Below are 71613 nucleotides of genomic sequence, written 5' to 3'. Positions count from 1 at the left end.
GATATAAAATACCAACATAATTCTTTTTGCTGAAATTATGATATATTGATTACAAATTTGTCTTATTATTTTTTTAATCATGAAGGGTACAATTGATATTTTGTTAGTCAACTAACTGATCAATTAACGGGTCAACTAACGACTGTAACAAAAAAGTAGTAAAATAATATTTATTGTAACGAAAAAGTAATAAAATGATATTTTTATAAAGATATAATAGGAAAATAATATGAGACAATACTTATTGCAGTCATTTGATATTTGACAATTTTTAAAATAGTGAAATAACAATAACCCAATTTTTTAAATTAAGTAAAAAAAAAAAAAACCCCAAGCTTCTCACATCAAAAACAAAATTGAGATATTTCTAGCCGAGCAACGGCTCCAATCTCTATTCATTTCATTTTTTTTTACCGAATATGTGATATTTAATTGTAATCGTTCAAATAACTACTGGTTGAATTTATTACAACACATTTCACGTCATATCTTTAACTCGTATGTATTATTTAATTATAACTGTTAAAACAATCACCTATTAGATCTAATGGCTATAACAATTACTCTTAGTATATGCTTCAACTTAACTAAACCCTTCTTGCTACCAGAAAAGCACTTTTTCCCCCCTGTTGTGTTCAATTAAAAATCTGCAAATAGCAGATGCAATGTTGCAGCAGTTTTTGTTCTCGTATAGTCATGTTCTTACATTACTATTGGAAGCATGTGAAGCCACATTAATATAATTATTTCTTGAAATTTATATAGACGACAGCCAGTAAACCAGGTGCTTGAAAGAGAATTTCTTCTTATTTATCATGAAATGTTGTGATGCAAGCGCAAAAGAATACTAATTTTGTTTGTTTATAAATACAAAAGATCAATTTGTTGCATCTAGTGTATCTGGGGAAGATGAGTGAGCCAAAATTTCAGCTGCTAAAAGTTGTGGGTATGCTTTTAGGCCAAAAAAAACAGATACTCTGGCACCTGAAAAGAATATCTTCTCTGCTTAATCAAATGAAATTTTTAGAATTAACCCACATATATTCTGATCAAGATTCTTCCAAAACATGATCTTTTAATTCTTTATGTCCCACCATAACGACTTTAACTGATTAAAAGAAAAAAAAAAGAATAAGGATTACAGCTCATGTAGGATCCAAATTTCAACAATTAGACAAGAAAACAGGAAAGCAAACTAAGGTGTTTTTTCTTGATCATGAATATGATGGTCATTATTAAACTAGAAAACAGCAATTAACTACGTGCCATTATTTTATCAAGTTGTTTCATTTAACCATCCAACTAAGTTATTCAATTTTTATGTTTATGCCTCCGCTCTTCCCTGGCTTGAGCTTGTTTGATTAACAATTAACCAGTATGGCTCAAACAAAAGAAACATGAACAGAGTCAAACAAACAGCTATTGAGAATCCACTGGCAGGTCAAATATGATTGTTCATTTATCATATGATCACTCTTCTTTTACTGCAAAAATTGCAGGCCCCTGTTGGGTCTTCTGAACCTTTTGATCCAATACATGCTCGCAGCCCATAACTCAATAAGACCCATATTACTATTACTCAACAGTTACCAGATTTGCTGAATTTTGCCGTGTGAGTGATTCAAACGCAGAGTCCGCTGGAATCTCTTAACATGCTTAATGGGTTATGGGGCTTTGTTTTCCAGGCAATTTCACAATCCAAAATTTGGTTTTTTTATTGCCTTGTTGTTGGCTACTGTGAAAGCATTTGGCAAAAACATGGCTGATTCTTGGGTTGCCCACGACATCTTCCATAGTTCCATTGCGTATCAGAGGGACCAAACAGTGAAGATCGGTCTACTTTCTCTAGACAAATGCAGCAGTCCTTGGACCTACTCACCTACAACCTCTGGTACCATTGCAGACATTATGGCCAAATAAATAAATAAAAACTGTTTGTGTTCTTCCGTTTCTTAGGGTAAATTTTAATTCATGTACATAAAATGATAATTTTTAATTTATTTTTAGGCATTGATGATTTTTTTTATTTTCTTAACAATAAATAGAGTAAATTATTATTTTCATCTATAAAAAAATAGATTAAAGGTTATCATTCTAAACAAAAGATAAACTAAAATTTACCCTTTAAACTAGGGTTTGCTGCCAAACAGTAAAATTTTTTTAAAAATAAGATATGACAGTAATGTAGACTAATATTAAAATAAGTAAAGATAAAAAAAATGGAATTAAGCGGATGAATAAATAAATTTTGACGAACCGTAAATTAAAAAAAAAAAAAAATTGTAGCTTGGAGAGAACTCAGAGCTATTGCGTGTTCAGAGATGCACAATTCAGGAGATTAAATCTGATTATATTAGTCTTGTCTTAGCAGCAAAATAATTGATTGATTGATTGATTGATTTGATTGGTGAGGGGAGGCCTGCCGCCCCTGCTACAGCCAGGTCGCCTGTTTCTTTGTACAATTGCAAATTCCTTGGACGACCCACCCTCACATGCTCAGTCCTAACTCCTCAACCGCTAATGCAGCTTTTCTGTTTATTAGGGCTTTTAAAAAAAAATGTACAAGGAAAGACATGCTTGAAGGGATCATCATGGAGTCATGCTACAATGTGTCCAATAAAATATGGTAAAGCACTCACCCACAAAAACAAACAAACAACAAACAGTCATTTAAAGCAAAATGGAAACTCGAAAAAGTAAAGCAAGATTAAAGCAGCAGTTGCGGCGGACAGGAACAGGGTAGCCGCCGATTTGTTGCGGTGTGTTTGTCTGTAGCATAATCGAACAAAAAGCTCTATGCCATTGGGTGCGATCTCGGCAGGTCCAAAACATGTTTGTTCGCTTCTTTCTTTCTGAGACACAACTCTGAATGATCATTGAATAATTTGGGCCAATTACTAGTGAAGGGCCCTTTTCATTAAGGATGCAAATTCAATAAGTGGGTTCACTGAGGAGTAGCCCTTTTGGCAATCCTCAAAACTCCTTGGAAAACTCGTTTCTAATTAAAATAACTTAAATTATTATATATTATTTTATTATTTTATTTTTTAAATGAAAATTTGATTAAATATTTAAATAAATTATTATCTTAGCAAAATTTGTACACCCACCCCGTTTCATTATTAAAATTTTAATAAAAATATTTTTTTAGAGAAAATCATATGATTTTAGGATTATAAAAATATAAATTATATAATAAGAAGAAAATAATTTAAGATTTTAAGATTTAAATATATTTTATAAATAAAAATCTTAATAATAAATTTTTTAGGGTAAAAAATTATGAAAAGATTATCATTTTTAATATATGAATTTGTATTTTATAAATTAAACTAAAAATAGTTTAAGAATAAAATTCAAGAAGTGTGTTATAAGGATTTTTGAGGGGTGTTAAAAGGTTAAAAGCTCCACTCTTGACTAAACTCTTTATTAAAAAGTTTCCATTATTATAATGGTGCGTTTACTAAATGAAAATCAGAACGGGTTGGAATCGGAATGAACAAGAATAAGAATAGGCTGGAATATGAATAAGAATAAATTGTTTACTTGAGTTATAAGAATCAGAATTGGAATTGGAATTGGAATGTTATTCATTTCCATTGTTGTATTTACTTTATCCTGGAATCTAAATATATTATTATTATTATTAAATGAATCGAGCCATAGTATAATTTCGAGAAGTACTTTTGGGGCCAAATTTTTATTTCAAAAAATTATGAATCAATTCCATAAAGTTAGCGGCTAACTGCTAATCTTTAAGCAGCTAACCGGCTATACAATAGTTTTGGAATATTGATTCCAAAAAGTTAGCAGTCAACTGAGTATTCCAAGCGACCAACTGCCTGTGATGCATTTCTGGCTATCAATTCCAAAGAGTTAGCGGCTAACAGGCTGCGTGCCAGATTTTGAAAATCTCTCTAACAATAACATAAGTGGCTAATCGGTAACATAATAATAGTAATAATTAATAATAATAATAATGACATTAATAAATAAATAAATTGAAGTAAAAACAAAAGAATACTTAAAATACATATATAAATTCGAAACGATTTTCAATACAACACAAGTTCCAACAATGCTAATAAAAACATAAAAATAAAAAATCCTTACATAATACAACTAGGCAATTTTGGTTCCCAGCGTAGCAACACAAGTACAAAAGTTTTGACATTATCATCGGACTACATCCCGCGATGAAGCATTTTGATGACATATCCTTTCTTAAGGTGATTAAGCAAGGTAAAGAACACACGTAACAAATCATATTTCGTAGCCAATATACTAGTCGCATATATATTTCTTCATCACCCGATCCTTCAATTTTGCTCATTTCTTCATATAATTTAACTTGCAAATCAACTATATCCTAATTAAAAGTAGAAAACACATTAATCAACCTATCAAGCCTAGGTACTATTGCCACCACCAACTCAACCATTGCCCCAATATTTGAGCACACTTGATCAAATGTTTTGTCTTTACTTTTTCTTTTCCTAGACTTGCTTGTCGAACTACTTGGAGTAGAATCTAATTGCTGAAGAACAACATTCGAATCTGGAGTAGTTGACATACCATGAACAAAATCTTTAGTAAAAGGTCCATTAACTGACTCACCTTTTAAATTCACACTAATATCATCACCTTCACGTATCTCTTCTCCATAATCATCTACATTGCCAGCATTAGCTCCTATTGCTCTATCTCGACCATAAATGTCAAACAAAAGTGCAATAATGAGGAAATAGTTTGTTGAATAACTCAACTACTTCTTTTTTTTATAAAAATAATAGCAATAATAATGTGTTAATAATACAAATCCAAATTAAGTAATAAAGATAAAACCATACAATTCAAAACTTTACCTTGACATACTCATCAAAAACATTTTTTTTTCACATATTATCAATATCTCAACCAAACCCATTAAGTGATAACATATTTGACATAGCACACTATTTTTTCTTGAACCATGTAAATCTAGACTTAATGTGAGGAGGGGATGCGTTTCAGATGACATCCTGGAAATTTTACTTCCAACATATTTTTCAATTGTTGTAAATGTTGGTTAAAAAATCAGTTTTTTCAAAACAAAAACTTTTAAGACTGATCTTATACAATACATAAGAATCCGTAATCTAGAAAATCATATCTTGACAATCCGACTTTGCTTTTTCACTAAAGTAATCTAGGCTCTCAGATCCCGATCTGTTACCACTACTCTTGTTTGATCACGATCCATTACCACCAATCTTATTGAATTACGATCCGTCACCAATGATCTTCCAGGTTATGACTCAAGTTTGATATGCACTTGACGTGTAAGCGTCTTTATCACCACTAAAAGCAACTAGCAAGAGAAAAATATTTCTCTCAAAATTAGAGATAAAATATTATTTTTCTCTTATCTGTATATTGTGACTCTTCACCATTTTAGAGAAAACAAACTCTTTTTATATATCTATTTGGTGGAAACCCTAGGCTCTATATTTATATATTTTTTAATTCTATTAAATCAAATTTGATTTAAATTAAAAAACAATAAAACCAAAAGTAGCGTTACTTGTTCTTTGTTATAGGGGCCCACCTTGTAAAATAATATAAGGCCTCTTACACACAAGTATATTAAATAGAGTCTCCCACTAAATAATATATTTAGGCTTTTAACCCAAATAACTAGTTATCTTGCTTATTAATCAAGTAGCGGTGCAGTCAATTAAATGAGTTAACCCAGGGATCATACGGGTACATACAATAGTGGCTAAAATAATTAGGTCTGTAATTAAACTAACCCAATTATTTAATTCTAAATATACTCCACTAAAAGATTGGAACTGACCTTAAATAATTGTATGCTATCTAGGATAGTGTTCTTGAATAATAATTCAACCCATGCTACATTGATTTCTTTACTTCATAATCATTTGTACTACATCGTTAATTAAATCGATATCTCATCTGTCCAATCAATTTAATTACATTTGTTCTTTGATACTTACTGATTTTCTCTAATGATAATTTTCAACATACTAAATATGTTGACACACTCTGGCCAGAGAATTCTATGATCAACTGCCGAAAACTCATCAAGAGATGTGTCGTACAAATTCTATATTGTTAATCTATAACTTCAATACTCACAATTGCTCCCACCAAGATACCGGGTAATCTTGACTATAAGTGTGTTGTGCCCATTAGTAACTCAAATAAAATAACAATTACAATCATGAAATTATAACTAACTCAATATTAAGATTACAGTAAAATCAATGCCTATGAGATTTAATAAGTCTGTCATTTATTACAAAGTTAATTAAATCTCATATGTGATATTGTTCAATGTAGTCGTACTACATCAAGAAATTCATACATTATTAAGACAAATCATTCATGGTGTGTTTACTTGTGGGTTTAGGGAATGTGAATGAAACTTATGTTTACTTGGCAAAATGTAATTTGAGAATGAGAATAAAATATGTGGGTCCCACGCAATTTGGGAATAAGGAATGAGAATCTCATTCCCATAGGGGGGTTGGGAATAAAAATGTAGGAATGGGAATTAAACATAAATTTACTTTTCTATCCTTCTAATTTTTTCATATTTCCTAAATTACCCTTGTTCAAATCACAAATAATTTTATTATTTTAAATGTCATTAATAATAATTATAATAATAATAATTATTATTAAATTTTATTAACTTTATTATTTTAGTTATTATTAATTATTATTATTATTATTTTCATTAATATTATCATTATAAACAATAAAAATAGTGATAAAAATAATAATAACAATAATTAATAATAAAGTTAATAAAATTTAATCATAATAATAAATGTTAATAGTGATAATATTAACAATAATTAATAATAACTAAAATAATAACAACAACAACAACAACAACAACAAAAACAATAATGATAATATTGTTAATAATGATAAATTAATTATTTTATTAATTACTAATACTATGGGTATTTTGGTAAATTGATTCTTATTCCCATTATTCATTCTCATTTATTTTGCCAAGTAAACACATCAATGGCATTCCAGCACATTTCCATTCTCATTTATTTTTGCCAAGTAAACATTGAAATCTCATTCTCATTCCAACTCATTCACATTCCTAGCTCATTCTCATTCCACCACATTCTCATTCCCATGAAGTAAACGCACTATCAATGAATTTATTACAGTCTATACCTAAATAAAATGCTCAATTTTATCTATCAATTACAAACTTAATTTATTTAATCATAATATAACTTGTATTTTATATCTTCTGTGAATCCACATGGTGATCACATAAATACATATAATATGATTAAATTGACTTTACTCAAAATATTAATGCAACTAAGATACTTAAATATAATATTTCATTTATTTTATTAATAAAAAAATTATTTATTACAATTAAATAAACACATATGCTTTTAAAGAGCATATTTTCCCAACAATAAATACCACTTTTTGAAACCACAATCTACCCGCCACATGGGATTTTGACTCAATTTCGATAATGTTTCAATCAATGCATTATCTTGAGCTGTTGTCTAGTAGTGTTGTTCATAACCCGACCTCCGATAGTTGAAGTTAGAATGGAACTCATCCTATTTATTCAACTAATAGTACAATATAAAATGTTAAAGAATAATATAATATCAAATGTTAAAGAACAATACAACATCGAAATTCAAATAATATTATAGTATCTAATGGTAAATAACAATACAATATCTGAATTTAAATAACACTACAGTATCAAATGCCAAATAAATATACAACATCCAAATTCAAGTAACAATGCAAAATCCAATGCAAATAACAGTACAATAATAAATATCAAATAATAATACAACATACAATGTTAAATAAACTGAATTCCAAAAGTGCATAAACAAAGTCTTCATGAATTTCTACTTACTTGCCATGTGTTCCACATATCTTGGGCCAAATTTTGTCTATAAATATTCTACTCATTTGAAGGCTCAATGGTATCAATTACTACCGAGTCAAAGTCAATATCTGGAGTGAGCTCATCAATCATTTCTATTTCTATTTCACCGAAAGGCATTTCCCTTCTTATGAAGTTATGTAGCATGCAACAAACAAATATTATATGCATTTGTGTTTTTATATTACAAAAGGTAGGACTTCTCAGTATATCCTGTCTTTCCTTCAATAACCCAAAACATCGTTCAATCACATTGTGAGCACTAGAGTGCTTCATATTAAACAACTATTCTAGAGTAGTAGGTTGGTGTCCATCCCTAAAGTCACCCAAATTGTAACATTGACCTCTAAATGGAGAAAAAAAAAACTCATTTCATTGGTGTAGCCACAATCAACCAAGTAATGATAGAGTATTGACAGAAAAAATCATAAATAAAAGTCACAAAATCAATTACACAATCTTAAAATTTAAAGATAATTGGTTAAATTATTACCATGGGGGCTTTTTAAAAAATTTCTTCTATTTACAACATCTTTTAGTACCCATATATCATGAATTGATCTTGTGTTTTATAAATAAATTGCATATCTTGTGAACAAACCCCCAAGACATTTGTTACAATGTCACTTTTCCTAGTTCTATATCTTGGTTTATTGGCTTCTATATATATATATATATAATCTAATGCTCCCAAACAATTCTAAAATATTAGATAAAATTGTGAGAGTCAATGTTTATAACTATACAAATGAACATAGTGTGTCACTGCAATATTATACGTACCTTAAACCATTTCCATGTTCGGTTCGTTGAATTCTCTAACACAGGCTCAAGTTTTTTTCCAAAACTCTTTTTAGCATCTAATTATTGCCTTTAAACACTCATGGATCTTTTAAAATTGAAGCTAATCACTCGATTCTTCAAATGGTGTGCTAAAATATACAAAAAACATTACAAGCATTTCCTCGGGCGACACATTTCTAGTGCCAACTAAACCCCTTTTCTCACAAAGAAGCATACATAATTTTTAAAAGATTTATCTATCCATTCTTAATTGTGACAAACATTTCATATCACTTTCAAAAACTAAACTATACAAAAAGTTTAGTTGTTGATAAACTCTATAGTGTGACTTAGGACTTTTCAATCTTCATTGATAAGTTAGACAAAGATGGGAACACATAGTAGCACACACAACTATAACCATTTACAACATCATCTCCAAATTGTGTATGACTACCAAGACTTTCCTCTTTTTTGCTAATAAATAAGTAATATCTCAACATCACAAATTAAGTTAATCAGTAATAATCAAATTTCAGAATCGAAAGCAAATTAAGCTCACAGGATTATTGTGAATGACTACCAAGACTTTCCTCTTTCTTGCTAATAAGTGAGTGATATCTCAACATCACAAATTAAGTCAATCAGTAATAATCAAATTTCATAATCGAAAGCAAATTAAGCTCACAGGTTGTAAAATCATAATCTTCACAACTATTATTAAACAACATATAAGCAAACAATGAAGATTATTAAAAAAATCATGCTAAAACATATGTTATAATTATAAAATAGAATACAAATAATGCAAATTATAATCAAACTTTGTCTATCCCAACCTTTTCAAAAATAATTTTTACTTATATTAAAAAAATTAGTTCAATTCTCAGAGTTATATATATTTGTTTTAGAAATAAATATATGGTGGTGGGGTTTTGATTGAATGATGTGTGTGTGTGTGTGTTTTTTTTTTATCAATTAATTGCTTCATTTTCTTGTAGGCAATGATTTTGACGAAAGAAGAATCCACGGGGACTTGTGCATTCAAAAAAGGAGAGCTCAAAATAATAACATGACGTGAATTTGGTTAGTATTGGAATTATTTTGGGATCAAAAGTTTTAGAAAAAAAATATATATATGCTGGTGGAGTTTTGATTTTATGTGCACTCTACGGATGTGTATATACATGGGCTGTTTTAGTTTGGAAAGAGGTCAAATTTCAAATTGAATTTTTCCATTTAGCAAAGTCCAACAAAATGACTCAACCAAGAAGCAAAAACAGAAAGAAAACCCCAGTTTAATGGGTTGCACGAATGAGCATAAATTAAATCGATAGAAAAGTGAAAACATACGTGATGATCAGAGACGCTAGAAGGTGATGACATAATCGAATGGTAATGGGGTGCAGTCAATAACGAATCCGATCAGTGATTGATGCAAGATTGATGTGAAATTCTAGTTATGCAATCCAAGAGGGGGGTGAATTAGAATTCTAAAAATTATTCAATTTATAAAGAAAAGCTTAATGCAAATATAAACCAAATTCAAAGCAATAACAAATAAGGTGATCACAATACAAAAAGATAAAGGAAGAGAGATTCAAACACAGAGATTTTTACGTGGTTCGGCCAACCTCGCCTACGTCCACGCCTCCAAACTTTCCGGGCTTGAGGATTCCACTAAGCAAGCCTCCAAGGCTTCAAATACTTACACTTGACTTCCAAGGTGTCAATAACCTTTACAACAAGAGATTATCACAATCTCTTTAACCCAAGTGTATCCCAACACTTACAATCACTGAAAACAAAAGATTACAAATTTTTTTTGCCTCTCACAATATTTAAGATTACACAATGATGCCCAATATGTGAATAGATGAAGCAAGAATGTGTTCAAAGCTCTATGAATGTTGCATTCTCGAGTATAAGCTCAATAGTCGTGTTGTAATCAATCTTGTTCGAATTTGAATGAGCTTATTTATATTTGGAGCTGAAAAACTAGCCGTTACAAACTGTCGGTCCGAAAACGGTTCGTCGTTAATCATTAACGATTAACCGTTTAGGCTGGTCAAAAGTTATTGTTGAGCCAAGTTTCAAATAAACAGTTTGCCGTTTAGCCTTACCCTTTCGCCATTAAATTCCAGAGACCTGCAAGATGAACATCAGTTATCCATTTACATTAAACGGTTAAGGATTTGCATGAAGTGACATCTCTGGATAGTATCGGTTAACCGTTTGTAATAAACGGTTCGCCGTTTGTTTCCAGTAACCTACAAAACAATTTAGCCTTATCTGATTTTGTTGAACGGTGCCAGAAGAGTACAACCTTCTATTCTGGATGTTATCGGTTAACCGTTTAAATAAACGGTTCACCGTTAAATTCCAGTAGCCTTCCCAGCTTTTTGTGTTTTCCGTTTTTCTTAATCAGTTAGAGCTTAGGCAATATGTAGCTCTCTGGTTTTAATCGGTTAACCGTTTGAAGGAAAACGATTCACCGTTTATTTCTAGAATCACATTTTAAACCAAATTTTGCAGATAGTCATTTTCTAATTTGAAAGTCCATCTTTTATTAATATGATTGGAATGATTATAAGGATTTCATTTATTAAGGAATAACTCCAATATTTTAATAAAAAACCATTTAAAGTTTCTTATTATCAAAATCAATATTATTAACATATTCATGTTAACAATCTCCTCCTTTTTTATGATGACAAACTTCATTTAATATTTTGCTCCCCCTTAATATATGCTCCCCCTAAATGTATGGCCAAATTAAGAAATGTACAATAAAAAGATTTTTGCTCAAGAAAATATTTTTAAATTCATTTTAAATCTCCCCATAATTATCTCCCCCTTCATCATCAAAAAGAAAAGAGAGAAAGGAAAACCGCAAATCCGTTAAAGAAGTTACCCGATTTTGGCGAGCGAAAATTTGGGCAGAGTTTCCCCTAAAAAGGAGCAAAACCACTAATACAAAAGGAGATGAAAACACTTCCAAAATATAATAACAACAACTCCATCATCCAACAAACCAACAACGCCATGAACAAACAAACCAACAATTTCATCAACCAATATCAAGTCATCCAAAATCAAGAACATCACACAAACATATCATCAAAATCCATAAAGAGCATATAGAGGTGGCAGTGTATATAAAAATATAAATGGCAACACACAAACAACCACAATATGAAATGTATGTGCGAAACTAGAACTCAAAAACTATGGAGGTGGAGAAGATGTGCTCTTTGGATCATAACCGAAATAGCGGAGAAGAGTGCGCTGTCCAACGATAAGCTCAAGCTGCTGATCAATGCTCTACTGCTGGAAGGTCTGAAAGTCAGAACGTAGCTGTTGGTGGTCACGGGAAAAAGTGTCCAACCGATCAAGAATCAGCTGCTGGCGCTCCGAAATTCGGTGAACATCAGCAATCAACTGCTGCACAACGTCTGAAGCAGGGGGCTGAACTGGAGCTGGAGGTGGCACAGAGGCAGATGGCTGCTCAGGGACAGCAGATGACTTAGCAGCAGGAGGTTGCTCGAGAGCTAGAGGTGGCTCGAAAGAGGAGGAAATGTCAGCATCCATCGCATGCTCCTCAGAGTCAGAGTCAGCTGGAGGCCGGGGGACAAAACGGCAACGCAGAGGATGAGGATAAGCTCTTAATCGTAAATCTGGAAGCTTATCAGGAGGATAGACATCGTTGAGCATCCGATCATCCTCCGGAACAATCAAAGTATCCCGATTTTTGGAGTTTTTGGTCTTTATCCACTCTCTATTCTTCCTAGAAAAGCTGATACTAGTCATGGCCTCGGGACCAATCCGTTTAGTCTCCATATAATCAGTATCGAGAAGAGGCACCTCAAAGCGTCGCAGTATCTTAGTAATGATACTGCCATATGGAAGCAAGCGGTGGTTAACCGCGGGAGTACTCAACATGTGCCGCACAATAACATAGCCGATAACATAGCCGAGGTTAATGGGACGGCCTGAAATGAGACTATCTAAGAGGCCAACGTCCAACCTCGTAACCTCATCCGAGTGACGCTTTCTATGTGTCACTATGTGCTGTAAGATAGAGTGAATAATGCGAACTTGGAGAGGTAAAAGTTGAGACCGAAAAGGTAGAAAACAGATCTCATCAGACAAGTCTCGACGACGACAAATATTACGGACTCCATCAGTATGACAAAAACTGTCAAAGTGAAGGGTTTTCTTAGAGGTGTAAATATCATGACCCTCACTAGAAATACCAAGAAAAGACTCGCACTAAGTTGGGATAAACTCGGTCATCAAAATCAATGGCAGACTCCTAAGACTGAAGTATATCCCTAATGCTTCTACCACATACAACTAAAGTACTAAAATCATTTATTTCAACATAGGAAGAGTCAAGTACCTTTCTACCATTGAAGCGATCCTCGAACCGCTTTGCCAAGGAAGACATGGGGAAATGAATTCTTACGAATTCAGAGACTTCCCGTAGTAGTCTAGGGTTCCTTGGAGGCACAGATTTTCGCCTGAGATTTCTCCGAGGGGGTTCAGCCATGGTGAAGCACAACATAGTGTGAAAATTGCGAGAGAGATGTGATGAAAAGAAGATTAACCGATTATGTGCTTAGGAATAAGTAAAGGATGTGATTTTAAGGCTCAATTGAGTTGAAGAAGGGCAAGAATCAGGTTAAAAATGAAGAAAACCGAACGACTGTAGTTAGGGTTTAGATTTGGGATTTGTCAATTTTGGGCTTGATTTGAATATCTAAATCGGTGAAAGTGTTCTAAAGGTGATAAGAAATGATGTTGTAGGTTTGATTTGGCAAGAAAAGCAAGAAAAATGAATGTTTGTGGACAGAGGAACCTTCGGCTGCGCAACAATGGCCGAAACGGTGAAAGGGCAACTGGAGAAGGAGGAGAAAAACCTTTGAACAGTTTTATAATCACGAAAATGGTTAACCGTTTAATTAAACGGTTAGGGGGTAACTTTCAGAGGCTAAAGAATGGGAAACGGCGAAAGCTTAAGCTCTTAACGGCTAAAGAATAACTGTTAGAGGACTCTCTGTTTTTAAACGGTTTACCGATTGCATCAAACGGTGAAAGAGTAAAAAAAACAGACATATAATCTAGTTTCTAGAATAAAACGGTTCACCGTTTATTGGAAACGGTTATCCGTTTATTTTATCTATAATTTCGCACATTTGATTTAATTTTTGGCCAACAAATAATACATTCCAAGATCATTTAATTGATCTAAAAATGTTTTATGAGCCATTTTAATGCATGATTCATGAACATGTATTCAAGCAATTAATTCATATAATCAATCAAGAATTAACAAAGCAAATACATCATTTGAATATCAAGCTTAAGCCTTTCATAAATATTAATCATCAATAAGTAAATCAATTCAGTACACTCAATAGCATGAATAGAGACGTTAATACGAAAATTTCATCATCCCAAGTTCATGCCGAATTTTCGAAAATTGTTCTTCGCCAAGGGGTTTGATAAAAATATCGGCGAGTTTTTTTTCTGTAGAAATAAACTCTAATGCAATATCTCCCTTTTGAACCTGATCTCTTAAGAAATGATGTATTATTTCTATATGCTTGGTTCTAAAGTGTTGAATGGGATTCTTTGAAAGATTTATAGCACTAGTATTATCACACTTAATAGGAATTTGTTCTAGGTTAATACCAAAATCTCTAAATGTTTGTTTCATCCAAAGAGCTTGTGCACAACAACTTCCTGCAGCTATATACTCAGCCTCGGTAGTTGAGAGTGCAACAGAATTTTATTTCTTGCTAAACCATGAAACAATAGAGTGACCTAGGATATAGCATGTTCCACCAGTGCTTTTCCTATCAACTTTATAACCGGTAAAATCCGCATCCGAATAACATGTTAAATCTATATAAGTTCTCCCAGGATACCAAAGGCCAATATCTATGGTTTCACTCAAATAACGAAAAATTCTTTTAACGGCAAGCAAATGAGATTCCTTGGGACAAGATTGAAATCTTGCGCACAAGCATACACTAAACATGATATCGGGTCTACTTGTAGTTAAATAAAGTAAAGATCCGATCATACCTCGATACATTTTGATATCCACTTCCTTGCCTTTTTCATCTTTGTCAAGTTTGGTTGTTGTGCTCATTGGAGTGTTTTTGGTCTTTGAGTCATCAATGCCGAATCTTTTGAGTATATCTTTTACATACTTGGCTTGATTTATGAAAATTCATTCCTCATTTTGTTTTATTTGCAGCCCAATGAAGTACTGCAACTCTCCCATCATACTCATTTCAAATTCATTACTCATGCAAAATGAAAATTCTTTACACAACAATTCATTAGTAGAACAAAAAATAATATCATCAATATAAATTTGAACAACAAGTATGTTATTGTCCTTATGTTTGACAAATAGAGTAGTATCCGCTTTACCCATTGAAAAATCATTTTCTAACAAGAAATTCTTAAGTCTATCATACCATGCTCTAGGTGCTTGTTTTAAGCCATACAAAACTTTAAATAACTTATACACATGATTTGGAAATCTTTCATTTTCAAAACCAGGGGGTTGTTTTAGATACACTTCTTCCATTATAAAACCATTCAAAAATGCACTTTTCACATCCATTTGAAATAAAATGAAATCTTTATGACATGCAAATGCCAACAACATTCTAATTGATTCTAGTCTAGCTACGGGGTGCAAATGTTTCATCAAAATCAATTTATTCTTCTTAGTTGTAACCTTGAGCCACTAATCTAGCTTTATTCCTTACAACCACACCGGATTCATCCATCTTATTTCTAAATATCCATTTAGTACCTATGACGGATTGATGTTCCGGTTTAGGAACTAATTCCCATACATTGTTTCTTTCAAATTGATTTAACTCATCTTGCATTGCCATAATCCAAGATTCATCATTTTCCGCATCCGCAAAGGATTTGGGTTCAATTTGAGAAATAAATGCATTATGCTCACAAGTATTTTTAAGAGATGATCTAGTTGTAACACCACGTGAGGGATCTCCTAAAATTACATCCTTATGGTGAGAAGAAACATGTCTTCACTCCTTGGGGAGTGATTAAGATGCACCTTCATTGTGCTCTACATTCATTTCTTCATGTTGCTCATCTTTATTCCCATGAGACGCATCCTTTTGGTTATCGTTTGATGATTCTTTTTGTAAGTCTTCATCTACATCATTATCAACAACAACTTTCTCCATAGAGGATGGGTTAGACTCATCAAAGGTAACATGCATAGATTCTTTTACAACTAATGTATTTTTGTTATAAACTCTATAAGTTTTGCTTGAGTTTGAATATCCAAGAAAAATACCAACATTAGATTTTGAATCAAATTTGCCAAGATTGTCTTTCGTGTTCAAAATAAAACATTTGCATCTAAATACTTTGAAATAACCAATGTTGGGTTTTCTATGTTTCCAAAGCTCATAGGGAGTTTTGTTAAGGTTAGGTCTAATCAACACACGATTTAAAATATAATAAGCGGTGTTGACGACCTCGGCCCAAAAATACTTAGGCAATGAATTTTCATTCAATATAGTCATAGCCATTTTCTTGAATGGATCTATTCTTTCTCTCAACAACTCCATTTTGTTGTGGAGTTTTAGGTGATGAAAATTGATACTCAATGCCAAAGTCATTACAAAAAATCTCAAATGCATGATTTTTAAACTCTCATCCATGATCACTCCTAATGCATGCAATATTATATCCTTTTTCATTTTGTATTTTCTTACAAAGCACTTTAAAGGCATCAAGAGCATCATCCTTATTGGCTAAGAATAATACCCAAGTATATCTAGAATAATCATCCACTATCACAAATGCATAATATTTGTCATTTAAACTAGCATATCTAGAGGGCCCAAATAAATATATGTGAAGAAGTTGAAGTGGTTTTGAAGTAGAAATATGATTTTTATTTTTGAAAGCTGTTTTGATTTGTTTTCCAAATTGACAAGCTTCGCAAATCTTATCTTTTTAAAAATCAATTTTCGAAAGACCTTTAATTAAATCATTTTTCCAAATTTTTGAAATCAAATCCATACTTGCATGTCCTAACCTTCTATGCCATAACCAACTATTATCATGCAATGCCGAAAAACATTTATCAAGAGTAGATGCACATTCTATATCAATTATATAAACATTACCACATCTATTCCCAACAAATAAGATTTTGCCATCACATTAATTCTCAATAACATAACTAAATTTATCAAAGATAACTTTATAACATTTGTCACATAATTGACTAATACTAATTAAGTTGTGTTTCAAGTTCTCAACTAAACATACATTCTCAATTAGAGATGATGAAACTTTACCAACATTTCCAATTCCAAAAATTTTTCCTTTTGAGTTGTCTCCAAAAGATACGTCTCCACCATTTTCAATTTTGGTGAAGCTTGAGAACCATGCATAATTTTCGGTCATGTGCTTTGAACAACCACTGTCCAAGTACCATTTATTTTTCTTCTTCTTTAAGTCCTACAAGGAAAATCTCAAGTTTTAGGTACCCAAAGCTTTTTGGGTCCTCGAGAGTTAGCAACGGTTCCTTTTGGAACCCAAATACATTTGATACCATAATATGCATTCCTTTTTACGGGACATCTATATTTCATGTGACCATTTTTATTACAATAATGGCAAACAATCTTATGATCACTTGTGGAGGTAGCTTTAACAAAATAATTCTTATAATACTTTTACTTCAAGTTAGACTTGTACCCAAGTCCTTCTTTATCAAAAATATATTTTTGTGAGTTAAGCATATTATCCAACATCTTTTGCCTATTTGTAAATTTCAAAACAATCTCATTCAACTCATTGCTCTTTTTCTTAAGCATTTGGTTTTCATTTTTCAAATTATCCATGTGTGATTTTAAATGCTCATGTGAGATGCTAGGTTTCTCTTTTGATAATGCAATTTCATCGGGCAATGTTTTGTTCTCTACTTCTAGGCATGGAATTCTTGCATTTAGAGATTCATTTTCATTTTTAAGCTTTGTCATTTCCTTTTTAAGACATACATTCTTTTTACCAATCTTCATCAACTCATTATGTAGTTCTTTAAAAGCATCATACAATTCATCATAGGTGGGATCACTTACCTCATTGAGATCATCATCTCCTCCTATTGCCATAAGCGCTAGGTTTAATACTTCTTGTGATCCTTCTTCATCACTTGAATCTTCCTCGCTATCATCCCAAGTTGCAACCATTGCTTTCTTCTTGAGTTTGTTGATAAGTGGGCACTCCGATCTTATATGGCCAGACTTCTTGCATTCATAGCATGTGATTACCTCATTCTTCTCCCTATGGTTCTTAAAGTTTCTGAAATTTCTTCGCTCTCCGGTTTTCTTGAAGAATTTTCTGAACCTCCTTGCTAGCATGGCTAGCTCTTCATCATCTGGTTCACTCTCCCCATCACTCTCATATTTTGAAGCTTTGAGAGCAATGCTTTTCTTCTTCTCTTCATGCCTTTTTTCTGCTACCAAATCTTCTTCATATGAAATGAGAGAACCAATTAAATCATCAAGAGGTAAAGTATTTAAATCTTTGGCCTCTTCAATAGCGGTTCTTTTTAGTCTTCATTCTTTCCTAGGGCTCCTAGAGTGTTTACTATATCCGTAAATCTCGTATACATAGAGTACACACTCTCATTTTGTTCCATTTGGAACAACTCATATTGTCGAGTGTACCTGCTAATTTTTGACTCTTTCACTTGATTTGTGCCTTCATAAACTACTTCAAGTTTGTGCCAAATTTCATTAGCACTTTCACAACTAGATACTCGATGAAATTCTTTCTTATCAAGTGCACAAAATAAAGCATTCATAGCTTTGGAGTTTAGAGAAGCTTTTCTTTTTTCCAATTCATTCCATTCCCTTGAAGGTTTTGGAATATCTTCCCCGAATTCATTTTTAGTTAGGGGCAAAAAAGGACCATCACATACAACCTTCCAAATTTCATAGTCTAAAGCTTGCAAATAGATTCTCATTCTAGTTTTCCAATATGCATAGTCATTACCGTCAAAGAACGGTGGTCTAGTTGTGGATTGCCCTTCTCTAAAGGTTGAGTCATTTAGGGTTGCCATGGATCTTTTACTCTAGACGATTAAGTCCTAATAAGAGAACTAAGCTCTGATATCAAATGAAATTCTAGTTATGCAACCCAAAAGGGGGGTGAATTGGAATTCTAAAAATTATTCAATTTATAAAGAAAAGTTTAATGCAAATATAAACTAAATTCAAAGTAATAACAAATAAGGTGATCACAATATAAAAAGATAAGGGAAGAGAGATTCAAACGCAGAGATTTTTACGTAGTTCGGTCAACTTCGCCTACGTCCACGCCTCCAAGCTTTTCGGGCTTGAGGATTCCACTAAGCAAGCCTCCAAGGCTTCAAATGCTTACATTTGACTTCCAAGGTGTCAATAACCTTTACAACAAGAGATTATCATAATCTCTTTAACCTATGTGTATCCTAATACTTACAATCACTCAAAACAAAAGATTACAAATTTGTTTTGCCTCTCACAATATTTAAGATTACACAATGATGCCCAATATGTTAATAGATGAAGCAAAAGTGTGTTTAAAGCTCTTTGAAGATTGTATTCTCGAGTATAAGCTCAATAATCGTGTTGTGATCAATCTTGTTCGAATTTGAATGAGCTTATTTATATTTGGAGCTGAAAAACTAGCCGTTACAAACTGTCGGTCTGAAAACGGTTCGTCGTTAACCATTAACGGCTAACCGTTTAGGCTGGTCAAAAGTTACCGTTGGGCCAAGTTTCAAATAAATAGTTTACCGTTTAGCCTTACCTTTCGCCGTTAAATTCTAAAGACCTGCAAGATGAACATCAATTATCCGTTTACATTAAACGGTTAAGGATTTGCATGAAGTGACCTCTCTGGATAGTATCGGTTAACCGTTTGTAATAAACGGTTTGCTGTTTGTTTCCAGTAACCTGCAAAACAATTTAGCCTTATCCGATTTTGTTGAATGGTGCCAGAAGAGTACAATCTTCTATTCTGGATGTTATCGGTTAACCGTTTAAATAAACGGTTCACCGTTAAATTCCAGTAGCCTTCTCAGCCTTTTGTGTTTTCCGTTTTTTCTTAATCGGTTAGAGCTTAGGCAATATGTAGCTCTCTGGTTTTAATCGGTTAACCGTTTGAAGGAAAACGGTTTACCGTTTATTTCCAGAATCACATTTTAAACCAAATTTTGCAGAGAGTCATTTTCTAATTTGAAAGTCCATCTTTTATGAATATGATTGGAATGATTATAAGACTTTCATTTATTAAAGAATAGTTCCAACATTTTAATCAAAAACTATTTAAAGTTTGTTATCATCAAAATCAATATTATTAACATATTCATGTTAACATGATGATGAGCGATGAAATCAAGTGGCGAGCTTTTGTTTGTAGGTGGGAGAGATGAGATGGAACGATTGCTTAGATTAGGATTTTTTTTTGTTTTTAATTTATATTTTTCTATAACATAAGGGGCACTTTCAAAAAAAAAATTAATGAGGACATTTTCGTTATGGAGGAATTGGATTATGATTCCCAACCCCCCCTGGATTCACATCCTGGTATTCATTCCTTAATGTTGTGTGGGTCCAATGCATTCCATTCCCATTACTATCTTTAATGTAGCAAGTAAAAAGATTTTTATTTTTATTTTGATTACTTGATTTCGATTCCCATTTCAGAAATATAAACACACCATAAGTATGGTGTAAGTTTGGTGGATCTTTCAACACCCTCCTAGCGCTTTTAAATTTTCTTTCCTAAAATTTAATTTAAAAAACTTCACCTATCGCACAAAGTTGGAGCTCTTCTTAAAACGTGTCCATCACCATATAAGAGAGGTGAAGCTTTCAACACCCCTCTAAAATTCTTAGAAAAACACTTTTAAATTTTCTTTCCTAGAATTTAATTTAGAAAACTTAACCTATTGCAGAAAGTGGAGCCGTTGTATTTAAATCCAAAGACCACGGTCTGAATCCTAAACTTTAATTAAAATCAGAGACAATATATAATTGCTAATTTGCTATAGATAATGACTATAGAAATCAAATCTTGCCATTACATGTTCTTTCATCTCAGTACTGGTGGACCAACGCAGGATTCAATGGGATTATTAGTGATTAGTGAAAGGTTCCCTATTTTCTCCATTTGAGAACGATTTCAGATCTCTTTCATCATTATTTTACATTTATTTCATCAATTATATATATTATAATTGAGAATTCTCAAGTTTCGACATATGTACATTGTAAATTTTGATTTGATGCGCCTGTATATAAACGTCGTACACAAATGTTTAGGTAAATTCTGAACTTATTTTCTTGAAAACAAATAAAAATAAAAATCTATTTATGTGAGCTTGTTACTGATATTGGCAATGTAGGGTCAAGGCATAATTCTCTTATTATAATTATTATTAATATTTATGTACAACTTTGTAAAAGTTCATACCAAGAGCAGATGTTGATTCATTTTGTGTAATATATAAATGCAAGCATGCATACTTCGGTTAAAGGACTCTAAATATCATATTAAATTTAATTCCCTCCACTTTGCAAACTCCTCCCATCATTTAGTGCGATTTTATAATAATTAGAAAAAAGAATTTATTAAAAAAATACATCGTATCATAACATGTGTATCCTTGATCACTAGATGTTTACTATTCTATCTAATAATTTCTTATGAATTGAGTAATAATAATTAAAAATACTTCTTAATTTATTATGTATATGTTTATGGGATCAAGATGTAAATTTTTTATCCCAATATGGAGTAGTTTGATGCGTTTAAAACTTTACTAAAATTGGATATTTGGAGCTATAATTGATAAATTGATTGGTCCAAACGTCTATTCATGTTCCATTTAAAGGTGGCCAATGGGCCGGACGGCACGAGGCACGGCACGGGCACGGCACGAGCACGTCTCGATAGAGCACGCGGCACGCACGTGGGTCGTGCCGGGTTTAGATTTTAGGCACACAGGCCTTAAAAGCACGGCATGCGAAAAAGTACGCAATAAGCACGTTTCATTTTTTAATGAAAGTAAAGTTAAAATTTTATGATTTTATAAATAACTTGAAATTGAATCTTTTAATATCTTATATTGGTTCAAGTTTTTTAAATTTATTTAATTCTTAGTTTCAAAAAAATTATAATTGATTTATGTTTATAATTTATTAAATAAATAATTGATATCATGATTTTAATAAATAAAATTATAAATGTAATGATTTTATAAATATGTATTAATATTATTATAAATTATGATATATGACTCTACGTAATTCCAAGTTAACAATTAAGTTAACCCTTAAAAAAATTATTATTATTGTTATTGTTATGTGCTAAAAAAGAATTCTAATACCATAGAGTCAAACTTAGCAACTAATATTATATTCTCTTTTTATTATTAATTTATTATTATTGAATATGGACTTGAGTTTTGAATTTTTTATTCTATTAAATTAAAATAAAGGCATATGGATCCAAAAAAAATACATAAGCTTGAAAAAAATAAGACAACAACTTGGCATACGCTCTTAAAAAAAAGAAAAAAAAACGCTTAGTGCGCTATTTTTCCTAGGCACGGCACGAGTGGGCACGAGCACGTGTGGGCACGGCACGTGTGCTGGGTTGGCACGACACAGCACGGCACGAAATGAATAGTGAGCACGGCACGACACGAGCACGAGCACGCGTGGGCTTCCTTTGATGAGCTTGGGCCGGCACGGCACGGCACGAAATGAATAGTGAGCACGACACGAGCACGAGCATGCATGAGCTTCCTTTGATGGGCCTGGGCCGACACGACACGACACGAAATGAATAGTGAGCACGGCACGAGCACGAGCATGCATGAGCTTCCTTTGATGGGCCTGGGCCGGCACGACACGACACGAAATGAATAGTGAGCACGGCACGAGCACGAGTACGCGTGGGCTTCCTTTGATGGGCCTGGGCCGACACGACACGGCACGAAATGAATAGTGAGCACGGCACGAGCACGAGCATGCATGAGCTTCCTTTGATGGACCTGGGCCAGCACGACACGACACGAAATGAATAGTGAGCACGGCACGAGCACGAGTACGCGTGGGCTTTCTTTGATGGGCCTGGGCCGACATGGCACGGCCCGTTGGCCATCTCTAGTTCCATTATAAATACCCACTCTCAATTACATTTATTGCTTTTTCTTTGTTTGTGTATCTATAACGCAAAAGCAAGGAGATGATGTGATTGGAAGTGGAAGTGCAAATTGCTTTTTTATTTTTTTTTTATTTTTATTTTTTTCAAAACTTTATACAAGACGACATAGTTTTAAATTTCTAAAAAGAAACACAAATATGAGAATTTTTTAAATTTAAAATAGATTAATGAAGTGCTTTTTTTTTTAATAACAAACTTATATGAGTTATCACGTTGTAAATGGTCCATACCCCACTAAAATTAGTTAATTATAAAAAAACTTGGACCATATGCATCCTTTACTGTTTTTTTTTTGGCAGGTAACCCTTTCTCTTCTTTCTGAATCGAATTTGGAATGTAGCAAATTGAATCGTTGGATCCAATTGTGAAGGGAAGTGGGCTCAATTGGCTCCTTGTTCAAATGCGCCTATTACTATAAATGTAATTTGCTGTCACTCTCAACTCTATGGGACCTTCTTCGTGGCATGTACTCCTGTGAAGTGCTGCCCAAATTCTTCAAACCTTCTCAAATATTCGAAGGTTGTCCACTCTACTCACATTTCGTGAGGAATAGACTGGCCCCACTCAATTATTTGATAATTGAGGAAGGATTGTAAATAAGCCCCATAAATACTTAGAATAATGAGTGCAAGGGTTCTCCCATTGGACCAAAGACCCATTGGTTGCAAAAACATTTGTTACATTCATTGTTTTGGGATAAAATACCACGCTCATTTAATTTTAACTTTCATTATTTTTTTTTTATGATACACCCATATACATTCATTCAATAAGTATCTAACTCAATTTCACATGATTTATCTACATTTTCACAAACGTTGAAGAATTGAACGATCACATTTGATCTTATCGTATGCTTCAGTAACTCACTCACAATTCACATGACATTTCTGCCATGGGCCACTTGCTAACCTCTCTGCATCACACACTCCGAACGATTTGAAAGTTTGAACCTTTGTACAATGACACATAAGTCCATGTCTTAAACATGGCGGTTTAGTCTAATTTTCATCAAGAATTTTTACAAGCTTAAAAAGGTAAAATTGAGACGAGATAAAATGAGTCATGGTGCTTGGATTCCCCTCCCCCCAAAAAAGAAAAAAAAAATCTCTAAACAGAAGCCTTTTGTTTATACACGCTGATAGTGTACAACTAAGATTTGCTAATTTAGTCATTAAAAAAAGAAAAAGAAAAAGAGAGAGATTCTGTTAATTTAAGAAATCACGCATTTATTAATTTTAAACAATACGCATTTTTTTAATATATTTCAGCCACTAAAATGCGCGTGGTGTGCAGCCTCACAATTACCCTATTTTGATACAATTAAAAGACCATTTAGAATTTACTATTTTTAAGAAACAGGCAATTTTATTATTAAAAAAAAAAAAGGAAAACAGCCAATTTCACATCATCAGTGTATCAACCATCAACGCGGTCCTGGTGTAATAGAACTGGTTCTTTTTTTAATTTAAAATGAAGAAAGCATTTTACATTTCGATCGACCACTAGCACGCGCCTATGGAGAGAGAGTCTCCGATTTTTTCCCATTTGGGAAAAAAAAACATATTATTTTCAATTTTAGCGAATTGCTAAAATGCGCCCTACGTGCAGCGTCCCACTATCACTCTGATTTTGCTCCACTTCGCGCTTCTTGTGACTGTACTCGCCATTGCCTCTCCGTTTCCCTTCTCATAAATAAACCCCTCCCCCCGTCCCTCTCTCTCTCTCTCTTCATCTTTAGTCTCTTTTCATTTGTTTCTATTCACTAAAAACCAAATATATGCACGCACACACGCACAAAATCACAAACACGAAGCACTAAGTGGCTCACACGAACCGTTTGATTCCATCAGAGCGATTTTGATGACTTTGATTCGATCAAGTTCACTGATGACTTAAGATTCTAGACATTCAGTTCATTCGGTGGCGTTAGAATTTCAAATTGATTCTGCAATGTCGGTTTGCTTTCAACTTTATTGTCATCATCATCTTTCTACTTCGAACTAGCCGTGTGTTTGCTTTTATTTTATTACTTAAATCTTTTGTCTCTGTTTTTAATCTCTGAACCGTAATCTTCTTCTTCCTCTAGGTTTGGTATCATTGTGTTTTGTCATATTTGGTTGGATAATTTTGTGACGATGTTATTATGCTGCTCTTTTAAATCACATACATTATATCTTACGGTGTTGTATTTTTATTTATTTTTAGCTATTATTCCTCTTTTGGTTTGTTAGATGGTAACTGTGAATTTCCCTTCAGATCTTAGAACTGTAGCTATAAACGTTTATGTGTATGACTATGAGCGTGTTTGTGATTCAATTTTGCTTCTGAAATAACAGTCTGCCGTGTTTGATGTTTGTGTTGATTAACAATGCCTAGTTCTCCAACCATTTATTTTATGTTCTTGTCTTTCTAATGTTTGCTGTGATACACTGTTATCGTCAATTGAACATGCTTTTTTTATGAATTTGTTGTTTCTTGTTTATATTGTTTGTTTACTTATTTGCAGTTTTAAGATTTCGTTTGAAATTCATGATTATGAAGTTTTATGTAGTTTTTTTTCCCTGTTTTCCGATGACAGAAATGGCTGTGAGTAATAGTCATGTTTCTTCTAGAAACCTGCAAAAGAGCTACCTTGGTGGTGTCATATTTGGTTGCAAGAAGAGTACCATCAAAGAATGTTTGGCTAAACAACTATTTGGTCAGTTATTCGTGCATCCTGTGAATTTGTTTCTAGCAGCGTTTCAATTGTTGGTTTTGCATTTGTTGCTAGTATCTTGACCAATAACTTACGGGTTTTGTGTTGAATTTCAACAGGCTTACCTGCTCAACACTTCTTATACGTGAGGAAAGTTGATCCTGGCCTACCGCTGTTTCTATTCAACTACACTGATAGAAAACTTCATGGAATATTTGAAGCTGCTAGCCCCGGCATGATGAACATTAATCCATATGGTTGGACTGATGGTTCAGAGAGAACATCATACCCGGCACAGGTACTACATAAAGTTTTCTTTTCCAATCTTCCTGTTTTTTATGGTTATTTCTAACTGTCTGAGACATAATGTTTCATCAAGAGAGGTTCTTGTGCTGATATTATGCTACTTTGTTTATAAAGGTTCAGATTCGTGTGCGGATGCAGTGCCAACCTTTGAATGAAGAAAAGTTCAAACCAATAATTGCTGCTAATTATTACACTCCTCATCATTTCTGGTTCGAGCTAGATCATTCTCAAGCAAGCAAGCTGATCGCCCTTTTGTCATCTATGGCCATTGCACCAAGAGCTTGTGTACCACAGAATAGAGAAAACCAGAGAACAATTTTCTTACCTCTTCTGAAAAGGAACAGAATGGAGGAAGATAATAGGTTTAAGCTGCTTGGTTCAGAGGATGAGCTTGCTAAGCTCTCTAGTTGCACTTCAAATTCTTCGGATTCTGCTTTATCTGTAAATGGAGAAAGAGAGGAAGATGAATGGCATAGGCCATCTGCTTTGGAAATTGGGCAGTCTAATCATGGGAGTAGTAAGTCAGTTTCTAGAGATTCCGGTAGCTTAGATGGAGACGACCGACCATTGGAATCTCATTTAGATATGAAGGATGTTGATCAAGATGAGAAAAGCCTCATACTCATGGCACTTAAAGAATTGGCAATTAACCATGAACATCAAGACTTTTCTTCAACTGATTATGAAAATGAACTTGCTACTGGGGGCGATAGGCACTGTAGTTTTATTGGTGAACAGATGAGCTCAGAAGAGAAGATTGAAACTTGCTCGTCGTCTCGTTGTCAGTCCATCATAAATGAGGTAGTTGATGATATCCACCTTTATATGTCCTTTAACTTCCCATCAAAAGTCTTTTTTTATTTATTAATATTATATATCTGGTCTTAACAACATTGTCTGTTACTTTATCTAGTTGATCAAAGAGGTGGCAGAACTGAAGGCATTTAAAACAGAACAAACTCTGAAGACGAAAGAGTTGGAGCAGAAGCTGGTATTCCTTTGCCATTTCCTCAGACTTTGATCTCTGCGATCTTCCTAACTGTTTCATCCATCTTTTATAAATCATTTAAGCCATTACCAATTAGCATTTTCTTTTCACCTCATCTCTTTTTGCTGTATGTAACAGTATGCATTTACCATATGTTGGTCATCCTATGGAAATTGAATGGCTATATGTGGCTTTAATTTAAGTTTGAAGGAACAAAACCATTGTATGTGGGCTGTTTAAGTCCTTGGTGTCATCAAATTAAGTTTGGGTACAGATTCTGCTGGCAGACTTATGAAAGATGGCTTTGATTGTCGTTGCAATAGGTGATGATGCCTGGAATTTTTTTTTTTTTTTAATAATGCCCATTGTATAGACTGATATATTCAAACATATTGGAGCTATATAGTTTCCTCTGGATGTTTAAAGGATTTTGTTTTCATCATTAAAAGATATTCTTGATGTAATCCAATTTTTTTTTTTTCCCTTTTTTTACCATTGAGAATTGTAAATGGTAGTGTATGATTCTTCAATGATAAATCCCATAAAATAATAAAGAAATATCTACAGGAGTCTGAGTAATGCATAGCAGAACACCTATAGTGATAAGCAATATCGAATTCAGGCCTATGAAAATTTTAGTGAGTCACCATCGGAGTGATGGTCAAAATATCATAGTCATAGGTGCTTTGGTAAGGTTGATTATAAGTGGAAAGCAATAGAAACAATTGTCTGAGCAGTTGAATGATCCTTTCTTAATTCCACCCTCCCTTTTTTTCTAGGAAAATGACAAAATAAAATTCTGTGCTTCTCCATTTTTTATTTAGAGGGTTAAGTGTATGCCATTACTAATTCTTTGAACGCAATCAGTGTCATTGTAAAATCGAAGCTATTATGTATTTCTCTAATGATAAATTACAAAGGTCCTTTGCTCTTTTCTTCATTGAAGATTGATTTATTTGTTTTCTTCAGGGAAGAATTCTGCAGTTAATTACTGTGTAAACAAACCTTTTGTCAATTGCCCTGTGCTTCAGTTTTGCTTTTCATCCTTTGAATATATTTTGGTGCACCTACAGTTTGTGGGAAACAGTGCATAGATTGTTTTTCATTTCTCTACTCGATGCAATTAAATGAATAAAATTGATCCTGACATTTCAGGTTGATGCAGAAGCTGAAATCCAGCGGTTGAAAGAACATTGTTTGATGGTACAATCTCCAAATAGTGATACCAAGGAGTGCATGTATGAAAAGCTTCTTGAGTCCTCAGATGAGCTGCATTTAGATCCTTCTGAGTCAATATATCTGGTAGGTGGATGTGATGGTGACTCATGGCTATCAACATTAGAGTTATATCTTCCCTCATGTGATGTGATAAAAACTTTGAAGCCAATGAGCTCTGCACGTTCATATGCTTCAGCTGCTATGTTAAATGGTGAGCTTTACATCTTTGGTGGTGGAGATGGGAATTCATGGCATAATACAGGTATTAAGTCTTACTAAACTCCTGAAAAGAGTATGATTAGCAGGATTAATTAATCACTAATATTTTTATTATATTTTTTGTAAGTTGAATCATACAGCCCGGCGAATGATGAATGGACCTCACGCCCTTCATTGAATGGGACTAAGGGAAGCTTAGCTGGAGCTACTATAGATAACAAAATATTTGCAATTGGTGGTGGAAATGGATTAGAGTGCTTTTCGGATGTTGAAATGCTTGATTTGGACATTGGTAAATGGATTCGTACACGGTCAATGCTTCAAAAGGTAAAATTTTTTGCTTGCTTTGTATCTATCAAGTGAATCCACTTTTAAGGTTACAGTGGCTTGTGGAGGGGAAATTAATTTACATGTTGAGAGCCTCTCTTGAGTTTTTTTTCATAAAGCTGTTCCTGTTTCTGTTGGCTTTTATGTTATGCCACCTTGTGAGGTGTACATCACATGTGGGGTTACTAACACCAAGTCCATGATGTCCTTCATTTGTCTTTCAGCGATTTGCCCTTGCTGCAGCGGAACTTAATGGCGTGCTTTATGCTACCGGGGGTTATGATGGAAATGAATATATGAAGTAAGATACCTGCCATTTTGTACTCTTATGTATCTTTTCTTTATCTTTTTAGATGCAACATAGTTGCATGCACAATTAAATTTGTATGTGTCATCTGAAGAACTGGAAAAGAATTCAAAATATAGGATTATCACTTATTATAGTTTTTGGGATCTCGATATGCCTAATAGATATGATTCTGCAGACATATACATTTTTAATTATACACATGCATACCTATTTGAATAAATACGTTTGTTTATGTACAAGGAAAGATTTGACATTTTTAAATATGTTTGTTTATGAATAAATACCTATATGAATAAAAGTATGCACAAGCTCAAACTTTTTCTATGATTTTTAAGGAAATCATAGATCTTGGTGATATTTAAGCCTAGAATGGACTTGGATAGCACTTAATACCTAGACCCAGTGGTGCTGATTTTTTCATCCCTTAAGCTTTTTCGGACAAATGTTAAACTTACAGAACATAAGAGCCATCATCTGATACTAACAGAAGTCAGAAATAGTTGCTGCACGGTTGGTTTGATAGTATAGCTGATTTTACTGGCATGATACTTTTGATGATACCTTTTATTTTTCTGCTACCTCAGTTCTGCAGAAAGATTTGACCCCAGAGAGCATTATTGGACCAAAATTGCAAACATGAACAGAAGACGGGGATGCCACTCTTTGGCTGTTCTTAATGGAAAGCTGTAAGTTCATTTATTGATTTGTCTCATTTTTCCACTTCAATGTCACTTATATGACCTGTGCATGCTATCATAGAATGAGTACGATATGGTCCGTAAATTACATGTCATATATTCATTTTGATACTAGAATATCCAATATTAGGTGCATTTTCAAGTTTTATGTCTAGGAACTTGTATGGATAATTTAAGTTTTTCATGTGAAGACAGTGTTGCAATATGATCAAAGTTTAGCATAAGTCACAACGGACGAGCACAACCCTCTCCCCTACTCTTTCTCCCCCCGTGCACAATATTGGATGTGACCTAAAATTTTTGCACAAGTAAAGATGAATCTTTTTTTTTTAGTGGAGCTTCAGATTGACATGGTAATGACCGAGGGGACTAGCACAAGATTCCATTTCTTATGCTTATTTCTAACATCCAGATTCTATGCATTTATGAAGTACTTAATTTGAATTTACTTTGTAGATATGCACTGGGTGGTTTTGATGGTAGTGCAATGGTTCCAAGCATCGAGGTTTATGATCCACGTCTTGGATCGTGGATGAGTGGGGAACCAATGAAACTCTCCAGGGGCTATTTGGGTGCTGCTGTTGTCAAAGAGGCCATATATGTGATTGGTGGGGTGAAAAATGGTTCTGAGATTGTAGACACGGTACCTTATCTTTTGCCACAGTTCCCTCTTGGTGTAAAATTTAGGGGCATCAGGCTTACTCATCAATTATATGATAACAGGTGGAACGTTTTAAGGAGGGCCAAGGCTGGGAAGAAATTAACTCAAGAGCGATCGGGAAAAGATGCTTCATGTCGGTGGTGACCGTATAGTCATGGAAAGCGACTTTGATGAAGGTATGTACAGGCTGGGATGTGAATGTTTAATCTTAATCAACTAACAACTGGATAGCGAGCAAGTGAAATTTTGAAAAAAAGTTTGGTCTTAAATCGCACAGCCTTGACTAGTTATAGCTCTGTATAGAGTACGAGCCATTTTGCAGTACATTTCTGGACAAAACTCACCCTTGCAAATTTTGCTACAAGTTCTTATATTTTGATGTGGAGTGACGGTTGAGTAGGCGATCCTGGAGCAACAGGTTCTTTTTTTTTTGAAAAGAAAGTACTCCTTTCATTGCCTCAAGAAGAGAACAAATACAAGATTTCAACTGGAAATTCATTCAGCCATATACATGATTCCGACTTCCTAAGAGCTAACTTAGCTAGGTCATGAGCTAAATTATTACAAGTCCTCCCTACATGCTGAGCTTTGAAATTCTGGAAGCTCTTCTTGGCTTCTAGAATGTCGAAGAGCAACAGGTTCTTATTTTCTAAGAAGACGGCTTTATTTCAGCCATGTATTTAAGCAATTAAACGCACCGTTTTAACTCAAGGGCAGATCTGAGATCAAAATGCTAATTTTTATAATAATTATGCTACATTTCCGATATATAATTATCATAAGTATATTAAAAATTCTGTACGCTGTCTTTGCATCCAAAATCATCGCATGTAGTTAACTTTAAATGAGTTTTGCATGATGTAAATCAAAGGTTTACGGGTTTACTTTCATTGCTTTACGGAAAGTTATTACAATTGCAATTTCTTAAAAATTTTATTGTACTAAAATCACATGTTTCATATTCTGTCGAGTCTTGGATGGTTCAAACCTTGTTCATGGATTTGGTGGAAGCCGGGTAATAACAAAAATGGATCGTACAAATTTGTGCTTATTTTTTATTCATTTAAAAAAGTATGCACATGATAGAGATATGATAACGTATACTTGAATCTTATCATATGCAATCGTCATACAAGTTTATTTGAAGAAGAATTAGTTAAGGACGGAGGAAGTATTATTAGGCAACTCCACTTGATTAAAAAAAACAAAAAACACTAAAATTATATCTATTATTTAAGTTGCCGTCTTGTGAATTTAATTTAAATACTTCTATAGATTCATGAGTTCAACAGTTTTAGTTCTTATTTTTATAGGCTTAATTAAAATGTCTCTCAAATTAAAGTTGTGATATTTTATTTTGAATTTATTATGAAGTTGTTCCCTCTAAACTTAATTTTGTAACCCCCTCTCTAAGAGTTACAAATAAAGTAATAAGGAAAACAGAAAAAAAAAAAAAAAAAAAAAAACGAAAAGAAGGTTGTAGCAAAACTAACTAGTTCATCCGAAAAGTTTAATAAAGTGGTTGAAAAGTATATATTCAAGAAAGCTATATTTTACTAACCACTAGGAACTTTAAAAAAAAAAAGAAGTTGAATTTTATTAATTTAAGAACAATAACCATTTAAAAGTGTAGCTACTAATTAGTGTAACATTATATGGTTAAAATTACTACCAATTCATTAAAATGGTGTTTCTTTTTAATTATAATTGTATTTTTTTTCCAACCTGAAAAATGATTTTTCAGTTGGTGTCTGGTGATTTAATTTTGTAGCCATAAAAAGATTGGCCCTATTTTGATAATTTACAAAACATCACCATCTGCAGCCAGGCTCCACGTTGTTGTGGAATGAACGTGGGCTGCTGTGGCTGTTTTTTGTTACTTTTTTTTTTCCATCGTATTATTATTTGAACAAAAAATATTACGTTATTTGTTTCAAACAATGCTTTGATTTTGATCAAATGAGAAACGTAAGCTGAATTCAGAACGGTTGTTTTTTGGCCATTCATGAAAAATTGAAAACATGTCAAATGCGTGTTTTCACACCGTACAAGAAACAAAAAATTGACACGCCAAGAATTCTTAAAATACAGCAAAAATTCTTCTTCTTTTTTTTTTGGCATGTGGTAAATCCTTTTAATTTTTAACGTTATTAGGAGGCAAAGTAGTCGTGGCTCTCCTGCAAATCTAGAACGCGTAGTTTTTTATAATCAAATATATTGAAAGTCAATAATTTTGTTTATACTGCGCATATGGCTTTAGGGTTTTGGTTTCATATTTTGCAAAAGGGTGGGACTATATGCACTCTAAAAAATATTTTGAACACTTGTAATTTTATAAAAAAATTTATATTACAAATATACCCATAATGTCATTTACTAATAAGGACAATTTAGTATAAATAAATAAAAAATTAATCTAGACAAACATATAATGCAACCCATGCAATATGTACTGTAACTATAATATTTTAAATCCTATTTTTTATTCACAACAAATGCCTTCCATCACATAAATTTATTAATTTTTAACTAGTGTTAATATTTAAAACTCAATCAAATCACTCGCCACTCTTGTCAAGGAAATCATGACTCGCAAGTTCTCCACTTTTATGATGTAGTAGAAATCATACTAATCATATTTTCTCTCTAACTCAATTAAATTCTGCCACTTAATTTCATAGTAATGTGGCATAGTTATATTAAATCAATTATTAAACTCAGTTATTGGTTATTGTTTGCTAAAGGCCTGACATAAATTGCTTATTGTTTTGAATCTGAAAAGAAAAAAAAGTGGTTTTTTGTTGTTCAAGATCTAAAAATAATAATATGCATAATTTGCAGCTCGGACAAGAATTACTGTACAATGGATAGAGCTTTTATGAACCACAGTTAAACTAAAATTGAAAGCATATAAGAAATTCTTGACTTGGGTGTTTTAATGCTATGAATGTATGAAAAAACAACAAAGAGGAAGCTTTAAAGGTATGTTTGGAATTTTAAGAGTGTACAAAGTAAAAATATGAGTGTCCTAAGTAAATAAGTGTTCAAAATATTTTTAGAGTGTAAATAGTCTCACCCTTTACAAAATTGTCAATGTTTGTATTATAGAGGGCACCCGCCACCCAGCCAGCCAGCATTTTGGTGTAATAGATTTTAATTCCTAGTTGTTGCGGAATATATGCCATTATCTGCTGAATAAGTGGATACTTGATAATCATTAGTAGCTTGCTGAAGTGGGTATTCTTAAAATAAATAAATAATATATAATTAGCATCAGGGTTAGTTTTAGAGTATTAACGGCCTTAAACGAATTATTTTATGAATTCCAACAATAATTTTTTTTATAAAGAGCTCAAAATTCATTTCATTTTTTATTCTTGAATTCCAACAATAATCAAGAGCATCGTAAAATATTTTAAAAATAGAACCTAAAAGTTAACTTCTATTAGAATTTTTACAAAAGTAAACAAATAAATAATTAAGAACAATATTATTTTTAAATAGAATATTTAATATGGTAATACATAAAAAGTTGAGATAATGAATTGATGATCACATAATAGATATGGATTTTCTATTTTAAGAAACTAATTTTTTTCTTTTTTAAAAAAACTAATGCATATTATTTTCTTTATAAAGAAGTGAGAAAGAAATTTTTTTCACCTATTATTTTTTACATTATAAGGTTTTTAATACAAATTAAAAGGAATACTCAAATTCAAAGATTTTAATATTAAATAATTAAGTTTTTTTAAGAAACTAAAAAGGTAAAGAAATTATCTATTTTTCTCGCAAAAACTAATAATGAATGAATCAATGGTTAAACAATATCATTAATTATATCTCTTTAACAATAAGATTACCAGATGTAGATTTTCTTAAAAAATAACTCTTAATTATATGATAATTATTAATTAAAGAGATGTTTAATAAGTTTTCTTACAATAAATAATTTAAAAAATATTTATTAATTAAATACTAAAAAAATGAGACGACGACCTTAAAATGAAGTTTTAAGCGACCGTCTTATTTCAACTATTCTTAAAAGCCACCCTAATTAATCCCCTTAGTTTGAGTCAAACTAAAAGCTAAAAATCTAATTTTAAAGCCTACGTTGATAAATCATTAGACCAAAATTGAGATATTTTCAATATATGTGAAAAATATTTAAGGGGGATTGCCACTTTCCCCCTTACAGTAATCAACATATACTAGTTACCTTCCTACTGTTTTTATAATGGCCAAAAACCCCCATGACAGTATAAGTTTACAATACTACCCGTATTTTCAACTACTCTTTTATTTATATTTATTATAAATTACATGAATAGAAACTAAAAAAAAATTAAGTACTAAAAATAAGAAATATATGTTTTGATATGAGAAAAAATTAATAATAATTTTTTTTAATTATTTATTTTGTGAATATTTTCTTATAATAAACATGGTGTAATATTTTAAAATTAAATGTAAAAAGTATAGGCAAAATGTTTTATTATTTATCTTATAATAAATATTTATTTGTCATTCAAAATTTCTTATAATAATTTTTTTATTATTTTATAATAATTCTCTTATATATTTATTATAAGAAAATTTTTACAAAATAAATAAGTATAAGAAAAAAATTTATTATTAATTTTTTTACTCATATCAAAACATATATTTCTTATTTTTAATACTTATTTTTTTATTTAATTTTTATTCATGTGATTTATTTAATTTATAATAAATATAAATAAAATAAAAAATAAAAATAAAAATAATATTATAAATTTATAATATCAAAAAAAATTGATCATTATAAAAACAACAAAAAATAAATTGTATATCTTAATTACTGCGTAAGTAAATCGACAATCTCCCGATATCTAATGTGACCTTACGGAAGATTTGCAGAGCGCAGACCCACATTTGAAAACGTGTCGCCGTCAACGCAACAAATTGTCTTGTCGGCCTGTTTTAATTACAAGCTGCAAGATGATGATGTCATCATCGACGCCAAATCAAGCCAAGTTGGACTTTGTCCATCACTGTTGGTGCGTTATATAGGCCCATTTAGGCTCCAAGATTGGCGATACAGCCGCACGCAGCATCTCTATCATTGGCTCATTGCTGCCTTCGAATCGAATTCGGTTTCCCACTACCCGCTTCACCTGGATCAATTATCATATAGAACCCCCCATCAGTTCCTGTCACCACTACTTTTGGCCAAGCTTTATTGTAACCGTTTCATTTATATCTCCATTAGTGATATTATCGATTCCAGTCATTTGAATTTTGATAGCAGAACAAAAGAAGAAGAAGAAGAAAGAAGATGCCTTGCCTTTACATCTCCACAAACGTCAGCCTTGATGGAGTTGATGTTGATCCCATTTTCGCTGATGCCACCAGAGCTGTTGCTCAGATTATCGGAAGACCTGAACACGTACGTTAATCTTCTCTTTTCTTTTCTCCACTCTTTCTGGTTTTTTTTTTTTTAAGTTTTTATATTAATTTCCATGTATAAACTTAGTTTTGGAAGCTTAATTTCTTGATCAAGTCCTATAGACCTTTTCTAGATTTGAAGACCGATTTATTGCTTCTGTTTTTTTTTTCTTTTTTATGTCCTCTTAAAATCAAAATAAGTATTGTATCATCCATCATGGGAAGATATGAAGGAAATATATGGGAATTTGTATTATTTTTTCTTATATAAGAGCATCATTGATTTATGCAAAAAGATTACTAATATGCACTTTTTATTATTATTATTATTATTATTCTTCATGGCAAATGCATAGTAGTTTTGGAATTATCAGATTATCTATTTACTACTAGACAGCAAAGACATCTGGTTGTTTTTTCTTTTTATAATTTTGGTTTACTTTTTGAAATTGACATTAGATAGTTACTTTAAATAATATTAAACGCCCTTCAACTTGCCCCTAAAACGTTGTCGCATTCGGTGCATTTCAAAAAATCAGAATCTATTAAATATATTTGTCAAAATCATTCGTACCAAAAACGTGACCCGAACATGTGGCCATACGTTTGTGATTCTTATCTGCAACAAACATCAGGCTAGCTTTATTCCAATTCGAACACAAAGACATATGTGTTTATTATATTTTGGCCCCCATCAACCGTACAGATTTCGACATTTACCCCCCCATAATGAATTTCCCTTTGAATTCTATGCAGTTAGTGATGGTGATTCTTAAGGGATCAGTGGCCATATCTTTCAACGGAAACAAAGAGCCAGCTGCATATGCTGAGATCGTGTCGATGGGTGGGATCAACAGAGAAGTGAAGAGGAATTTGATTGCCACAATCGGCTCCATTCTACAAGCCCGGCTGTGTATTCGCAAGGAAAGATTCTTCCTCAAAGTGTACGACACCACTGCAGGGCAAGCAAAAGCCGCTTCCAAACTATGATCACTTGAAATTATCCCCGTGTTACGTGTATAGAACTTATAATCCTCTCACATAAATAGTGAATGAACCCACATCACTCACTATTTATATAAAAAATTATAAGTTACATTTATACAACTTAGCATTAACCCTTGAAATAAATATATATAGTGACAGAACGTGGGCCGGCTTGGTGTTAATAATAGGCGCGCGCGTTGTTATATTTGATCGAGTCGTAAAAGTCAATAATGTTCATTGTTCGCGCCTTCAACTCCGAGGGTTTGTTCTACTGCCAAAACGTGAAACCCATAAGGATTCGAGATCCAATCTTTCTCACAATTCATATCTTATATCGGGATATTGTCTCGTTTGTTTCTTGCATCTATTGTCTTATTATTTGACTTAAATACCAACCCCGTATATCCACTATAATTACAACCGTGCCCACTTTCAATTTACCACAGCCACAGGACCTGTTCAAAGTTTAAATAATATGCGTTTTGAACAAACTGCATTCATGTGGCTTCTCTTAAACATTGAGGAGAAACAATCCAGTGTTCAAGAAAATTTATGGTTGAATGAAGAGGTAATGTTGTAAAATTAAAATGTTATAGATGCAATTATTGTCAAAGTATTGGGTGATGTTTAAGTCAATTAAAATAATGATCCAAGAGACAAAAATAGACACCTGTCGAATCTAGAATAAGTGAGTGACAGTGAGGCAGAGTCCTCTCTCCTTGTTACTTGCAGTGTAGATGAGGCCGCGCCTCGTCATGTCTCAAACTTCAAAATTTGAAGGTCGTTTTGATTTTGGTCGCTTCGCATTACTGTATTTTCCCGTCATTTCACCATCACTTTTTCATCGCAAAGCTAATTGTCTGCCGTGTGCGCTCGTGTACCCTTGGGCTGAAATTCAATTGGGCCAACACCTTGGGCTTGTTCACTCTTCATTCCAAAGCAAACAAGGGTATTTTGGGAAATTCATCAATTATGTCGTTTTGACGGACCAGTTAATAATCTTTTAACGATTGAATAAGTAAGCCTGTGGAGTTGGTGGATAGACGCCGACTATCAGTGAAAGAAAGAAAGAAAGCGAGTGGTTAGGGAAGCTACAAGAGTAGGGTTTTCCGTCGGAAGTTTCGAGAAGATGCCTTGCTTGAACATTTCAACTAACGTCAAACTCGATGGCGTTGACACGTCATCCATCCTCTCCGAGGCCACCTCCACTGTCGCCAACATCATCGGCAAACCCGAGGCCGTTAGTACACGCAACGCTCTCTATTTCATTTTCTTTTTTTATTTATTTCAAATTTTAGGTTAATTATTATATACCATTAGTTTGCCCAAGCTACTTTTTTTTAAAAAAAAATAATAATCACCAAAATAAGTGATTAGGATTGTTCAATCGTTAACTTTGGTTGCTGTGCTTTTAATAGTTACGAACATATTCTAAGTGATTAATAGCTTTTCAGGTTTGTAAATTGAGGCGTGTCTATACTTAATGGCTATTAGAGGAAGCAACGTGTAACTTACAAGATGATGATAATGTGAGCAAATTAAGAGGATATGTTAGTGCAGAGAATGCTTTATGGATTTTATGAACCTATATGTAGGTCGGCTGCTTGTAAGTCTTAACCATCACTTGGTGAATCTGTAGTTCTATTGTTAAGCTAAAGAGGAATTGTCTGTAGTTCTGTTTATGTTTTTCACTCAGTGTTGCCGTTGTTTCATTAGTCATTATCTGACTATTTCATGTTTGTTGGTCGATATGCAGTACGTGATGATTGTGTTGAAGGGATCAGTACCTATGTCTTTTGGTGGAACTGAGGATCCGGCAGCTTATGGTGAGTTGGTGTCCATTGGTGGCCTTAACCCCGATGTGAACAAGAAGCTGAGTGCTGCAATTTCTGCAATTCTTGAAAAGAAGCTGTCGGTACCCAAGTCACGATTCTTCATCAAGTTTTATGACACAAAGGCAAGCCATTTCAACTTCCTTGTTTGTCTCTGAGGATGATTGTTGCCATGCACTCATGACTTGTTTCATCTCATTGCATTCTTCCTGTTTGTTTAGGCCCATCAAAGTCGAGAACATGCACAGTGTTTGCATGCTGTACACCAGCACTAGATCATGTAAATAAATCTTTACTGTTTATAACTGTGAAAATGGCTCTCGTCAACTTTTCTTGAGAATCAGACTTATGCTTGTTTTCTGTTCATTTGTATACCACTGGCCTTTTGTGGGAGTTGCTGCCACTCTAAAAATTGCTTATCCTTTGTTTATTTGGCAGGGTTCAAACTTTGGATGGAATGGATCCACCTTCTAGATATTATTCTCAAAGCATGGCGCCATGAACTCTGACAATTGTCTTATCTATATGGTGATTACAATCTTTAGAACTATGTTAATAATTGGCTGAATATTGTGTAATTTCTCCTATGATGTGTTTTCTTCTCGTTGGTGCTAGCCAACAATATTGTGGAATAGGAACTGTTTGGTTTATGGAGTAATATTGCATCTGTTATCTACTGTTTGATCATCCTAGGCTAGCAACTTATTGTCAGGTTAGAAGTTTTTAATGCTGCTTCTCTTGGAGGTCAGTCAGCTAATAACCATTGGAAGTTAATGTAGAGGGATTTTTTGATGACATAAAATGTTACAAAAACATCTTGCTAAGTCCCTATATCATAACAAGTCAGTCTTATGAGCTACTTGGCACGCTCACTCCTCATTGGTTTTGTCCATTTGCATTTTACTTGCGTGGTAAGAGAAAATAATGCCATGGGTCATTGGGAGTTAGTGTGACCATATATGGCCACTTCATCAAGATTCATTCTGTTTGCTATCTCAGCCCTGTGCTCTCAAACCCAGTGCATTATACAGAGACTTAAAAGAGGCCTTCACCTCTACATATATCTATTGCACTTGAGAGTTTTTGGAAAACCATGTTCAAACAAACACATTGAGCAGCAGTTCTAGAAAGCATTTTTATTACCACTTCGTCTAGATCTCGGGTCTGATGTTTGTTATTATGTGGTCGATTCTAATGCAGGAGGAGCAGTACATTCTATAATCTGGTAGTCAGTTTAGTAAATAGATATTATGACATGATCCGGTGGATAATTGGATTAGCTGAACCACATTTCTCAAAATCTAAAAGAGTAACTGGTGTGGTAATCTTGTTTTGCATAATATTATTGTCAAGTGATAGGTTACTTGATCTAGTTATCTAAAATGCAACAAGTTCAAAATTTATGGGGCTAAAGAATGTTGAAAATAGTGTTTTCCAGTCCCCGTTTCTTGCAGAGGCCTTGGAACAAGATTAATATTATTGTGAAACACACTTTCCTAAGACGCTGTTATGTTTAAAATTTTTATTCACGTTTAAAAAAAAAATAATAGTTGAATCGGCACAAAATAAAGAAAAGGGAAGTTGATAAATAAAAGAAAATAATAAAAAGATAATTTATATAATAGGAAATAAATGTACTTAATAAGATTACTAATGAGAGAGAATATTATGGCGCCTGTTTGTATTATCGTTTCTGGAATTTCTACCTGTCACACAGTTATTGAAGGAGGATAGACATATTGTTAGGAAAAGAACTTTGAATCCAAGAGAAAATGCATCACGATTTTAATGGTTAGAGCGGCACACCAGATCCGAGAAGCCAGAAACCTGAGGGCAATATGTTTTGGAGCAAATTAGCATGACAAGTTGGGACCTAATAAGAGTGCCTTGACGGAAGAAAATTCATGTGAGTATGATCCCAAGGAAAAACACAATCACATAATTCAAGCAATTTCATCAGAACATGAAGCTGCCGACCAGCCCCTGATGTGAATCAGAAATAATCAAATAGATTTAAGAAACAAGGAATAAAAATTCCACCAACTCCTAGATTGAACAGTCGTCGCTTTAAATCTACTGAGAACTACATTACCCAAGTACTGCTATTATAAAGAAGTGGATATTCAAGGAGTGGTATAGTAGATATTATTTTATCACCTCGGCTTAGCCAATTAGGCCAGTTAACTTAGCTAATTAACTAAAACAGGTATCTTCATACGTGGCTAATTTCAATTGGTGAGGAACAGCCTATAAATAGGCTTGTGAAACTTTGTATTCAATACAATTTAAAATCAATTCAGAATTTCCCTCTTTAACTTGTGCATTTAACTTCCAGATTTTCTAGAATAAATATATTACTTACTTGAGTCTTCAATTATTTCCTGTTGACATCCGTAACTAAAAGGAAATTTTTTTTTTAAAAAAAAAAAAGAAGAAGAAAAAAAAAATTAATTAAAGTTATCTCATTTTACGCATAATCTTTTGGACTTTTTATTGGACCTCTGGGAATGGCCTGGGCTTAATTCACTAGTTGAATGTTGGGCTTCACTGATTATCCAGAAAAGGTTCATCTTTTATCAGCGTTTCTTCATATTTTAAAAAATAAAATAAAATAACCAAAAATTTTCTCTCAATGGATCCCATATTATCCTTTATTTATCTTTATTATCATTTTTATTCTTTTTCAAATATGATTATTTATTATTTTAAGAAAAATTGAGGGATCAAATATCACTACTAATTAAATGAGAGTAAATATCAACCAATTCGTAAGTTCTCTTTGTTAGTGTGATTTAGTAGTTGTAACTTAAAATCCATAGCACTAAACAGTTTAATACTATTAAAATTTGAATGGACACAAATTCAAGTAAATTTTGAATAAATATTTATTTTTCTTTTTCAATATCCGAATATAAATGTTAAGTTATTTCTTTTTTTAAAAAATGAATATGATAATTTATTACATATACTCTTATATATATTATGAATACTTACATTGATAATTTGTTAACCTCTCCACAAATTCTAAATAAATTATTTTATTAGTACAAAAAATTAATAACGTATCGTTTTAATAAAAGATAAAAAATTAAAAAAAAATGTGTCCAACGCATATTTTTCACTTTTAATATATGATACTTGTAATATTATACAGCACCTATGACCTAACGCCTAGTATCCATCATTTACGAGTAGGACTACTGGTGTATCTAATCCCATTCACTCCCTTAGCTATCTAATCCCATTCACTCCCTTAGCTTTTGTCTCTCAGTGTCAGTGGTTAGGACTACTGGGCTAATCTCATTCACTCCCTTAGCTTTTGTCTCTCAGTGTCAGTGTCGACCAGCAGAATGCTTTCGCCGTTGGTGTTCTTTCCGATCTCTAGGCATTTCAACGATTTCTTATATAGCTAGAGCGACCCTCACAAATTGCAAATACTAATTTGTTAAGAATTAATCGGACTGAGGCTATAGCCTCATTGTTTGCTGGAATCGAAATATCTACAATTTGTATCAATTAAACAAATTGTAGGAATAAGAAAGAGTCAGCTTGGTTTTATCCGTAATTTGTTTATTCCTTATCCCTAGTAATTGGAACATTACTTGATTTTTCTTCTTGTTAATTGCATAAGCCAACAAAGAATTGTTTAATTATTTAAATTAAAATTAATGTATTAAATACATATAGGTGAGATTTTTGAGTTAATATTTTAACATAAATTTTGATTCATTGATCTCATATAATCCGATTAAACAATATTCAAAATCTATAATAAAAATAGTAATCATAAACACAAATAGATGTATCTAAGATAAACTCATAAATCTGAATCTCTGACCTCTACTATCTCGTTCAGAAACAGCAGATAATCAACTGGAGCTTTCAAGATTTAACTAAAGATAATAGATCCCAATTACTAATTAAATTGAGATTAATAACAAATCTGAGAACTTTGTGCATTCAAAACATGCGAAATGGGAATTGAGAATAAATCTTCTTCATATATCATCATCTATTGTATAAAGAAAACGCGATATTACAATATGTATCATGTTAATTGCACTTTCAACAAAAAGAAATTAATAGATCCATACAAGTTTCATTGATATCCACGAAGCGTATTTCCAAAAATGTCCAAATTGAAATTTATTCCGGCTTTCAACAACACCCCCCCCCCCCAAAAAAAACTAGAAATCATTCAATTAACAAATCAAACCGCTACCTCAAACGCGTGCGGAAACGGCCGGTGCGGCGGCGGCGGCGGCATTCGAGGCGGCGCCACCGATGAAGGACAAGAATCCGGTGTTGGCAGAAGGCTCTTGTTCGTCCAAGAACAGATCTTCAGGAACCCTAAACGCACCGTGAGCACAAATCAGACCAGCCCCCACCATCACAGCCGAGATCAAGATCGATCCGACACTGGTGAGGAAAAAGACGAAGATGCTCAAAACGATCAAGACACCAAGCGTCTCGCGCTCGCTGAACGTGCGGCCGAATACAACGAGCGGCTGATCGGAGGGGCGGAAGAGGTAGAGGAAGATCCAGGAGGCGAGGAGTCCGACGAGCATGAGGAGAGAGAAAGGATTGGTGATGAGAGAGAAAGCAATGACGACAGCGACGACCGTGAGGTAATTGACTCGGAAATAGGAGTAGTTCTTGCGGATGCGGAGGGTGGCTTCGGAGAACGACTCCGGTTTGGAGAAGGCGGATCGGTCGGCGAGTTCGGCCCACGGGCGGCGCTGGGCGAAGCCGTAACGGAGTGAGTCGGAGATGTGGTTGATTAGGGCGCGGAAAGCCGGGGTCGCCACTGGTGGTTGGGATTGGACCGAGGAAGCGGAGGACGCCGTGGTGGTCGGTTGGGAGTTGGAGATTGGGAGGACTGGCGGCGATGCGGAGGTCATTTTGGGAATTTTATTATTGTTACCTTTTTCTTATCGTTCTTTGGTGGCTAATGAATTGAAAGATATTGAGGCAGGGTGGGATGAAGAGGAGCGAATATAGATTATAGCGTGTGGAGTGTGGACATGGAGAGAAGGAAAGAGATGGGGGAACGAGAGCGACATTTCACGACAGTTTCTTTAGCGGGTAATAGCATTCGTATCCCTGGTTTTAAATATTTTACGAACCGAGCACACAGTTTGCTCATTTGCATTAAAAATGTCCCTGACCTCTTTAGAAACGATAAAATATTTGATTACCTTAGGGAGTTTTGAATTTTGACTTTTGATGATGTGGCTATGTTATTCAACAATTAGAAGGGTATTTGTGTTATTTAGATAGATTTAGGGATTTATTTAATAATAATGAATAATTTCTGACTATTAAGTAGTTTAATGATAAATTGATATTTCCATTAATGTTAAAGATATTAATTTGACATCTATACTTTTTTTTCTCGTTGTTTTTTAAACTAATTTTTATTTATTTTTAAATTATATTATAAAATATATATATTTAGAGTTCTAGTGGACTATAAATAAATTATAACACATTTTGCAGATTGTAACTGTTAAAAAGTGGATAATTTGTGTCCTTATTTGAAAAAAAAATTGAAAAATTAGGAACTCCGGTGTAATACTCTAAATATCTTTTATTTTGTTTTTGTTTAATTTACTTCGTGGCTACGGAAGCGTGTCGCCAACAATTGGAACGTAACGTAAAAATTACAAAGGCTCAAATAATAGAGGATTTCCAGGTAACTTCCATCTTGTGACCAATTAGATTGTGGCACGTCTTCTTTCTGGATACCACGAAGTACCCAATACGTCCATTGCGGGCTACATAATTCTCTAAACTTGCATGATGGACGCGTACGGTTATAATAATAGATCAATTAAATTTGAGATTTTGCTTTCATTTTTATTTAATAATGAACTGTTGTGACCTGCAGTTTTTTTTTTTTTTAAATTAACGTTGTGGCCTGCATTTGATCACGCACCACTGCCTATTTTATACAAAATCAGATTATTCAGAGAGTATTTTTAAGAAGGAAAGTATGAAAATCGATAAAATAAATAGAAGAATGTCGTTAGTGTAAAATTACCTCGGTTTATTTTGTTTATATATAAATTTTTCTTTTCCTCGAAAACAACATTGCTCTTAAAGTCAGGCAGTCCACATAATTCAAGCAGTCAGAGCGAACCATAAATCGCCACTACTACTCTCAAAGAAATTATCAACGGAAAGAAAAAAGTTGGCCACGTGGCTTGACTGATGCTCCCCGAATAGATAATACCGTGCATGTAGCCCTACGAAAAATAGCCGTTAGCAAAACGACCGCGCTTTGGAGTTGAGACGTGGAGGCCTGACCCGGATTCTTCATAACCGTTTTTCAAGACCAGGTGTGCTCAAGTAAAACTAGCCGTTACAATTATGTAAAGTATGACGTCTCTGATACCAAACCCATGCTGACTCTGTCTCCCTTCCATAAACAAAAACAAAACAAGAGCAGCTCTACATGCCTCACTGAATCATTTTATCTCTTCCTTCTTATTTAGCTTCTCTCTCTCTCACAATCTTCAACACTTAGCACTTTTCTTCTCTGAAAAACAAGAACCCAAAAAGTAGAGAAGAAGATAAACAGAAAAGAAATATCATTTACTAGCTCTTCTTCATCCTTCCCATTTCTTTCTTTCTTTCTCTTTTCTTTTTTTTTCTCTCTTCTGTTTCATCTATTTTGTGTTCATGGAAAATACTTATCGTTATCTGTACCCATTTCATAACTACAAGCATTTTTTTCTATATACACACTTGTTTTTGTGTTTGGTACTTGCTTTTACATCTCAATTTGTTGCAGGTCACTCATGGGATGGGGTAATTGTTACTCAGGCAGATTATCAGTCGCTTCGAGCAATCAAACATGATCTGATAGACCCCCATGGATTTTTGCGGAGTTGGAATGACAGTGGTGTCGGAGCTTGCTCAGGTGGGTGGGCAGGAATCAAGTGTGTTAAGGGACAGGTCATCGCTATTCAGCTTCCGTGGAGGGGACTAGGAGGACGAATCTCCGAGAAAATTAGTCAGCTTCACGCTTTAAGAAAGCTTAGCCTTCACGATAATCTTCTTGCTGGACCTGTCCCATGGTCACTTGGCTTCCTTCCAAATCTCAGAGGTGTTTATCTCTTTAATAACCGGCTTTCTGGTTCTATTCCTCCCTCAATTGGTAACTGTCCTAATCTTCAAACTCTTGATCTGAGTAACAATGCACTTATTGGTGCGATTCCTCCTAGTCTTGCAAACTCCACCCGGTTATATAGACTTAATTTGAGCTATAATTCGCTTTTGGGTTCCATCCCACCGAGTCTCACTAGGCTACCTTCTCTTTCTGTCCTTGCTCTTCAACACAACAATTTATCTGGTTCTGTTCCAAATAATTGGGGTGTTTTAGCTGGAAACAAATCTTACCAACTTCAGTTCTTGAACCTTGATCATAATCTTATCGCTGGAACAATTCCAGTTTCTCTTGGCAAGTTGGGTTTGCTTCAAGAGATTTCTCTGAGTCATAACAAAATTGTTGGCCCCATACCTGATGAGCTAGGGAAACTCTCTAAGCTCCAAAAATTAGATTTATCATACAATGCCATCGGTGGAAGCTTTCCTGTTACCTTTACCAACCTAACCTCTCTTGTGTCACTTAATCTTGAGAACAATCGCCTTGGTAATAAGATCCCAGAAGGATTAGAAAGGTTACAGAACCTCACAGTGCTCAACTTGAAGAATAATCAATTTAAAGGCCACATCCCAGAAACTATTGGCAACATCTCTGGCATCAACCAACTTGATTTATCCGAAAATGATTTCACTGGTGAAATCTCACCTTCACTTGCCAGCCTAGCAAATCTCACCTCTTTCAACGTTTCTTACAATAATCTTTCTGGTTCTGTTCCACCTCTCCTTTCCAAGAAGTTCAATTCAAGCTCTTTTGTTGGGAACCTGCAGCTATGTGGCTACAGCCCTTCCACTGCATGTCCCTCCCTTGCACCTATCAGTCTTCCTCCTCCACCAGTGGAGGCACCTAAACACCATCATCACCGCAAACTCAGCACCAAAGACATTATTCTCATAGGTGTTGGTGCTCTCCTGGCAGTTCTACTTATATTATGCTGTATTTTACTCTTTTGTTTGATGAGGAAAAGATCTGCTTCAAAGGAAAAGAATGGTAAATCTACCGCTCAGAAAGTTGTTGAGAGGGCAGCTCCAAAGGCTGGCACTGAAGTTGAATCTGGTGGCGAAATGGGTGGAAAATTAGTGCATTTTGATGGGCCATTTTTGTTTACTGCCGATGATCTATTGTGTGCAACTGCAGAAATAATGGGAAAGAGTACTTATGGGACAGCATACAAGGCAACTTTAGAAGATGGTAGTGAAGTTGCTGTGAAGAGGTTGAGAGAGAAGACAACTAAGGGACAGAAAGAGTTTGAAGCTGAGGCTGCTGCTATTGGGAAGATTCACCACCCAAATCTCTTAGCTCTCAGAGCATACTACTTGGGGCCAAAAGGGGAGAAGCTTCTTGTCTTTGATTTCATGCCTAAAGGAAGTCTTGCATCTTTCCTCCATGGTAAGTACATTCAAGCTTGAAAGTAGTTTTATCCCAGGAATTACTCTCAGCAAACTATTGAGAATCACCAGCTTTGTCGCTTGTAAGTGAGTGGTTCGTGATGTTGTGGCTATTGTATAGATTTTAATATGCATTTTTTACCTCATGCAGCTCGTGGTCCAGAAACTATTGTCAATTGGCCAACGAGGATGAGCATAGCCATAGGCATTGCTCGCGGATTAAACTACCTTCATGTTGAAGAAAACATGATACATGGGAATCTCACATCTAGCAACGTACTCCTGGACGAGAAAACTAATCCTCGCATTGCAGATTTTGGCCTCTCTCGTCTCATGACTGCCGCTGCCAACACCAATGTAATTGCCACTGCCGGGACACTAGGCTACCGTGCACCGGAGCTCTCGAAGCTCAAGAATGCCAATACAAAAACTGATGTGTACAGCCTAGGAGTGATCATATTGGAACTCTTAACAGGAAAATCCCCTGGCGAGCCAATGAATGGAATGGATTTGCCTCAATGGGTGGCCTCGATTGTTAAGGAAGAGTGGACTAACGAAGTCTTTGATTTGGAGCTTATGAGGGATAACACAATCATAGGTGATGAGTTACTTAACACATTGAAATTAGCTCTGCATTGTGTCGATCCTTCACCAGCCGCACGCCCAGAAGTCCTGCAGGTGCTGCAGCAACTAGAGGAAATTAAACCGGAGCTAGCAACTGGTTCTGGTGATGATGGAGCAAAAGTCCCAAGCACAACGGAATAGAGTTACATTTATTGTCATCATCAACAAGAAGATCCGAAAATTTCATCAAATGGGTTTGGTTTGTAGGATTTACAGGAGAAGCCAAGTAGGATAGAGTCATCAAATTCTTTATTATTTATTATTGTGTATATACGTATTGGTGTTGTGAGAGGTTTATTAGAAAAAAAATATTCTTTTTGTCTATGCTAATAAATGTAATCTTTTTCAATTCATGTTTCTGTTTGTAAACAGAGAATCTCTAATAAAAAAAATTATGAAATTGCATTAGCCTTTTTCTATTTCTAGCTTTGCAATGCCGTTGGCGTTGGGCCATCATCAAACCTCTTTCTTTCTATGCTGAAATTTTGAGCAATTATTAAAGCTATCGAGACTGTAGTTTTTCGAGGCTGGTATTTGTGGGGTTGGAGAGTGATTCCTATTCAAACACTTTCATATCTTCGTAGCTCTCGCTTCAGTCCACCAGGGCCTTTGCAAATTCAATGGCTTAATTGTTTATCTTTACCATTATTAGTCTCATATTTTTTGGGAGGACAAATATAAGAATTTGTAGTTCTTTTTATGTGGTGAAATGAGTTAGCTTCTATTCACAATAGTTTCCTAAAGGATTCATGGGTCTCCAAAAAAAATCAACTCTCGTAACTACTTTATATTTCTTTTACGAAAATGCTAGACATCACGAGTGGTGCCGTTTCGGGTATCTTCCCCCACATGATATCCAGCATTTGCTAAAATATTAAAAAAAAAAAAAAAAGACATCACGAGGAAAGCAGCGCTTTTTCTTTCATGTAACTCTTTTATTTTCCCTTCAATAAAATTTTCTATATTCATATTTTTTAAAAAAATCTTAAATCCAAATAAAATATAAGTTATAATATTTTTTTTTATAAGAAAATATAAACTTCTTAATTGTTATCTCGCCACAGAAAGATTAAAGCACGGTTTTGAGTGTTTTTACCAAAATAAAGATTTGAGACTTGAGAGCATCTCAAACGTCGTCGTTTCAAGGCGAAGCAAATACACGAAAAGAGATTTCGTAATTCCTCGGTTCATCGGCTGAGCTCATTCTCCTGCGATTCGCGCAAATGGAAGACCTTCAGTTACAAAAAATAGCGATATCAGGTCCGACACTAGCCTCAATGATCCAACGGTTCTCGTCATCACTAGGTGACGTGGACGGATTCATATTCGGTCACGTCACTCATATCACTCCCTCTACTCTCTCTGACGACTCCGCCTCCGCCTCCACCGACTCTCATCTCGTCGCCACCATCACCGGCTTCATCTGCTCCGGCGTCCCTCTCTCCTTCTACGACTCGCTTGGCCGAGTCGACTCACTCAAAATCCCCCCTCTCCAACACCACCACCAGCAACTCCTCGGCTGGTTCTCCGGTCGCCGTCACTCTCCTCTACGCCCCTCATTGCGCGAATTCTCCGTCACCGATTCCCTCTCCAAAATCCTCCAATTCCATTTCCCCGTCAAAACCCAAACCCGAACCCTAACTCTAATGCCGTGTGTTTTCATTCTCTTTACAACGCCTTTAGCCGACCAACTCATCCACACGCACCAGTACCGCGCGTACCAGTTCAACACTTTTAATCGCTCGTTCCATCCGAAGACGATCGACGTAATCAACATTGGTCCTGCATTTCGGGGCCATTACGGTAGTTTCGCTCCCAATTGCGCGCTGCCGTTTATGAACTGCTCGTCAGCGGCGATGGAGGAGGAGAGTTTGAGTGCCAAGAAAGAGAAAGTGAGCGATCAAGAGCAGTTAGATTTGTGTGCGGAAGGGTTTCAAGTTGAGAGCTTGAAACGATTAGTGGGACCAGATGCGGCCAGTTATACAGCTGGCTTGGAGGATTTGTATGAGAAAATGCTGGCTAAAGTTGAGAGCTTGGCTCGGCTGGTTGAATCCAGTTCGGCTCAGGTTCTTGAGCTGGTGAGTTTCGGTCTGATGAAAACGAAATTCTTTGCAAATTGTCGGGTGAATTGTTTTTAATGTTGTTTGTTTGTTTGGCAGGAAAATAACAATAGAAAGTTGAGGTACAAGGTTGCTAGGTCTACTGGATTAGAGTAAACGATTGTTGGTTTGTGTTCAATTGCTGGTTGATTAAAAGGTAATGTTTATAGTGTATGTTGTTTTACTTCGAATCTTACCATGTTTGGCTTATTGTTTTCTTATTAAAGGCAACCATTAATGTTCAATGATTCTTAGAATGTTAATTCATTTTTCTTTTAGGTTTTATAGTCCAAATGAGTCATTTAACTCATTGTTTTATGGAAGTGCAAGCATATTGGTCTAATTGTATTCACCTTGCTTATGGAAAGGGCTGGATGGTAGTGCAAAAGGGACTAGAAGCAATATAGGCATGAGTGTGTAATCTGAAACACGTGGGTCGTCTTGATTCTAGGAGATTATATGCCTTGGAAATAGTTGCAAGTCATTGTTCAAGATTTGCTAAAGCGCAACGATATATGTGACATGCTAAGCCTGAAATTTGGTGAAACAGCGCCACTTCATTGCATTTTGTATTTGTTGAGACAAGCACCAAATGATAAAAATTGGAGTGTTTAAAATGCACATGTAAATTAGCAATTTTTTGGGGTTGGTGTTGGGTTTGCGTGGGCCATATATCATTGCTCATTATTTAGGTTCATCACTCATTCCTTGAAAGTCCCAAGCTGTTGGATGGTGTCAGCCTCTCATGTCTAGTTTGTTGACACAGAAACTTTGTCAACAGAGAAAATAACGAGTGGGGGTGATATAATATATGCGACAAAAGGAATTAATGTGGTTTGGCATTTGGCTTATGTTCATGGGTAGAGAAAATAAGCTCCTGTATTGAAAAAGCAATTGATATCAAGCTTCTATGTTTTTTTTTTTTGCCGCCTGCTCATCGTACTCAGTACCTATTCCTTTGGTAGAATTTCATGCCTACTGCTCTTCTTTTCTCCTTTTTCTTTGTCATTTTGATTTCTCATCAACCAATGCCAATTGATGAAATTGATGAGAAAGATACATGTGCGAATTGCTACAATTATTAGTATTGGTGGCATCATATTCAGGATTCCAACCATATTTAGGATTCCAAGAGCTATCATAGGGGGCTGATTTATTTGATTGCTCCTCATCTCTCTTGAGAGCGCATATACAACTGAATTTAAGATCATTATTTTGATGGTTTAACTTTTAAGGGGAAATAGATGCTTTTTATGCAGTACTTTTTGGATAACTCAAATCTTAGATAAAACTTCTTCTGATAATTTTTATCATTTGGGTTCAAAACTTTATCTTTAATCAACGCTTATCTCTTTCTCAAGTTCATATTGAGTTTTTGGATTCTTCTATTTCTATTTCTATAGCGTTGGACTTATTATTCTTATATAAACTTCCAACAGTTTTTATTTCTATAGCAGCTGGACTTATTTATCTTATATAAACTTCCAGCAGTTGGGTCTTTAACAGTTGAACTTATTTGACTTATTTAAGCTTCTAATATTTGGGTCTCCAGTAATTGAACTTATTTGACTTATCTAAGGTTTCTAGCAGCGTGAGTTATTTGACTTGTAGTAGACTTCAGCAGCTGAAACAACACCGTCCTTTTTATTTTATTCCACTGTCTATTACTTTTATTACTTTTACTTTTGTGTTAGAGCAGCTGGCTTCTAGTTCTTGAATTTGGATTATTAGAAGTTGAAAGAACTAGGATTATTTCTCTCCCATTCCCCTATAAAGGCAGATGTAAGCAGGCGTGAAGGAGATCCATGGCTCAATAAAGGGAAGGGGTTATTAATGTAATGCCCAATTCTAAATGTATTTTAGTCACTTCATTAAGTCAAAGACATTTTAGTTTTATCCCAACCTTTAACTAACCCTAGCTCTAAGTGGTATAAAGAGAAAAGTATGCCATCTCTATTTTACAAAAGAGAGATCGGCAAAGAGATGAGGAAAGAAGAAGAAAACAGAGAAGAATAAAGAAAGAAGAGGAAAGAGAGTTAAGCCATGAGTAAAATAGAAGAAAGAACCATGAGATCAAAGAGGTGAGTCTGTTTTGGTGTTTATGAATGAATACAAAAGCATGATTAGATACTAGTAGTAGAGATAATCTTAGATTTTGTAGGGAAAAATTCTGACAGTGGGTTGTTTTGAAAATCATAGTAATTTGTTCAAATTAATTTTGATTCTAGGCTTTTGTATACGGTCCTCTTCTTTCTTTCTTTTTTGTTTCTCTCTCTTTTCTTTTTCTTTCTTCATCTCTTTGCTGATCTCTCTCTTGTAAAATGAAGATGGCATATTTTTCTTTTACTAATTGCTATGCTTATCAGAATCCAATGTCTACTTCCGCTACTATATCTTATTTTTTAAGGGCTTACTCCACTCTCAACTGCATTGGCCTTCCTCTCTTTTCTAAGTGAATGAAAATATGACATAAGGTTGAGTTGATCGATCTACTGAGATAGTGTGATGGTGAATTATAGAGGAATCTGATGGTGAGTTATAGAAGAATGAGAGAAATAATCTTATCTCTTTTCAGTTTCTGATAAGTCAGCTTCAGGAGCTAAGAGGTAGCTATAGTACCATAAAAATAAAGGTAATAAACAGTGGAATGAAATAAAGTCTTGAAAGTGGGCTTTGGTCCAACTGCTGAAAGCCTTAGATAAGTCAAAGTAGTCCATTTGCTGGAGACTCAACTGTTGGAAGCTTAAATAAGTCAAATAAGTGCAGCTGCTTAGAAGCTTATAGAAGACAAATAAGTCCAGTTGCTAGAGAGATATATAGATCTAGAAGCTTAATATGAATTTGAGAAGGAAACAAGTATTGATTAGAGATAAAGTTTGGAATCTAAGTAATAAAGGTTATCAGTAAAAGTTACTTATCTTGAATTGGAGTTACCCCAAAAAGTAATATAAATAAAGTTTTTGTTTGTACTCAAAAGGAATAAGTCCTGATAGGTAGCCCAAAAGAGGGAAGAAAGGGGATACTTGATGATAATTGCTTTTATAATAGTGAAACTTATTTTTTGTAGCGATCGAGCTGCTGCAAGTTTTATTTAGCCCAGCTACTAGAAGCCTTAATTAAGCTGAGCAACCTTAATTAAGCCTGGCAGTTGGGAATCTAGCTACAGAGAGTTTTGTTTAAGTTCGAAATGTCTAGAAGCTTTTCCGAATTTGACACTGACTAGACTGATTAGAGATGAGGTTGTAAGCGTTAGTGATATCGGTTATTGGAATAATTTTTTTTTATCTAGGTTATGGGTTATCTAAAAGCACTTTATTTAGAGCGCCTCATTCTACACACAAACACACTCTCTTTAAAAAAAAAGAAAAAAAGGAGTACTGACAAGTAGCCAAAAATAAAAAAATAGAAGCTCGATTGCAATTGCTTTTTTTAATAGTGGAACTTATTTTTTCTTCCATGTAGATGTGGCCAAGTGCTAAACCACATTAATTTCTTGTGTTGCCGCTGTTTTTTTATTTTTTTGGTTGACCAAATTTCTGCGTCATCACAGTTGATAATCATAGTTGGTAGATAAAGATTTTAAAAATAATGCAAGATTTCAGTTAATTCTCCAAGAAGGGAAGAACATTCTCCAAGAAACAGAACCTACTTTTCAGACCTAGCTCTAAATAATTAAATGTATTTTCCTTTCATATGTTGTTCGGTACAGGAATCTTATTAGAGAAATGAAGTACTTGCAGCATACTCTCTTACTGATGGACATAAATGTGGTTCATTAGAAAGGCAATCATATGCCTGTATGAGTATTTGAATGTCAAAATTTTGTTGATTTCTCTTTCAATGTTCGGGTATTCGTGAAATTTACTGTTGTAAAGATGACAGGAATCTTATTAGAGAAATGAAGTACTTGCAGCATACTCTCTTACTGATGCACATAAATGTGGTTCATTAGAAAGGCAATCATATGCCCGTATGAGTATTTGAATGTCAATATTTTGTTGATTTCTCTTTCAATTCTCTCTGTTGTTTATCTAGCTTAGACGTAGATAGATGTAAAATCTACTACAATCAACCTTTCTGGTTTATTATTAACCGTCTTAGTTATTTTCTGAATTTTCGATACAGAGATGTGCGCCCATCGTTTTAGCTGACATGTCAATGTTCGGGTATTCGTGAAATTTACTGTTGTAAAGATGACAATCCACTGTCCTCAAGACGATGTCAACGTTCTAGCTGCAAATTTTGGTGCCGTTTGAGCTCAAGCTCGGCTATTTTTCTGGAGCCCCTGATGATAATATAGGAGGCCATTGGAGCAAAGGCGAGGATCCTCCTACCTTGCTCCCAATTTGGGTATATGTACAGGACCCATATCGATCATGTTTTGTGTAGTATTGTAATATCTATTTTGTTCTGCTGCTGCTATTCAAAGTTCTAATCATTTTACAAACTCAACCTGGTTCGTAAGTCGAGAAATGAAATTGGATTGCATCAATTGGATGTTGTTTTAATCCCTTCCCCCCCCCTCTCTTTTTTTATTACCTTCACAAACTCTATCTGGTTTGTACTTCAACAAATTAAATTGGATTTCATCAATTGAAAGTTGTTTTAGGTCCCAGATTTGTCTACTTTTGATTCTTTACTTTATAATACATTTCCTGATGTTGATGCTACGGATCCATACATCATTAGACAATGATGATTGTGTAAATGAACTTTCTCATCATGGCCAAATGCAGGATCCACTCTCAGCTACGACCGCAAAAAAACATCAACAATGTATGTGTAGAATGCGACAGACGGAAGAAGTTGGTGAAGCACTACTAAGTTCTAAACTACTAAACTCACCGCCAAATGCTATATTCAATAATCATTCTAACCTCATAGTTTAGCAGATAGACGACAACTTTTGTAGGCTGCTTCTGTCAACGAAAAAGCCTCTCACCAGTAATCCAAATACCCTTGATAGGATGTATCTTCAATTATGGCGGCACAAAATCTGTGCCTGGAGCACTTGTGGAGGTTGCTCTATTGGCGTTTAAACTCTTAAATACTTGAAGCACTTGGTTGTGCCATACGCTGGTGTGGCATTAAACAGTATGAGCACACGGTACAAATTCTATGCCAATAACTCTGCAACATTCATTCATCTAACTTCTCCATCTCAGACCACACCATTTTCCATGGTCCACTTTTTGTGCCCAACCTGCAGTGAATAATCATTTTAAGTGTTACTTAACGTCACCCAATTTTAACCACAAAATGCATGACTGCTTATTATTTCACTAATAGACAACCTATCACCAGTTAAATATGGTAATCAAACATTAACCTAACATTCTGAAACCTGAACTCAGCTTACCTCCAGATACCAAATAATACTCGCAAGGTCATGAAGAGAAATAGCCCTGCCCAGACTCCAGCAAGACCAAAGATGGGAGCAGTCACAAAAATGAATGCTGAAGAGGTAAGTCCAACTAGTACCTATCAATCACATATAAGCGACTGAGAAAAGAAATTGAAGTATTACACTATGCTATTGTATGATAGGAAAGAGAGGGAACCATAGAGTAGGCAGCATATTCAAAGTCAGAAACCCCGTAGTACAGCCCATCGAGGACAAATGCAAGAGCATTCATTGGTTGGGATCCAGCAACAAACTGCACAATAGAGTTAATGTCAGGTAAGCCTCAGAGATTTACGTCTACCATCACAAAGCTGCGACCGTGAATCACATGATGCGAGGGACATGAAAATGACTTCACTAATAACCTCCCAGATGAAGCATTTAATGCAATACATACCACAGGATTTATAAAGGAAAATGTATTGGTAATATAAAAAAGGACTAGACAAAAAGCCTATTCAACAGTAGAAAAGTCTTGAACTAGAAAACTGTTTACAGTGCAAGTCACTCACCAATAAGCCAGACCAGGCAATTGCCAGAACTTCAGAATCTGTGCTAAACAAGTGAGAGAATGGTCCAAATCCAAGGAATAATAAAGTAGCTAAACTAATTCCTGTTACTAAACCGATCTGCTTGCCAATCAAAATGAAATAACATGAAACTGAATCAGTTAAATGAAAAGAAACCAATCACAGGAAAGGCAAATATAGTAGTTAGGGATATTAAAAACCTGCAAGAGTCTGAAAACCACTTGGCGTGCTTGTTCATAATTTCCTTGGGAGTAACCAGCAGCAAGAAGAGCCTGTGAAAAAGACATCAAAGAATAATGTTGGAACCAAAAACGTTTGAAATAGAAAAACCAATTAGTTTCAGCATATATCTGTGTGATATGGATGCCTTCAGTTCAAACCAAGATACATAAAAGTTGCCAACATTGTCCCACCACTATCGTACAGTATTTGATTGAACCCCATACATCCTAGTCGGCATTGGCATCTATAGTACATTAAACTAATATTTGCACTCTTGTTCCAACTTATCTATAAATTCTTCATCCAGATGGCCAGTGGCACAAGGACATGAAAAAAGTAAGAATGGCCTCAAACAGAAGTTAACTACGACATATATAATAGTCATGAATCACAGAAGATAGAAAACATCCCATGGTTTTTACTTTGAGTAACTCCACATAACTTCAGAAACCACTTAGTTGCTGAGTAGGTAGTGAACAAGCTACTTCTTGAAAACTTTTGGTCTATCCACTAATAAAAATTTGATATCACGTGTGAAACAACACAGCAGACTACAATGCTCAAAAGTTTTACCTGACCAGCCAATGCTAGAGCATCACTAAGCAAAGACAGTGTTAACCAAACTTCTACACAGATCTGATAACCAGCCATAGGTATTGGGCCCTCCCTCGCTGCCATGGATGTTGCTAATGTCATAGTTAGAAGCACTGCAATGGTCCTGCCAATCAGAAGACCGCCTGCAGACAAAATGAATACATCCTCTACTTAAGTGGATTGCATGCAATACACTGTTTAAGTATCAATAAGACAGATAACTTCCATTGGATTTTTCTGGTATAAAAACAAGACACCCTAAGGATTTCAACCTCTGGAACAATAAAATGTTAATTGGACAATATAAAAATAGTAAGCAAGGCATGTACCAGATTTTAGATAGTGGACAACTCTTCTCCCATCAATGTCTGGGGACATCAACAATACATTGTCACTCAATTTCCATATAAGGATAAAAGCAATCAAATATCTGTTGAAATTATACAGGGGAATCAACAAGGATTTAAACAATTGAACCAACTAATGCAATTGCAAAAATATCAGATGCAAAATACACAGACAATCAATGTTAAGTTTACCACATTAATGACGTACTCAGAAATCACAGTAGCAATTGCCGCACCGCCAATTCCGAAATGGAAGAAAAATATCAAAATTGGATCCAGTATAGCATTTATTAAGTTGCCAGCCCCTGATAATACAGAGTAGACAATTGTCACATGCACATATGACATAAGCTATCAGGAAAACAAGATAACCTTTGTGTTAAAAATCCTTTTTACCAGAGAGTTACATACAAAATTTAAGAAGGAATCATTTTATATATAAATATAATAAAATGCTTCTCTAACTCCATCCTCTCAATATATTTTCAATTAATGATGAGGTAGAGGTACTTTTGTAATAGAATTGATCAAAGATGATTACCTTGCTCATAAAAAGAGAGCACTGTAATGGGTTGGTTAGAGATATGATGCTGTAATACCTTCACATCTAGCTTGAGTGATGGTGCACTCAGGCAAGGTTCGGGAACCTTGTGGGGACAAGGGGATTTTAGGAAAATAGGAAAGCCTGCGATTCCAGTCTCTAGTTGTATATGCGTCGATGCACGGTAAATTATTTGAATTATACGAATAATTAACTAATGGCAGGGTTAATAGTTATCGACCAATTAAAACTTAAGGTCCTGGAGCTATGGGGCTTTTAATATGCCTAGACTGATCAAAGTACCTTCTCCACTAGTCAAAGAATCAAATATGAATTAAAGCCAGTACTGTTTTAGATTTACATTGGAGTAATTTTCAGAACATGAATACTGTAAAAAAGATTCAATTGAGCATGTACATAAAACTAATCTGGACATACGATCCTGATTTGCATACAGAGAAATCCCAATGTGCATACAATTAAATTCAAAGATATAAATAGCTAGCTAGATTGATAGAGAGAAAAACAGATAAATATGAAGAGAAGAGGGTGCTGCAATACTTGCCAATAGCATATAAAGGTGTCTTTGTATCCATAAATCCACGAAAAGCACCTTGTGCAGCAAGTGCAATTACAATGGGTGGAGCACCAAAGGCCCTCAAGTTAAGAAAATTTTCAGCTGGCACTCTCATTGGTGAATCCTATAGCATGATAAATCTTATGTGATAAATCTTATATAAAGCTTCCAGAAAACATCCCCATGGAATATATGATAAGACTTAATGCGAAAGATGTAATCATAATGCATCCATGGAGTCACTGTAATATTCATGAAAGATGCCTCAAGCATGAAATGATGGTGTAAACTAGTAGAAATTCTCTTCCCAAATTTGCCATGCAAAGGTTGTATTAATTGATGTAGTGGTTGTAGTGTAGCATTCAAGAGTGGAATAATGCAAGCAACATCCTCATTAGTAGCACTTCTACATTCTAGTTCACCTGCAAACACACAACTGACACCTGATTGTTCCGCCCTGTCGTATGCATACAAGACACACTATACGAACCACAAATTACAATTGGGCACTGACTACATTTTTCATGGTTCATATACTTAAGATCAAGAAGTATGCTATTTCTGATGTACCAAAAAAAAAGTTTTGCCCTTTGCATTTATTTAAGTGACGATAGACCAAGACAAGACTTTGAAAACAATCTCTCCATACAGAAAAACCCAGAAAGATAAGCAAAATACTAAAGTGGTGAATGTATTAAAACTAGACGAGCAGGACGTACTGCAGGTATACCCATGATATTCATTAAGAAACCGGATCCAAAAGAGAGTGCCAGAGCTTCTGCAATGCCAATGCCAGCAGCAAGTGCTAAAGAAGTTGAGATTGAAGGAAGAAGTTTCTTGCCTTGTTGCTCAACTCCATGATCTTAATTGCAAGTACACAACCAAAAATTATCCAAGTAAATATAAAAGATAGTTGACAATAACACGGAAAATAAGTGCAGTAGCATTTTCATACAACAGCTTAATGCCATTACCAATTTGGCTAGAACCATCATCACTGCCCTGACTTTTCACTGCCTGCTCTTCAGCAACAAAGGATGTTGTTATGTTGAGCAAAGGAACATTGAACAATTTTGACACTAGATTAAACACAGAAACCGAAACCCCAACAGCTGCCAATTCAACAGATCCTACAAATAGAAAGGCAAATCCTTTTCGTAATTCAAAACCACCAAATAAATCATTAATCGCATCATCAACTACAATATCAGTATCACCAAGCAATGCGTTAATGGAGTAAACTTATTCGGCCTGGAAGTCAAATGCTGTTAAAACAACATCACCAACAGTTACAATATCCTAGTACGACATGCGCTTACTAGTTACAACGTATGATTCAATTATAATAAAAATCCTATGTTACAAGTTGAAACGCAGCCGTTTTTTGGTAAAATTAAGAGAAAAAAAGTTACCTAAATGACCAACAAAGGCCGTATCGATAAGTGAAGCGATAGGATCGGCAGCCAAAGCCAACGCAGCGGGCAATGCAATTGACCATATTTCCAATCCTAATTCATCAAACTTAAACCCGTCGCTACAACAAATAAATAATTATTAGTAAAAAAAAAAACACTTTAAAACCAAATAAATAAAACAAACAAGAGTCTTAGTTTAGTTTAGTTAAATAGTACCTTAAACGGGCGATGATATTGATAAGAGAAAATGAACCGGACAAAGAGAACCGGCTCGGGTCGGGAGGTGAAGTTTGGAGTGATGTACTGGCGGTTTTTTTCTTGTGTGGTGCTGATTTTAAGCGAGCGGAGCAAGTCAAGTTTCTTCGGTTGAAAATTCTGAATTTACCCGGCGTCGACGACGATTTGGTTTGTTTAGAATTATAATAATAATAAGAAGAAGAAGAGTGCATGCTGCAGAGAAGATGGCGCGAGAGATTAGTACTAGTACCAGCCATTGAATTGAATTTGTTTGTTAAAAAGTTATCCAAGATTCTGTTTCTGCTTCGAATCCTGGCGACGAAGCCCAACAGAAACGCAGAGCCGTTAGTTATGGTCTAGATTTCATTTGCATGCGTCTCGAAATATCTGCTTTCTCCTCATCGCGTGCGCGCATCGGTGGCATTTTTGTTGAATTTTGTTTTTGAATTTTTTGCTTCAGTTTGGATTTTTAGTCACGTGCAGGCGCGTGCGCATCCGCTGCCGCTTTTGGACCTCGGATTGTATTTAATTTGGGCTCTTATTGAGCTTGCCTGAAAAGCCCATTATAAAAAAGTGACCCAATAGAGCCCACTATTGAGCTTGCCATTTCTTTTTCGTTTTATCCCCCTCCCCCCCCCCCCCAAAAAAAAAAAATATTTGATTTAATAAACAATTAAACATCCAATAATGCATAGCAAACCAGTACGGAAAAAAGGGATCTTTACCCTGTTGATTCCTTTTCAGATTAGATGTGAATAAAGTTAAAAGTAACAATTAGACAGCGACTAAATTGGAACATACGTAATTTTTCAATGTTGTAACAACCCAATCTTAAATAGATATTTTTCATGACAGGAAAATTTGATGTCAAAACTTCTCACACAACCACACATTTCATGTACATTTACGGGTGTATTTAAATTCCGTTTTGAGCACATGACGAAAGATTTTTGTTAGCCCTCCACTTTCCTTAAAAACCTGACTAAAGAAAACCGAACTTCTTTTAATGTAGAGTCACAGACAAACAAAGCGTTCCGTCGAGAGAAAAATATTGCGCGAATTTGGAGACCTTCTGCTTGAATTGCGCCCCCTGCAACTGAAAATGTTTCCTCAACAGCCCCTGCTAAATCTGCAAGCTCGCTCTTTGTTTAAAGATTGTTTATAGACAGTCTCTGCCTCCCAATTGCATTATATAATACCGCTCACAATTTGAAGTTTTTTTTTTATTAATTGCCTTTGATATTTTTAAAGTCTGTACATAAAAAATTAAAATAAAAAGCTGGCATTATAAACTAAATACTAATGTATTATTATTCTTTATTCCAAGCTGAAATGGTTTAAATATAAAATTTTATAATTCCATATATAGAGGGTGCAGCCGTCTCACATGAACAATATTCGACTGTGGATCTCGCTTTTGCGAGAGTGCTGCACCTTAGTGATGTTGTAAGGTAGCAAGCTCCATCATTTATGATATATATGAGAGGACTTGTACTCACGTGCGCCTTGTAAGCAAATTCACCACCGGATAACTAAGTCCACTCTCTAGCTACATTTTTTCTTATGACTTTTATTTTACAATTTTAAGGAAATAAAATTATCTATTTAGCAACAAGAAAATAATAATAATAATTTCACACTTAATACAAAACATTGTATTTGTAATTATTCACCAAGTATTATGAGTTTTTCAAGATTAAGCTGAAGTATATAACAAACAGAATCTATATACAAATAATTATATTATGTAATTCTTTGTTAAAGTTTTCCTTTATTATTATTATTATTATTATTATTATTAGCAGTAGGAGGAGATGATTTGGTTGAATAAACAGTGACTCGACCACTCTATCGCAGACAAAATATTTGGTCTGAAAAAGTAAGGTCATAGTTTACTCATCTTGGCTCACATAATTGGGTGAAGCCATAAATATGTTTGTCATACTCTTCCATATACGATATATAAAAATCAATTTTCAGGAGGAAATCATCTGCGTTTATAATTAAAATGTATAAAGAAAACAAAATTGGTAGGTCAATCAATACCCAATACCTACGAATAATGATATATATAATTTAGTGGAAGCAAGCAACGAAGCGTGGAAATACAGTCACCTGATAAGTGGAGAAAAAAAAAACAGAAACTCTTCAAAAATAAAATATCATAATTAGGTGATGTAGATTTTATGTTTTTTTTTTTTATTTCTTATCATATTATGTATTTTTCGACTATGTTTCATAAAAATCTTTTAACTAAGTTAATCTTCAGGCTATGCTATAAAAAGAATAATTTATACTTTCAGACCCATGTTTATTTCTTTAAAAAAAAATCAAAAATCATGTGTATAAATTAGTAGTATTAATTAAAAAAAAACGTTTCAAGATATGTACTTCAAATTACTAAAACCAAAATGATACTTGTATTTTTAAGGAAATATATTTAAAAAAAAAAAAAGGGGGTATGGGAGACCAACACGCAGTTGACCGTGCCTTGTTCATGAATTGGATAAGTCCCGCAATTAATATCTTTTATCTTTTTCTATAAGCTTTTGAGAGAAAAGAAAAATCAGAGGGCAAAAATCAAACGTAACTGTACGAAAAGAAAAGATAATAACTAAAGAGAAAAGAGAAAGAAAATGACCCCCAATAGAACTTATCAAAAATTGATAGAAGTTAATGAAGCAGAAAAAATGTTGAGAAGCGAAAACATTAAGTACCCAAATTAAGGAGAATCAAAAAATCAAACACCATGATCTTCTGAGCCGATCTCGAGAGAGAGAGAGTAAGAAGAAGCCATGAAACTCAGGATGGATAGCGCCAGTGCCCATTATTTATCATGAAACCCTAGATCATTCCCATATTCATGGCACCCATGGCGCTATCCCTCCTGAGCTTAACAGATTCTTCTTTACTTTTAGACAATAGTTTCTGGCAACAAAAAACCAAGAAACCGAACCAAACTAGATAGAAGACTTTGGAATTGAGTGAAATGTTTGGTTGGTTCTTCGTAATAAAGATGAACTCACAGCTGTATTTATAGCTGCTGAGGCCCCGAGTGAGAGAGAACGTGGGGATATACGGACAAACGTCACCTCTTCTGGAGCCATGAGAAAGCTTGACTCATTTTTTTTTAATTTATTATTTTCTTTTCCTATTTTACAAATCAATTTTCTCTTATCATGCAGGGACGGATTTTATTTTGTTTGAATATTATCATTATTATTATTATTTTAAATCTTTTGTCATCATACGTACTGTCTTTTTAATTGGTGCCTCTGCCGACTACGGTACGAATTGAAGATTTTGGCTAAGAAAGTACTCTATTTTTTTTCACAAGTGCATGTGGCTTTTTCGTGTAAATTTTATACAATTTGGTGAGTGGTTATAGTTTTGAAATTTTGTTGAAAAAGAAATCCCTAATATTTTAATTTCCTCCCTTCATGATTACCACCCCTTTTCAGTTAATCTTCTCATTAATGATTACTATTAGTACATATTATGGTGTTTAAATCTCATATGCTTAATTAAGGGTAAGGATTTGACAGGGAGTCCATATATTGGTTATAAATTTATAATAAACCCACCTACCACTTTGAGCAAATATTTTTTAATCATTAATACAGATTCTCTTATCGACTATTTATTTAAAATACCACTTAACCTACAAAAATCTAATAAAATGAAGAAGCATACACTGAGAACACTTAAGATTTTTTTTTTAATTAGTGTCCGTGAAAATAAGAAATATTTTATTATTTTGACTACTTGAGCATAATAAAAATATTTTATTATTTTTTTCGTATTTTTCCTCTCTCAAACAAATCTTAAATCAGTTTATGTTTTGTTAATTTTGTGATAAAAGGTCACAAGTGAGATGATGTCTTGTTATTAAATATTAGAGGAGGTACATCATAATGAGCATATAGAAGAAATGAATATCGTGTAATGAGTATTCACCGTAACATTTCTCAAACTCGATGGGGTTTTCACGCCAAATGCAGAGATAATTGTATCTCCATTAAAGGGAAAAATGTGATCACAAAGCAACAGTATTATGATGGGTGGCCCCATTTTTGCCCCAATTAAATTATTATCATGGAAAGTGATCTTTTTTCCCTAATTGTTTGGTATCGGTCTAAGGAGCTTTATTTGATTTTGGGAAGTTTCTTACTCTATGAAAATGACATTTACTTATAAAAAATAAAAATAAAAAAGCTTAAATATTACCTTCTTGTACTTCCCACCATCACCACACCAAATACCAGCTCCATTTTTACAGATCATAATAACCAATATTATTAATTTATTTTGGTTGCTCCTGTTTTCAGTTGATCGTGACACATTCCTAATGTCAAAGTCTAAGCAAAAGATTAGGAGGTTTTCAGAAAAAGAAATCCCTACTTACGAATAAGTATTTCGATCATTTAAATGTAAATGATCTTATACTTTGAATATAAAAGATTGGTTAGACTTTTTTTGTAATTGAATTTTGGATTATCGTTGATACAATTAAGTGATGCTAAGGGTTCATTTGAGATTGTTTTAAGAGACTCAAGAGTGATGTAAAACATTAAAAGTTAATTTCAGTGTTTGGTGAATTTTTTTAAAAATCATTTTTGACAAAATCACATCATCCTACAACATACTTAAAAAAGCAAGAAATGAGTAACTTTTTAAAATCTAATTTTGATAATAAGTTTTGTATTTAATATAATTTCATATATTTCCTCATATATATTATAAAAATTCAAAATTATCCATATTAATTAAAGAAATATAATTATTAACTTTACCGAGATTATCACTATTGCCAATTTTATTGAGATAATAAAATAAAAAATAAAATCAATATTATAAAATGTTTGTTCTAGCTATCGATTATTATATATACGAAATAAAAAATATTTTATAAACATATTTATAAATGTATAAATAAATTTTTTCAACAATATGTCCAATTCAGTCATTTATAATCTTACAATAGCTTAACTGTAAATTTACCAAACTCATGCGACTATTTTTAAAATTCAGAGCACTTTAAAAAAAAACTATTAAACATTTAACAGATTCTGTTCAAAGTTGATTATTTATTTCTACCACATAATTAATAATAATTATTTTAAAAACTACAGCATCACTAAATTGGCCCTAAATGCGCGTAAAATGAAATAATTATCATAATTATTTTATGGAAGTTCATAAATCAAGATTTATTTTCTGCAGATGTGTGATATTGTTCTTAGGGTGTGTTTGGGATTAAGGTGCTGTAACTTTTAAGCTACAGCTGCTGTGAAAAAAATAAATTATAAGTATGAAATAAAAGTTAGTAATATGTAATAAATATAAATTTTAAATAATAATTTTAACAAAATTATTAAAGATATAATAAAATTTTTATTATACAACTGAAAAATCATATTAATATAACTTCTAAGTTACAGCAACTAGTGTTTACCAAACACCTTAGTGATGTAACTTTTAAGGTACAGCTACCCGACTTCAATCCTAAACGTACCTTTAATATCCCCATTCTCATCACATATATATCTGTAGTTTTGTTACTCAAATGTTATATACTTCAATGTTCATTTTCGACTAATACGAGATAAAATTAAAGAAAAAAAGAGATGATATAGACGTTGAACTTTTTTCTTTTTTCTTTTTTCGGGATTGTAATATTTGTAAGTAAAAAAAAAAAAAGAATAGTAAAACCAAGACAGACGGAGAAAGAGAGTTGTTTTGGGGGGGGGGGTGGGTGGTGTAGTCGGGGGACTGTGAAGTGATACCACTTATGGAAAAATCCCAAAATGGGCCAAAGACCCGAGGCCACCACTGTCTCTGTTACCAAAAATAAAACCCTCCACTGACTCGGAGGGACGCCTCGGAAATTGCACCCGTTCTTTTTCTTTGTTTTTTTTCTCTTGGTCTTATTTATTATTATGCATTCGTACAATATTTTGCCCCGCCCTGCGTGGCCACACCCACTCAGTTCCCCGACTAGACACGCAGGCAGGCTTCCAGTTCCAGCTCCAGGGCCCCGGGGGCCACATTCATATCGCATTACCGTGAGAGACCACTTACGATTCCTGATTTTCTCCCCTCACTATCCACAGATGTCATATTCCTCAACTGCCCCTCCCATTTCCCTTATCCCAATCCTTAAATCAAGTGATAGCCCGTAGTCATACTGTATCGACTGGCCCTGGTCTACAAGGATATTTTAGTCGGATTAACTCGTCGTGAATGATAAAGGTCCGAATCATGTGATGCGACGATGATAAAAATAATTATAGAATTATATAACATTATAAAATTATATAATTTTACAGTTGTTTTTTTTTTTTTTGGTCAAAGAGTTGTCATATTGGTTGGTCGATTCCAATATCCAGCATTCATAATAAAATATCCAAAGAGCCATGATGCCTTCGGACTAGAAATTTATGACTCGACCTGCCCACATTGCTTACCTGAGGGCTCTGCTTACCTGATGCAGAATTGAATTGAGAGCTGAGCTTGCAGCCTTGCAGGGCATTTTGAGAGGACTGAGCAGTCATGATCAGTGGACCTGTGACGCAGCAATTGCAAGGCATTTCCCCTCCGCGTGATCCAATTATAGGCTTACATCGAACGGCTCAAAAGGCATCCTGATCCTGTGTTTGCAGGTGTTTCAGTGATCATTCACTGCCCAGTCGTTCTAGATGGTGAAAAGAAACATCGCTGATCGAGTACGCAGAGTTAGCGAAGACTGGCTGGCTAGACGATTGACTCGGGACATTGTCGATCGACTATGCATACATGCCCCCACCACGTCAATACTACTGCGCCCTCTAATAAATTTTTTTTTTTTTTGGGGGTTAAATGTAAAATATAATTTGAGGAAATCTAATAGAAGACTCTGGAGCTATAAACATAAGTTTGAAAATCTTAACAAAATCAAATGATGAACTGTATAGCCATATTGGTTGCGCTGTAGTCTAATCCCTCCATTGTCTTACGACTTTACGATTTATTTTTTTTTTAATTAACTCTTTTGAACACTACTTTATCGACATTGTTTGCCGACAGTTTGAGAAAATTATAATTATTTTAGATCTTAATAAAGTCAGAAAAAAGGATGCATAACATCAACTGGCCTGGGATATGCGTTATAGAGACTAGAATCAGCTTGTTCTGTATCTCTATTATAATAATAAAAAATCTTGCTTCTTGTCGTGTATCAACGTTGGTTTCTTTGGGTAGACTAGCTACTCGAGTTGACACTTGACAATCTTCTTTTCTCTGACTCTGACGCTTGATTAGAGCTCGATTTTGCTCAAATGTAGCAGAGGAGGGTAAGGCTGGGCGCCATTGTTATTGACATTCATTTATTTTACTTTATAAGAAGGGTTTGGTTACATGCATGTGAATTATTGGTATGGATAGAATTTTCATCAAATTAATTAGTTTGATATCTTATCTCTCACCGTCTTTATAATCTAATAAAAAAAAAAAAAGTTAGTTTGACTGTAATTAAAACAAAAAGACGGGCTGATTTGTCAATGTTAATATACAAAAACTCAATTTTAGTAATTCATTAAACAAAAAAGAGACATGGAGAAAAAGGGGTTAAAAAAAGAGAGAGAGAGAAACAAAGACAAGATGTTTGTCCTTGCTTCCAACGTCGTAGTCATGTAATCTGAAACCTCAAAGAATCTGATAAATAATTTACACGAGAACGATAACATAAAATTTGTGACCATTAATGGAATGAAAGACAAAAACGGTCCTATGGGTCATCGTTGCATCAACAGTATGTATGTATGTATGTATGTATGTATGTATGTATGTATGTATGTATGTATATTTTACTTGATAAAGCTGCATGCGAAACACTGACAAAAATGATAACAATAATAATAATAAAATGGCACTAACGATAAATGATTCTCATTCTTTTTATTTCCCTTGGCTAGATGGAAATGCTACACAAAACAAAAACGCTGCTTCTCTTCAGAGACAAGTTAACAAGTTTAATTTGTTTACCACATGATTTTTGTTTGTTTGTATTTCGTTTTCTTTCAAAAGCTAGATTATAATAATAGATTATTAGGGTTATTAAAATATTCTCGAATTTGTCGATTGGGTGCATCCATATATCACAATCAAAGGAAAAATGAGGATTACTTACTATTGATTAAAGAAATTAAGTGGAATTTACTTAATATTTTAAAATACGTTTAAAGTCCCTACAATCACAGTGGTGTTACTTTTATATATTGTTTCACTATTTTAGGCAAAATGGCTTATCATACCCTTAATGATTAAATTAATTTAATAACAAATTGCAAAGTATGGAGAAAGCTACAAATTGAAAAAATGTCATAAGTACCCCTAATAATTGTACAAAGTTTTTATTTAAATGAATATAAACAATTCAATATATATTATTTATTTTTTAATCTGATACACAATCACTCGTTTTGTTGGAAATCCATAGGTTGGCCCATACCATACACTTTTTGTTGCTTACCATCATTATTATCGTCACTTGCTTACTTGCTTATGCTAATTAAGCGATCTTAATTTACTATATATTATTTCTCATTAAATAGAAACAAGTGTATTTGATCTATTATTTTATCAGCAGTTACTTATGTATCATATCATAGAGTGATTTTTTCTCTTTTTAATTTACTATATATTATTTCACTTGTTGTGAATTGTGGGTGAACTTGTTGTGTTTAGTCCAATTATTTATTTAGCCTTTATTTGCTTGTATGTTTAGATATTTCCTTCACTTGGTTTATTTTATGTTTTGAGATATATACTTAAAATCTTAGGTTCCATACACTTATGACACGTTTTGGTACTCTACATTAGTTTATACAACTTTTAGGAATATTTATGTCATTTCTTCTACTTGTAATTTTTCTTCATACTTAATAATTCGTTATTAAATTAATTTAGTCAGGGTATATAAATCATTTCCCTTAAAAAATTCTCAAAATACTTAAATTTTATAACTAACATCAAGATTATCAATAAAATAATATATATGATTAACACAGTTACAATTAAAATTTATGATAACTATCCACCAACCACCCAATATTTTGAACTTTTTCAAAAATAAACAAATCTTTTTTTTTTTCACTTTACAAAATTCCAGCTAAAGTTAGGCAATTGCTAAGTTACAACTACTATACCTTACACCAATTCCTGCATGATTCTTGTATGGGGTGTACGTTACAGTAGTGTAATTTAGCAATTGCCTAACTTTAGCTAGAATTTTGTAAAGAGAAAAAAAAAAGATTTGTGTATTTTTGAAATGTTATAAATATCCCTAATAATTGTATAAAGTATTTATTTAAATTAATATAAATAATTCAATATATTTTATTTATTTTTTTATCTGACACACAATCACTCGTTTAATTGGAAAAGCATAGGTTGGCCCGTACCATACACCTTTTGTTGCTTACCATCATTATTATTGTCGCTTGCTTACTTGCTTGTGCGAATTAAGCGATCTTAATTTACTATATATTATTTCTCATCAAATAGTACCAAGTGTATTTGATTATTATTTTATGAGTAGTTATTTATGTATCCCTATCATATAGTGGTTTTTTCTCTTTTTAATTTACTATCTATTATTCACTCATAATTAATTGTGGGTGAACTTATTACGTTTAGTCCAATTATTTATTTAGCCTTTATTTGCTTGTATGTTTAGATATTTCCTTCACTTGTTTTATTTTATGTTTTGAGATATATATTTAAAAATCTTAGGTTCCACACACTTATGGCACATTTTGGTAATCTACGTTAGTTTATACAACTTCTAGTGATATTTATGGCATTTCTCATACTTCTAATTTTTCTTCATACTTTACAATATTATTAAATTATTTTAATTGAGGTATATAAATCATTTTGCTTAAAAAAATTTTCAAAATACATAAATTTTATAACTAACATGAAGATTATCAATAAAATAATATAGGGAAATTATCAGTCATATACCCTTAAATGACACCAGTATCAAACGTGTTACAATACTTTTCAAGTGTATCACTCGTATACCCTAAGTTGACAAAACACTTCTGCTGTCCACCGATCCGTTAACTGCCGTTTACGAGCGCTGACATCACAAGGGTAATTTAGTCTTTTTCTTAAAAACGACATGTCATCCCATTTACCTAGTAAAAAATGACATATCAAATGATATATTTTGATAAAAATGACATGTCATCCCATTTACCTCATTTTGAGTTTAAAGGGTAAAATAGTCATTTTGCTCAAATTCTGTTAAGTTCTTAACAGTAGTAAATGGAAAGGTGGACGCCAGAACTCTTTTGTCAACTTAGGGTATACGAGTGATATAAGTGAAAAGTGTTGTAGTATGTTTGATAACGGTGACATTTAAGGGAATACCGGTGATAATTTCCCAATAATATATAAGATTAACACAGTTACAATTAAAATTTGAGACAATTATCCATTGACCATCTAATATTTCAAATTTTTTAAAAAATACTCAAATTTTTTTTCTCTTTACAAATTTCCAGGTAAAGTTAAGCAATTATTAAGTTACAATTGTTGTAACTTACACCCATTCATGCATGATTTTTTAATGGGGTGTACGATACAGCGGTTGTAACTTTGGCAAGAACCCTAAAGTTAACAAAATTTTCACTCATGCACCTTCCCATTAACTTCGATAAAAAGCAAAGATGACGTCGTGCACACGGATTAAAAAGAAAAAGAAAAAAGAAAAATTGGCCAACATTTTTTCAGTTCATCAAGCACGTCATTTTTTTCTCACCTTCGTGCCCACCCATCATTCATGAAAAAGCTTAACAATCCCACCATTTTTTTCTCCAATTTCCATCCATTTTGATCAACAAAATAAGCTTAAGTATCGAAACCTAGAAACCTGCGATTGTTGTTGAGAGTTCTTGTTGAAAAAATAGCATATCAATATGTTATTTTGAGGGCACATTTTGAGTGGGTCTCACTTAGTGAAAGTGGAAAATCTTGTGAGGTTCGGATACTTCGAAAGTGTATATTTATTTACTCAAAATGGTGCTTAGGTGAATGAGAAATTATCTCTCAAAGTGCACCCTTGAAGTTGAAAATTTAAAAGGAAATGAGGTATATCCCACAAGGGAAAAATAAGCCAAGGGGTTTGTGTTTATATATAGACACTTACCCATGCATAAGCAAGAATTATAAGGATATAGGCTCTCTCCACATGCGCGTGTGCAAATCCAAGACCGATTTGGTTGAACTCGTGTGCGCCCGCGCGTCCTGCATACGCGAATGTCAGCCCAAAATCACCCAAGCTTGCATGGCACGTTTTTAATTTTCTTTAAAAAAAATTTTGTAACAATTTCACATTTTTGAATTCAAAGGATTTGTAACAGCTTCACAATTATTTTTGAGCTGTTATACAATTCAATTTTGAAATCAATTGACTGAATTGAATTTAAATAATTCAATTGGCTGTTATAACAATTAAATGGCATATATTGAATTCGGAAATTCAATACTATGTTGTTGTTACATCCTCATATGTGTATAAAAAGGCAACTTCTTCTTCTGTTTTCACACACAAGAACAATCAGCACACAAAGAGCACTTCAAAATTTCTTTCCTCCTTTCTGATGTTCTGTTTTTTATCAAGCTTTGAACGCTGTTGTGGTTCGCCGGAATTATTTGTTAGTGCTTGACGAATAATTTGTACCTGTTGTATCCTGGGAAACAGTTA

At 33.8% G+C, this 71613-nt stretch overlaps 7 protein-coding genes across 11 annotated transcripts; 5 read left to right on the top strand and 2 right to left on the bottom strand.

Annotated features, from left to right (window-relative positions):
• The first annotated feature begins 24765 nt into the window (after window positions 1–24765).
• On the top strand, window positions 24766–31222 carry LOC18039418 (kelch-like protein 12). Of its 2 annotated transcripts, XM_006429434.2 has the most exons (11): window positions 24766–24999; window positions 25626–25745; window positions 25862–26040; window positions 26163–26849; window positions 26962–27039; window positions 28192–28516; window positions 28601–28800; window positions 29025–29101; window positions 29695–29796; window positions 30265–30451; window positions 30532–31222. In XM_006429434.2, exons 2-11 carry the CDS (start codon window positions 25628–25630, stop codon window positions 30619–30621), a joined length of 2043 nt encoding a protein of 680 aa, XP_006429497.1. In that variant the 5' UTR covers window positions 24766–24999; window positions 25626–25627; the 3' UTR covers window positions 30622–31222. The 2 variants fall into 2 exon arrangements, with proteins under 2 accessions (XP_006429497.1, XP_024038195.1); XM_024182427.1 differs by lacking the exons at window positions 30265–30451; window positions 30532–31222 and adding an exon at window positions 30004–30092.
• A 4285-nt stretch (window positions 31223–35507) lies between these two features.
• LOC18039417 (macrophage migration inhibitory factor homolog) lies at window positions 35508–37958 on the top strand. The gene is made up of 2 exons (XM_006429433.2): window positions 35508–35897; window positions 36653–37958. The coding sequence occupies exons 1-2, from the start codon at window positions 35787–35789 to the stop codon at window positions 36884–36886; spliced, it is 345 nt and encodes a 114-aa protein (XP_006429496.1). The 5' UTR covers window positions 35508–35786; the 3' UTR covers window positions 36887–37958.
• On the top strand, window positions 37924–39387 carry LOC18038258 (macrophage migration inhibitory factor homolog). Of its 2 annotated transcripts, XM_006429432.2 has the most exons (4): window positions 37924–38123; window positions 38640–38840; window positions 38937–38995; window positions 39154–39387. In XM_006429432.2, exons 1-3 carry the CDS (start codon window positions 38013–38015, stop codon window positions 38988–38990), a joined length of 366 nt encoding a protein of 121 aa, XP_006429495.1. In that variant the 5' UTR covers window positions 37924–38012; the 3' UTR covers window positions 38991–38995; window positions 39154–39387. The 2 variants fall into 2 exon arrangements, with proteins under 2 accessions (XP_006429495.1, XP_006429494.1); XM_006429431.2 differs by lacking the exon at window positions 38937–38995.
• A 3411-nt stretch (window positions 39388–42798) lies between these two features.
• Window positions 42799–43749, bottom strand: LOC18038257 (PRA1 family protein B4). Its single transcript, XM_006429430.2, has one exon. It carries the CDS (start codon window positions 43614–43616, stop codon window positions 42939–42941), a length of 678 nt encoding a protein of 225 aa, XP_006429493.1. The 5' UTR covers window positions 43617–43749; the 3' UTR covers window positions 42799–42938.
• Window positions 43750–45124: 1375 nt separating this feature from the next.
• On the top strand, window positions 45125–48205 carry LOC18038256 (probably inactive leucine-rich repeat receptor-like protein kinase IMK2). The gene is made up of 2 exons (XM_006429429.2): window positions 45125–47272; window positions 47423–48205. Exons 1-2 carry the CDS (start codon window positions 45400–45402, stop codon window positions 48034–48036), a joined length of 2487 nt encoding a protein of 828 aa, XP_006429492.1. The 5' UTR covers window positions 45125–45399; the 3' UTR covers window positions 48037–48205.
• Window positions 48206–49102: 897 nt separating this feature from the next.
• Window positions 49103–54467, top strand: LOC18039596. Its single transcript, XM_006429428.2, has 3 exons — window positions 49103–49973; window positions 50055–50151; window positions 54120–54467. Exons 1-2 carry the CDS (start codon window positions 49119–49121, stop codon window positions 50109–50111), a joined length of 912 nt encoding a protein of 303 aa, XP_006429491.1. The 5' UTR covers window positions 49103–49118; the 3' UTR covers window positions 50112–50151; window positions 54120–54467.
• A 102-nt stretch (window positions 54468–54569) lies between these two features.
• On the bottom strand, window positions 54570–60325 carry LOC18038564 (protein DETOXIFICATION 44, chloroplastic). Of its 3 annotated transcripts, none has more exons than XM_024182810.1 (13): window positions 59841–60325; window positions 59622–59743; window positions 59155–59339; window positions 58929–59057; window positions 58198–58333; window positions 57300–57396; window positions 57074–57174; window positions 56724–56887; window positions 56129–56200; window positions 55911–56027; window positions 55556–55651; window positions 55354–55475; window positions 54570–55197 (listed from the first exon to the last, which is right to left on the bottom strand). In XM_024182810.1, the coding sequence occupies exons 1-13, from the start codon at window positions 60116–60118 to the stop codon at window positions 55134–55136; spliced, it is 1683 nt and encodes a 560-aa protein (XP_024038578.1). In that variant the 5' UTR covers window positions 60119–60325; the 3' UTR covers window positions 54570–55133. The 3 variants fall into 3 exon arrangements, with proteins under 3 accessions (XP_024038578.1, XP_006429489.1, XP_024038577.1); XM_006429426.2 differs by having other exon boundaries at window positions 58929–59071; window positions 59184–59339; window positions 59841–60324; XM_024182809.1 differs by lacking the exons at window positions 58198–58333; window positions 58929–59057 and having other exon boundaries at window positions 59184–59339; window positions 59841–60318.
• Window positions 60326–71613: the final 11288 nt, after the last annotated feature.

The sequence above is a fragment of the Citrus clementina genome, unplaced genomic scaffold, assembly GCF_000493195.1.
Source record: "Citrus clementina cultivar Clemenules unplaced genomic scaffold, Citrus_clementina_v1.0 scaffold_6, whole genome shotgun sequence".
NCBI lineage: Eukaryota > Viridiplantae > Streptophyta > Magnoliopsida > Sapindales > Rutaceae > Citrus > Citrus x clementina.
This window is presented reverse-complemented; position numbering and strand designations above follow the sequence as displayed.

Coding starts and splice junctions, on each gene's coding strand:
- LOC18039596 (XM_006429428.2), top strand. CDS start 49,119: ATGGAAGACCTTCAGTTACAAAAAATAGCGATATCAGGTCCGACACTA. Junction 49,974..50,054: donor CGGCTCAGGTTCTTGAGCTG/GTGAGTTTCGGT, acceptor TTTGTTTGGCAG/GAAAATAACAATAGAAAGTT.
- LOC18039418 (XM_006429434.2), top strand. CDS start 25,628: ATGGCTGTGAGTAATAGTCATGTTTCTTCTAGAAACCTGCAAAAGAGC. Junction 28,517..28,600: donor GAATTCATGGCATAATACAG/GTATTAAGTCTT, acceptor ATTTTTTGTAAG/TTGAATCATACAGCCCGGCG. Junction 29,102..29,694: donor GATGGAAATGAATATATGAA/GTAAGATACCTG, acceptor CTGCTACCTCAG/TTCTGCAGAAAGATTTGACC.
- LOC18038256 (XM_006429429.2), top strand. CDS start 45,400: ATGGAAAATACTTATCGTTATCTGTACCCATTTCATAACTACAAGCAT. Junction 47,273..47,422: donor TCTTGCATCTTTCCTCCATG/GTAAGTACATTC, acceptor TACCTCATGCAG/CTCGTGGTCCAGAAACTATT.
- LOC18038258 (XM_006429432.2), top strand. CDS start 38,013: ATGCCTTGCTTGAACATTTCAACTAACGTCAAACTCGATGGCGTTGAC. Junction 38,124..38,639: donor TCATCGGCAAACCCGAGGCC/GTTAGTACACGC, acceptor GTCGATATGCAG/TACGTGATGATTGTGTTGAA. Junction 38,841..38,936: donor TCAAGTTTTATGACACAAAG/GCAAGCCATTTC, acceptor CTGTTTGTTTAG/GCCCATCAAAGTCGAGAACA.
- LOC18038564 (XM_024182810.1), bottom strand. CDS start 60,118: ATGGCTGGTACTAGTACTAATCTCTCGCGCCATCTTCTCTGCAGCATG. Junction 58,334..58,928: donor ATATCATGGGTATACCTGCA/GTACGTCCTGCT, acceptor ATCATGCTATAG/GATTCACCAATGAGAGTGCC. Junction 56,201..56,723: donor CTCTAGCATTGGCTGGTCAG/GTAAAACTTTTG, acceptor TCTTTTTCACAG/GCTCTTCTTGCTGCTGGTTA.
- LOC18039417 (XM_006429433.2), top strand. CDS start 35,787: ATGCCTTGCCTTTACATCTCCACAAACGTCAGCCTTGATGGAGTTGAT. Junction 35,898..36,652: donor TTATCGGAAGACCTGAACAC/GTACGTTAATCT, acceptor AATTCTATGCAG/TTAGTGATGGTGATTCTTAA.
- LOC18038257 (XM_006429430.2), bottom strand. CDS start 43,616: ATGACCTCCGCATCGCCGCCAGTCCTCCCAATCTCCAACTCCCAACCG.